Source organism: Mustela putorius, unplaced genomic scaffold (assembly GCF_011764305.1).
Source record: "Mustela putorius furo isolate JIRA1106 unplaced genomic scaffold, ASM1176430v1.1 tig00001130_pilon_pilon_pilon, whole genome shotgun sequence".
Classification (NCBI taxonomy): domain Eukaryota; kingdom Metazoa; phylum Chordata; class Mammalia; order Carnivora; family Mustelidae; genus Mustela; species Mustela putorius.
Window position 1 is genome coordinate 2088247 of NW_025421584.1, and position 72089 is coordinate 2160335.

General features: G+C 38.0%; 2 protein-coding genes across 2 annotated transcripts; one reads left to right on the plus strand and one right to left on the minus strand.

The window, feature by feature from the left end:
- Window positions 1-20254: 20254 nt before the first annotated feature.
- Window positions 20255-47712, minus strand: LOC123394000 (ankyrin repeat domain-containing protein 26-like). The gene is made up of 6 exons (XM_045087403.1): window positions 47551-47712; window positions 45454-45606; window positions 31179-31448; window positions 30120-30334; window positions 28721-28886; window positions 20255-20263 (listed from the first exon to the last, which is right to left on the minus strand). Exons 1-6 carry the CDS (start codon window positions 47623-47625, stop codon window positions 20255-20257), a joined length of 888 nt encoding a protein of 295 aa, XP_044943338.1. The 5' UTR covers window positions 47626-47712.
- A 417-nt stretch (window positions 47713-48129) lies between these two features.
- Window positions 48130-49203, plus strand: LOC123393994 (undifferentiated embryonic cell transcription factor 1-like). The gene has a single exon (XM_045087398.1). It carries the CDS (start codon window positions 48130-48132, stop codon window positions 49201-49203), a length of 1074 nt encoding a protein of 357 aa, XP_044943333.1.
- Window positions 49204-72089: the final 22886 nt, after the last annotated feature.

Genomic DNA, 72089 nt, shown 5'->3' on the forward strand with positions numbered 1-72089 from the left:
CTGGAAGAGATTATGCTGAGTGAAATAAGTCAAGCAGAGAGAGTCAATTGTCATATTTGTGGAGCATAACAAATACCATGGAGGACATGGGGAGTTAGAGAGGAGAAGGGAGTTGAGGGAAATTGGAAGGGAAGGTGAACCATGAGAGACTATGGACTCTGAACAATATGAGGGGTTTGAAGTGTTGGGGGGGAGTGAGGTTGGGGTACCAGGTGGTGGGTATTATAGAGGGCACAGATTGCATGAAGCAGTGGGTGTGGAACAAAAATAATGAATACTGTTATGCTGAAAATAAATAAAAAATAAATTAAAAAAAATAAAATGAGATATCACCTCACACCTGTCAGAATGGCTAAAATAAAAAACACCAGAATAGGAGTGGTGAGGATGTGAAAAAAAAAGGAAGTCTTGCAATGTTGGTGGTGGGAATGCAAACTGTTACAGCCACTGTGGAAAACACTATGGAGGTTCCTCAAAAAGTTAAAAATAGAAATACCCTACAATCTACTAATTGTGCTACTGGGTGTTTTTTTTGGGGGGGGGGATTGTTCCTGTTTTTGATTTTGCAATACTGAGTTTTTAACCAAAGATTACAAAAACACTAATTCAAAGGGATCCATGCACCCCTATATTTACTGCAGAATTATTTAACAATAGCTAAGATATGGAAGCAACTGAGGTGACGATTGATAGAGGAATGGATAAAGAAGAATATTTTTCAGCCATAAAAAAAGAACAAACGTGGTTAAAACTAGAGAGAATGAGGGTGTATAGAGGGAGAAGGAACAAGATGTCAGGGAGGAGGTGACCTAAATATCATCGGGTCCCAGGAGTCCAGTTAGATAGTTTTCAAAGCATTCTGAACACATACAAACTCATCAGGTGATCGAAGAGAAGAAGAGCAACAATTCTAGGAACAGAAGAGCAACCACTTTCTGGAAGGTAGGATATGTGGAGAAGTGAATCCAAGGCAATATACAGGAAGATAGACTGTGGGGGGAGGTAGCTCTCAGCAAGCAGCAGAGCAACAGAGCACAAAATCAGAACTTTTAGAAGTTGGCTCCATCGAGGGACCTCACTCCAGAGGCTAAGCAGGGGTTAGAGCCCTCGCAGGAACAGTGTGGTCACAGAAATACCAGGGGTGTCTGAGTGTGGCAGACCTCCCAGGTATTGGAGCAGGGAAGCTGACAGCAGAGATGAAGCTGAGGAGGGGGCTCTCAGCTCGGGGTTACCTTAAACTATGATCTCAAAGAGCATGGACACCACAAGTCGCTGATCCAGGGAAACTCACCTTCCTCTTCTGGGAGGAACAGGATGGCAGGAATCTGCTGGGTTTGGAGACTCCAAACAGAGCCCTGCACCAGAGATAGAAATGCTTGGACACAGGCTGGAGACCAGAGAGATATGAGAGATTGACTGCTTTTCTCTCAGGGCACACTGAGGGGTGGGGCCCTGAGCTCTTGGTTCCTCCTGCCAGAGATTGGGAGACTGGCATCATTATTTCTGTCCTCCAAAGCTCTACAGAAAGCATTTCGGGAACAAAATCTCCCGAGACCAAAACTGTGCAGATTAGTTAGCCTGGCCCCTGGCAAGGCAGTGCAATTCTGGCTTGGGTAAAGACATTTGAGAATCCTGGCTACAGGCCCCTCCCCCAGAAGACCAGCAAGAACATCCAACCAAGACCACCTTAACAGATCAGTGAGAACTGCAGAACACGAGCTAGGGAAAACAACACATAGAATTCATGGCTTTCCCCCCATGATTCTTTTGTCTTTCAAAGTTAAATATTTTTAATTTTATTTTCTTATTTGGGTTTTTTTTTTGAAAATCATAGAAAATAAGTCTTTTTAATTAATTTATTTATTTTCAGCATAACAGTATTCATTATTTTTTCACCACACCCAGTGCTCCATGCAATCCGTGCCCTCTATAATACCCACCACCTGGTACCCCAACCTCCCACCCCCGCCACTTCAAACCCCTCAGATTGTTTTTCAGAGCCCATAGTCTCTCAAGATTCACCTCCCCTTCCAATTTACCCCAACTCCCTTCTCCTCTCTAACACCCCTTGTCCTCCATGCAATTTTCTTCTTTCCTATTTTAAACTTTTTAAACTATTTTATCTTATCTATACGTTTTTTAAAAGTCTTTTTAAATTTTCATTGTTATATTCTATCCCTTCATTATATTTAACCTTATTTTTTGTATACATATAGGCTTTTCTTCCTTCTGGGATACAGTTTCTTCTAACAGATCAAAATATACCTTAAATCTAGTGCATGGCTTTTAGTCTCCAGCCTGCTCACATTCTTTCCTCTTTTTTTTTTCAACCAACTTATTTTATCAATTCTTTTTTTTTTTTTCTTAGTCACTCTGCCCCCATCAAAAGAAATGAAATATTGCCATTTGCGATGACGTGGATGGAACTAGAGCGTATCATGCTTAGCGAAATAAGTCAAGCAGAGAAAGACAACTATCATATGATCTGCCTGATATGAGGAAGTGGTGATGCAACATGGGGGCTTAAGGGGGTAGGAGAAGAATAAATGAAACAAGATGGAATTGGGAGGGAGACAAACCATAAGTGACTCTTGATCTCACAAAACAAACTGAGGGTTGCTGGGGGGAGGGGGGTTGGGAGAAGAGGGGTGGGGTTATGGACATTGGGGAGGTTATGGACATATGTGCTTTGGTGAGTGCTGTGAAGTGTATAAACCTGGCGATTCACAGACCTGTACCCCTGGGGATAAAAATATATTATATGTTTATAAAAAATTAAAAATTAAAAAATTTTAAAAATATCAATACATGCAAAAAACCCTTCATTTATTCAACATTCATCCATGATAAAACTTAGAAAGCTAGTAGTATAAGGGATCTGTTATTATAATTGTCAAATAAAGACCCTAGGTGACCCCATAATAAATGTTCTTTGGTGTTTTCACCTTTTATAATTCTTTTCCCTTAAGTGTAGCCAAGATCTGTGACTTGACTCTAGCCATTAGAACATGGCAACTGTAAAGGAATCTTGCAGATATAATTAATTGTTAATTCTGAGTTAATCAAAAAGGGGCTATTCTATGTAAGCCTGATTGAAGCAGGTGAAATCCTTACAAGACGACTGAGCCCTCTCTGCAGGGAAATTCTTACTGGGCTCATGAAGTAAAAAGCCGTATTGGAGAGGTCTACCTGGCAAAGAAGAAGGAAGAGCCTTGCTATAGAATGAATATTTCTGTTCCTTCAGCTCCCAAATTAGTGTGTTAAACCGTAGTGTTTAATGTAATTGTATTTGGAGGTGGAGACTTTGGGAATTGATTATTCATGAAGGAGGAACCGTCATGAATGGGATTAGTGCCTTCATAATGGAGTCCAGAGAGAGCTCCCATGGTCCTGTGCAGTATGAAGAAACAGGAGGAAGACCACCACCCATGAACCAGGAAGCAGGTCCTCACTGGACACTGAATCTGCCAGTGCCTTGAATATGGACTTCCCATCCTCCTGAACTGTGAGAAACAATATAATAAGATAGTTTAGCAAGATAGGTGAATCTAAGCTCAATATGCAAAATAATTTTATTTCTATAACCTAGCAACAGGAAATGAAATTGATTTTTTAAAATAATATTTATGGTAGGATCAAAAGTATCAAATAACTGGGAATAAATCTAAAAAATATATGCAAGACCTTTATAGGAAATTTTTTAAACACTGAGAGTTAATCAATTAAAATCATGTTTGGAAAACTCAGTATTATGAGAGAAAACACAAGCAGGGTGAGAAGCAGGCAGAGAGAGAAGCAGGCTCCCCAATGAGATAGGAGCCCAATGCAAGACTCAATCCGAGAACCCTGGAATAATGGCCTGAGCCACCCAGGCATCCCAGATCTGAATTTTATCATAAGGAAACATAAGAAAAACCTACACTGAAAGACATTCTACGTTACTGGAATTAACTCTTCAAAAAATTAAAAGTCATGAAAATTCGGGAAAGACTAAGGAACTGTTCAATACTGAAAGAGACTAAGAGACACAACATCGGAATTAAATACATGGCTCTGAACAGGAACTTTCTTGCTATAAAGGATATTACATACAAGTGACAAAACTTAAAAAGAGCATGAGGACTAAATGATTAAATGATAGAATGTATAGGGTGCTTAGGTGGCTCAGTAGGTTAAGCAACTGCCTTGGGCTCACATCATGATTCCAGGGTCCTGGGATGGTGTTCTGTATCAGTCTCCCTGTTTTCAGCAGGGAGCTTGCTTCTCCATCTCCCTTTGCCTGCCACTCTGCCTACTTGTGCTCTCACTGTCCCTCTCTGTCAAAAAAATTAATGAAATCTTAAAAAAAAAAATGTATAGTTCACATGGTTTAAATGGGTGCAGTTATATGCAGATTTTTTCAATGAACACATGACAGTACTGTAAGTGTATTTTCTCTTATGATTTTGAAAAGATTTTTATCTATTTATTTGACAGAGAGACAGAGATCACAAGTAGGCAGAGAGGAAGTCAGAGAGAGAGAGGAGGGAGCAGGCTCCCTGCTGAGCAGAGAGCCCAATGTGGGGCTCCATCCCAGAACCCTGGAATCATGACCTGAGTCGAAGGCAGAGGTTTTAACCCACTGAGCCACCCAGGCACCCCTCTTCCTTATGTTTTTTTTTAATTATTAATTTATTTTCAGCATAACAGTATTCATTGTTTTTGCACCACACCCAGTGCTCCATGCAATCTGTGCCCTCTCCAATACCTACCACCTGGTTCCCACAACCTCCCAACCCCAACCCTTCAAAACCCTCAGATAGTTTTTCACAGAGTTTGTTTTTCATAGTCAATCATGGTTCACCTCCCCTTCCAATTTCCCTCAACTCCCTTCTCCTCTCCATCGCCCCTTGTCCTCCATGTTATGTTATGCTCCACAACTAAGTGAAACCATATGACAAATGACTCTCTCTGCTTGACTTATTTCACTCAGCATAATCTCTTCCAGTCCCGTCCATGTTGCTACAAAAGTTGGGTATTCACCCTTTCAGATGGAGGCATAATACTCCATAGTGTATATGGACCACATCTTCCTTATCCATTAGTCCGTTGAAGGGCATCTTGGTTCTTTCCATAGTTTGACGACCATGGCCATTGCTGCTATAAACATTGGGGTACAGATAGCCCTTCTTTTCACTACATCTATATATTTGGGGTAAATACCCAGCAGTGCAATTGCAGTGTCATAGGGAAGCTCTATTTTTAATTTCTTGGATCTCCTCACTGTTCTCCAAAGAGGCTGCACCAAGTTGCATTCCCACCGACAGTCTAAGAGGGTTCTCTTTTCCCCACATCCCCTCCAACACATGTTGTTTCCTGTCTTGCTAATTTTGGCCATTCTAACTGGTGTAAGGTGGTATCTCAATGTGATTTTAATTTAAATCTCCCTGATGGCTAGTGATGATGAACATTTTTTCAGTTGTCTGATAGCCAATTGTATGTCTTTATTAGAGAAGTTTCTGTTCATATATTCTGCCCATTTTTTTCTTATATGATTGTCTCTTTTGTGTGTGTTGAGTTGGAGGAGTTCTTTATAGTTTCTGAATATCAACCTTTTTTCTGTACTGTCATTTGCAAATATCTTCTCCCATTCCATGGGTTGCCTCTTTGTTTTTTTTTTTACTGTTTCCTTTGCTGTGCAGAAGCTTTTGATTTTGATGAAGGATACAAAGTCAATGTACAGAAATCAGTGGCTTTCTTATACACTAACAATGAAAATACAGGAAGAAAAATTAGAGAATCGATTCCATTTACTATAGCACCAAGAACCATAAGATTCCTGGGAATAAACCTAAGCAAAGAGGTAAAGGATCTGTACTCGAGGAACTACAGAACACTCATGAAAGAACTTGAAGAAGACACAAAAAGATGGAAGACCATTCCATGTTCTTGGATCGGAACAATAAACATTGTTAAAATGTCTATACTGCCTAGAGCAATCTATACTTTTAATGCCATTCTGATCAAAACTCCACCAGTATTTTTCAAAGAGCTGGAGAAAATAATCCAAAAATTTGTATCGAATCAGAAGAGACCCCGAATCACTAAGGAAATGTTGAAAAACAAAAATAAAACTGGGGGCATCACATTACCTGATTTCAAGCTTTACTACAAAGCTGTGATTACCAAGACAGCATGGTACTGGCATAAAAACAGACACATAGACCAGTGGAACAGAGTAGAGAGCCCAGATATGGACCCTCAACACTTTGGTTATATAATCTTTGACAAAGAATGAAAAAGTATCCAGTGGAAAAAAGACAGTCTCTTCAATAAATGGTGCTGGGGAAACTGGGCAGCTATATGTAGAAGAATGAAACTCGACCATTCTCTAACACCGTACACAAAGATAAACTCGAAATGGATAAAAGACCTCAACATGAGACAGGAATCCATAAGAATCCTAGAGGAGAACATACGCAGTAACCTCTTCGATATCAGCCACAGCAACTTCTTTGAAGATAAGTCTCCAAAGGCAAAGGAAACAAAAGCAAAAATGAACTTTTGGAACTTCTTCCTTATGATTTTAATAACATTTTCTTTTGTATAACTTACTTTATTGTAAAAATATAGTATGGAATACATATAACACAAAACACAGGTTAAGTAACTGTTTTTGTACACGTAAGTTTTCTGGCCAACAGCAGATTATTAGTACTCAAGTGCTTGGGGAGTCAAAAGTTATTCACATATTCCAAACTGCAAAGGGTCAGTGACCTTAACCCCTGCATTATTCAAGGGTAAACTGTATTAGAATTCATTGTCTGATTGTCAAGGTGGTACAGTAGTTTTGTGGAATGTACTGACTTGCAGGATATAAATGCTATGGTAATCAGACATAATTTAACAATTATCTTGCAAATGGTTCTGGGGTAAAAGTTCCTTTTTCTCTTCTAATTTTAAGACTGTTCTATAAAAGTAAAAAATAAACAGAAAAGGTGAAAAGCCTTAAGCAATTCTTATTTCAACATGAGGGAAGAGCTATGAATCAGTATTTATTTATTTATCTACTTTTTAAATTTTTTAAAAGATTTTATTTATTTGATGCAACATGGAGGCTTAAGTGGGTAGAAGAAGAATAAATGAAACAAGATGGGATTGGGAGGTAGACAAACCATAAGTGACTCTTAATCTCACAAAACAAACTGAGGGTTGCCGGGGGGAGGGGGTTTGGGAGAAGGGGGTGGGATTATGGACATTGGGGAGGGTATGTGATTTGGTGAGTGCTGTGAAGTGTGTAAACCTGGTGATTCACAGACCTGTACCCCTGGGGATAAAAATATATGTTTAAAAAAAAAATAAAAAATAAAAAAAAAAAAAAAAAAAAAAAAAAAAAAAAAAAAAGATTTTATTTATTTGACACAGAGAGAGAGAGAGATCACAAGTAGGCAGAGAGATAGATGGAGAGAGAGATGGAAGCAGGCTCCCCGCTGAGCAGAGCTCCTGATGTGGGGTTCGATCCCAGGATCATGAGACCATGATCTTAGCTGAAGGCAGAAGCCCAACCCACTGAGCCGCCCAGGCAACCCAGAATCAGTATTTAAAATTAAAATTATACATAGGTATTATGGTACTATAAAAATTAGAATACGTGTAAACATTGACAATAAACTTAGCAGCAATATATCAAAATAATGTCTGTCTAAATCTCTACGTTCATATGTAGCAATAAAAATTGGAAAATACCAAGAAGTTATCAATTAACATGACTGAAGTATTCATGAAAACTTGGTTGGTTGGGTGCTGTTAAGAAAGATTGTATTTGGGCAGCCTGAAGCATGTAAAACCCATAATGCTGATTTCCACATAAAAAATCTGCTTAAAAGTTAATTAGCTGCCGAGAAACATAGCTTAAAATATTATATAAACTTTCATTACACACATGGTCCAGAAATATTTTCCTTTAATAAAGATTTTTGCATATCATCCATTTAACAGGAAACAATTAAAATGTTGTGTAGACATCCAGTAAATAAATTTTTACTATTTATCTTTCAGATGCTATACTTTTGCTTCAGAAACTCTGAGTACTCTCTGTGTGCTTTCATTATGCTGTCACAATCTGTACGTCTTTCAAAAGTAGGTCCTAAAGAGGTGGCCTCACCAGATAAGCCTAATTCAAATTCAGTAGCAGCTGAAAAGAAAAAGAATTACAGTCTTTATCTATAATTAATTTTTAACTAAAATTTACTAAAAAAACAAAGTTGAAGCCTAATGGGTGTTATGAAGAATGAAAAATATCTAATACAACTACAATATAAAATACAAGATCACTTTTATTTTTATTTTTTTCTGCTTACTTTTTTTAATAATTTTTTTCAGCTTAACAGTATTTATTTATTTTAAGGATTTTATCTATTTATTTGACAGAGAGAAATCACAAGTAGGCAGAGAAGCAGGCAGAGAGAGAGAGAGGAGGAAGCAGGCTCCCTCCTGAGCAGAGAGCCCGATGCGGGACTCAATCCCAGGACCCTGAGATCATGACCTGAGCCGAAGGCAGCAGCTTAACCCACTGAGCCACCCAGGCGCCCAAGTATTCATTGTTTTTGCACCACACCCAGTGCTCCATGCAATCTGTGCACTCTCCAATACCCACCACCTGGTTCCCACAACCTCCCAACCCCAACCCTTCAAAACCCTCAGATAGTTTTTCAAAGTCCATAGTCTATCATGGTTCACCTCCCCTTCCAATTTCCCTCAACTACCTTCTCCTCTCCATCTCCCCTTGTACTCCATGCTATTTGTTATGCTCCACAAATAAGTGAAACCATATGATAATTGACTCTCTCTGCTTGACTTATTTCACTCAGCATAATCTCTTCCAGTCCCGTCCATGTTGCTACAAAAGTTGGGTATTCACCCTTTCAGATGGAGGCATAATACTCCATAGTGTATATGGACCACATCTTCTTTATCCATTTGTCCGTTGAAAGGCATCTTGGTTCTTTCCACAGTTTGGCGACCGTGGCCATTGCTGCTAGAAACATTGGGGCACAGATGGCCCTTCTTTTCACTACATCTGTATCTTTGGGGTAAATACCCAGCAGTGCAATTGCAGGTCGTAGGGAAGCTCTATTTTTAATTTGAGGAATCTCCACACTGTTCTCCAAAACGACTGCACCAACTTGCATTCCCACCAGCAGTGTAGGAGGGTTCCCCTTTCTCCACATCCCCTCCAACACATGCTGTTTCCTCTCTAGTTAATTTTGACCATTCTAACTGGTGTAAGGTGATATCTCAATGTGGTTTTAATTTGAATCTCCCTGATGGCTAGTGATGATGAACATTTTTTCATGTGTCTGATAGCGATTTGTATGTCTTCATTGCAGAAGTGTCTGTTCATATCTTCTGCCCATTTTTTGATATGATTGTCTGTTTTGCATGTGTTGAGTTTGAGGAGTTCTTTATAGATCCTGGATACCAACTTTTTGTCTGTACTGTCATTTGCAAATATGTTCTTCCATTCCGAGGGTTGCCTCTTTGTTTTGTTGAGTGTTTCCTTTGCTGTGCAGAAGCTTCTGATCTTGATGAAGTGCCAAAACTTCATCTTCGCTTTTGTTTCCTTTGCCTTTGGAGACTTATCTTGAAAAAAGTTGCTGTGGCTGATATCGAAGAGGTTACTGCATATGTTCTCCTCTAGGAATTCTGATGGATTCCTGTCTCACGTTGAGGTCCTTTATCCTTTTCGAGTTTTTTTTGTGTACGGTGTAAGAGAATGGTCGAGTTTCATTCTTCTACATATAGCTGCCCAGTTTCCCCAGCACCATTTATTGAAGAGACTGTCTTTTTTCCACTGGATACTTTTTCATTCTTTGTCGAAGATTATTTGACCAAAGAGTTGAGGGTCCATATCTGGGCTCTCTACTCTGTTCCACTGGTCTATGTGTCTGTTTTTATGCCAGTACCATGCTGTCTTGGTAATCACAGCTTTGTAGTAAAGCTTGAAATCAGGTAATGTGATGCCCCCAGTTTTATTTTTGTTTTTCAACATTTCCTTAGCGATTAGGGGTCTCTTCTGATTCGATACAAATTTTTGGATTATTTTCTCCAGCTCTTTGAAAAATACTGGTGGAGTTTTGATCAGAATGGCATTAAAAGTATAGATTGCTCTAGGCAGTATAGACATTTTAACAATGTTTATTCTTCTGATCCAAGAGCATGGAATGGTCTTCCATCTTTTTACATCTTCTTCCATTTCTTTCTTGAGTGTTCTGTAGTTCCTCGAGTACAGATCCTTTACCTCTTTGCTTAGGTTTATTCCCAGGAATCTTATGGTTCTTGGTGCTATAGTAAATGGAATCGATTCTCTAATTTTTCTTCCTGTATTTTCATTGTTAGTGTATAAGAAAGCCACTGATTTCTGTACATTGACATTGTATCCTGCCACATTGATGAATTGTTGTATGAGATCAAGTAGTTTGGGGGTGGTGTCTTTTGGTTTTCCATATAAAGAATCTTGTCATTTGCAAAGAGAGTTTGACTTCTTCTTTGCCAATTTGGATACATTTTATTTCTCTTTGTTGTCCGATTGCTGTTGCTAGGACTTCTAATACTATGTTGAACATGAGTGGTGAGAGTGGGCATCCTTGTCTTATTCCTGATCTCAAAGGGAAGGCTACAAGCATTTTCGCATTGAGGATGATATTTGCTGTAGGTCTATCATAGATAGATTTTATGAAGTTCAGGAATGTTCCCTCTATCCCTATACTTTGAAGCATTTTAATCAGGAACGGATGCTGGATTTTGTCAAATGCTTTTTCTGCATCAATTGGGAGGACCTTGTTGTTCTTCTCTTTTCTCTTATTAATTTGTTGTATCACATTGATTGATTTGAGAATGTTGAACCATCCTTGTAGCCCAGGGATGAATCCCACCTGGTCATGGTGGATAATCTTTTTAACGTGCTGTTGGATCCTGTTGGCTAGGATCTTGTTGAGAATCTTAGCATCCATATTCATCAGTGATATTGGTCTGAAATTCTCCTTTTTGGTAGGGTCTTTGCCTGGTTTAGGGATCAAGGTAATACTGGCTTCATAGAAAGAGTCAGGAAGTTTTCCTTCTGCTTCAATTTTTTGAAACAGCTTCAGGAGAAGAGGGGTTATTTCTTCTTTGAAAGTTGGTAGAATTCCCGAGGGAATCCGTCAGGTCCTGGGCTCTTGTTTTTTGGGAGGTTTTTGATCACTGCTTCAATCTCATTACTAGATATTGGTCTGTTCAGGTTCTCGATTTCCTCCTGGTTCAATTTTGGGAGTTTATATTTTTCCAGGAATGCATCCATTTCATCTAGGTTGCTTAGCTTATTGGCATATAACTGTTGATAATAACTTCTGATAATTGTTTCTACTTCCTTGGTGGTCATTGTGATCTCTCCCTTTTCATTCATAATTTTATGAATTTGTGCTTTCTCTCTTTTCTTTTGGATTTGTGTGGCCAATGGTTTTTCGATCTTATTGATTCTTTCAAAAAACCAGCTGCTAGGGGCGCCGGAGTGGCTCAGTGGGTTAAGCCACTGCCTTCTGCTCAGGTCATGATCTCAGGGTCCTGGGATCGAGCCCCACATCGGGCTCTCTGCTCAGTAGGGAGCCTGCTTCCTCCTCTTTCTCTGTCTGCCTCTCTGCCTACTTGTGATCTCTGTCTGTCAGATAAATAAATAAAATCTTAAAAAAAAAAGCTTCTAGTTTCATTGATACGTTCTACTGTATCTCTGGTTTTTACCTCATTGATCTCAGCTCTAATCTTGATTATTTCCCTTCTTATGTGTGTAGTTGTATTGCTTTGTTGTTGATTCTCCAGTTCTTTGAGGTGTAGAGACAGCTGCTGTGTTCTGGATTTTTCAGTTTTTTTGAGGGAGGCTTGAATGGCTAGGTATTTCCCCCTTAGGACCGCCTTTGCTGTATCCCATAGCTTTTGGACGAAAGTGTCTTCATTCTCATTGGTTTCCATGAATTGTTTCAATTCTCCTTTGATCTCCTGGTTGACACAAACATTCTTAATTAAGGTGGTCTTTAGCTTCCAGGTGTCTGAGTTCCTTCTGAACTTTTCCTTGTGATTGATCTCCAGTTTCAAAGCATTGTGATCTGAGAATGTGCAGGGGAAAATCTCAGTCTTTTGGTATCAGTTGAGTCCTGATTTGTGACCCAGTATGTGGTTTATTCTTGAGAAGGTTCCATGTGCACTTGAGAAGAATGAGTATTCTTCTGTTTTAGGGTGAAATGTTCTGTATATATCTATGAGGTCTATCTGGTCCAATGTGTCATTAAATGCTATTGTTTCTTTATTGATTTTCCACTTTGATGATCTATTTCTGAGAGAGGCATGTTAAGATCTCCTACAATTAGTGTATTTATATCAATCTGACTATCTTTATTAACAATTTTCTTATGTAATTGGCTGCTCTCGTGTTGGGGACATAGATATTTACAATTGTTAGAACATCTTGGTGGATAGTCCCTTTAGGAATGATGTAGTGTCCTTCTGTATCTCTGACTACAGTCTTTAGTTTAAAATCTAATTTGTCTTATATGAGAATCACTACCGCGGCCTTCTTTTGAGCCCCATTGGCATGAAAGATACTTCTCCATCCCTTCCCTTTCAGTCTGGGTGTATCTTTAGGTTCAAAATGGGTATCCTGTAGACAACATATGGATGGGTCCTATTGTTTTATCCAATCTGCAACCCTGTGCCATTTTATGGGCGCATTTAGGCCATTCACATTGAAAGTGATTATTGATAGGTACATTTTTATTAACATTGTGTTACCTTTGAAGACTTTCTTTCTGTAGATTGTCTCTATATTTCTGTACAATGCTATTCTTAGGATCATTCCACTTTTATAGAACCCCCCTTAATATTTCCTGCAGTGTCAGCTTGGTGGTTGCATAGTCTTTTAAGCCTTACCGGTCCTGGAAACTCTTTATCTCTCCATCCATTTTGAATGTCAGTCTTGCTGGATAAAGTATTCTTGGCTGCATGTTCTTCTCACTTAGTGCCCTGAATATATCTTGCCAGCCCTTTCTGGCTTGCCAGGTCTCTGAGGACAGGTCTGACGTTATTCTAATCGGCTTTCCTTTGTACGTAAGGAGCCTCTTTGACCTAGCGGCTTTCAAGAGATTATATCTACAATTATGATTCCTCAATTTAACTATCAGGTGCCTTGATGTTCTTCTGGAATCTATAGTTGGATGGAGACTGTTCAGCCTCTAGTACATGAATGCTGGTTCCATTAGCATGATTGGGAAAATTTTGATGAAGTACTTGTTCCACTATATCTTCCAGACTTCTTTCTTTCTCCTCCCCTTCAGGGATTCCAATAATTCTGACACTGAAATGTTTCATGGCATCCTTTATTTCCCTGATTCTCTTTTCGTGGCTTCTAAGCTGTTTGTTCCAGGCTTCCTCCTGACCCTTTCTCTCTGTTTGTCCTCCAGATCACTAATTCTATCTTCTGTCTCAGTTACCCTAGCTTTAGAGAGAATTTAGATTAGATTGGAACTCATTGAGAGCATTGTGAAGCTCATTCCTGGTAGCTTTCAGCTCTTCCCTAACATTGAAAACATGATCTCTGGTCATTTTCAGTTCAGACCTAATCAATTCCGTTTGGTCATTCATGGCTTTCTCCAACCTAACTATGCCTGGATAATTGTTAGCCTGAATTCTCTTTCTGACATATTGTCTATGTTGATAGCTGTTAGCTCTGTTGCAGAAGGCTCATCCTCTATATTTTTCTTCTGTTGAGCATTACTCCTCCTAGTCATTTTGGTGAGAGATGGCTGAATGGATGTAGCTGGTTGTATCAACCGTGGTGCAGTCAAGGTGCACCCTGGAACGCTTCTGAGCAATCAGGGTTCCCCACCCAAATGAGAGAAAAAAGAAAAGAAAAGGAAAATAAGAGAGAGAGAGACAGGGAAGAAATGGAAGATAAAAGAGAAGGTTCAGCCCAAATGGGCCCCAAGGTAAGATTGATGAAGTATACAAACAAAAACAGATAAAAAGACTGCCCACTGGCATCTTCTGCTCCGGTAGAGATCCAGATGTGTATAATTCTGATATCAGGCTGATTTTGTGGGTGATTGGAGTTTTTTGGAAGGTAATCAGCTCACTTTAGGATACAGGTTGAAACGGCGCCTACTCCTACTTCCCAGCCATCCTGCTTACCTCATTCATCTATTCTTATCTCTGTGGTCAAGTATGGCAGGACCCGTTGGATTTTTATGGTCAAGACCAGCAGAAAAGTCTCTTGTCTTTAGGAAGAGAGGGGAACCTTCCAGACCAACAAGCCACCTGATTGCTTCTACAAGATCACTTTTAAATATATTTTGCTCACAGTTGCCCACTGAGGTAATTACTATTGTGGATAAATATCAGAGCTTCTGTTTTTCTCATTACAAGATGATAACAGAGCCCACCCATGAACAATCATATAGGACAGACTGAAAAATCAAGCAAGCAAGTTTCAGCGTTGAACATAAGAACTCACAGAAGGAAAATCCTAGTTTTCTATCAATATTGTCTGCTTTTTGGTGGAGGGGATATGTAAGCTGATACCTGAAGGACAGGGAAGAAGCATGTAGGTAGGGGGAAGATGCATATACAAAGAATGTACACAGAGAGTGAGAAAGAACACTTGTGCAATTGCAAGTAGTTGATGCTGAAGAGGTGGGAGAGCAAAGCCGCAGAGTAGGGTAAATGTTAGAAATAGAGAAGGCTGAAAAATCTGGCAAGAACCAAACTGATTTGGGTGTTTTTATTCCATGTATGGAGCTTGGAATTTTACCTAATGTCAAATGGTAAATCAATGACAAAATCAATGACTGGAGATTTAAATGTCACCTGTCAAGTGACAGCTATTTGAACTATAATTGCTTAACTATTACCTAAGACAAGACTTCTTTTTGGGGGGGAAGGGTATTTATATCATTAGCAGAAACAAGGATTTGAGAAAGCCCACATATTTAGGTTGACAGTTCCAGAGGGATGGCTGAGGTGAAGGAAGATTACAGCTTGAAATAACAGATAAATAGGCATTTGGAGATTTTTTTAAGTCTGAAACAATGAATAAATGAGGAATAAGTATATATCTCATTATGTTTATGTTTTACATTTTTATTAGATATCTATTAAAAATGTTAACATAGTACCATTATCCAAACAATGGAAAGCAATGCCATTTAGTATTCATAGTTTACTTCAGAAATCAATGACCACCTTAATTCAGAAATTTGGCAACATACCTTCCTTTGCTGCTTTAGTTAGAGTTTCTTCCAACTCCTTCTGCGCCTGAAATTAGTCAAATATTATTTATAATGTTCAAGTTAAACAAGAGACATTACTGTAGGAATTACATATATCTTATGAAATATGAACTTAAAATAACACTATTATGTCCTCCATGTTGTTATGCTCCACAAATAAGTGAAACCATATGATAATGGACTCTCAAGAGGAAAAGGGTGTTGAGGGAAATTGGAAGGGGAGATGAACCATGAGAGACTATGGAGTCTGAAAAACAATCTGACAGTTTTGAAGGGGCTGGGGGTGGGAGGTTTGGGGAGCCAGGTGGTGGGTATTATGGAGGGCATGGATTGCATGGAGCACTGGGTATGGTGAATAAACAATGAATTCTGTTACACTGAAAAGAAATTAATAAAAAAACTTTAATAAAAAAACCACTACTAGAGACTGTTAGGGATTGCTTAAATAGAAAGATAATCACATAAATAAAATAAACCCCTACTTATTTTAATCTTAGGTAACAGAAGAAATACAAGTAATGCTATTTAGATAAATCTGATAAAAAGTACAATTAATACTGGTCTATTAAATATACAAAATTTCTGGAAGAGGAGAAATATGGCTGAGGCGTAGGGGACCATAGTTTTGTCCAGTCCCTGGAATTCAGCTAGAGTTTTCAAATCATTCTGAACACCTGTGAACTCAACCTGAGATCTAAGAAAAGAACTGTTATAATTCTACAAATAGAAAAGTGACCATGTTCTGCAAGGTAGGAGGTGTGGCATGGAGAAGTGAATCCAAGGTGATACATGGGAAGATAAACTGTTGGTGTGGTGGGGTGCATAAACCGCCTATCAGAAAGTGATATAGCAGTGGCATGCAAACTGAAACTTTTATAAGTCTAATCTGATGAGAGACATCCCTGTTTGAAAATCACTGAGGTGGAGAAGTAGGTCGGAATCCTTGGTAGAACTGCCTGATCTCAGGATCCCTGGGGTCACAGAAAGAATGGGGTGCCTGAGTATGGGAGAGTTCCCAGGTGTTTCAGCAGGGAAGCCAGTTGCAATCAAAGAGCAGAGGAGGGGGCTTTCAGCTCAGTGTTGCCATTAACCACAAACCACATCCCGTTGGGTAACTGCTCTTAGAGTAAAGGCCCAACACACAGAAAAGCCAGGGCAAAACATCCCTCCCTTCCCCTGGAGGAGCAGCATGAATGCTTGCCACAGGAGACTGCAAAGTTTGGAAACTCCAAAGGGGGTAGCATGGCTGAGATAAAAATGCTCAAAGGTTTAGCATGCAGAGAGTGCATACAGAAACCAGGGAGACAAGAGTGATTGACAGATTTTCTGTGAGGGCACCCTGAAGAGTGGAGTGTGCCCACTTTCAGCTCTAGGGCTGGACACTGGGAGGCTCACATTTTCATTCTAATCCTCTCAAGTGGTGTGGAAAACCGTCAGGGAACAAAAGCCACAAAGAGGAATCTGGAAGCCCTTACTTAGCCTGCCCCCCTGGCAATGGCAGTGCAATACCACCAGGGTGAAGACCTCCAAGAATCAGCTAAAGCTCAAAGGCTCCTCCCCAAGAAAATCAGCAAGAACTTAGCACTAGGATCAACTTTAACCAATCCTAGAGAACTGCAAAACTCTAGTGCTGGGGAAAAATACTCTATAGGAATCATGGCTCCTTAATCTTTCTAGTTTACTTTTCTTTTTTTTCCCCATTTCAACTAATTTCTCATTTTATCAACTCGGGTTTTTAAATTTTTTTATTTCAATTTTTATAGCTACATTCTATCCTTTCATAGTGTTTAACTTTATTTTTGATTATATTTTTTTTCTTTCTTTACAATTTTGGGATGTAGTTTCCTCCAACAAACAGACCAAAATATACACAGAATCTAGTGTATTGTTCTGTTCTCATCACCTGATTATATTCTCTCTCTTTTTTAATTTTTATTTTATTCATTTATTTATTTATTTTGGTTTCTGGTCTCTTCTGATTGGTAAAATTTTATTTCTCTGGGGTTGTTATTATTTTAGTATTTTGTTCTCTCATTTTCTGTTCTTCTCTAGACAGAATGACTAGATGGAAAAACTCACCTGAAATAAGAGAACAGGAGGTACTACTGACTGTCAGGGACCTAATCAGTATGGATATAAGTAAGATGACAGAATTAGAGCTTGGAATAACAACTATGAAAATACTAGCCAGGCTTGAACAAAGCACAAAAGACACTGGAGAATCCCTTTCTGCAGAAATAAAAGAACAAAAATATTACCAAGTTGAAATCAAAAGGTTATTAAAGAGATGCAATAAAAAAAATGAAGGCTCTGCCTCCAGAAACAGTATGGAGTTTCCTCAAGAAGTTAAAAATATGACCCAGTAATTGTACTGCAAGGTATTTACCCCAAAGATGCAAACATACTGATCTGAAGGGGCACCTGGACACCAATGTTTATAGAAGCAATCTCCACAATAGCCAAACTGTGGAAAGAGCCCAAATGTCCATCAACAGATGAATGGATAAAGAAGATGTTGTGTATATATAAATACAATGGAATATTAAAAAGCCATCAAAAAGGATGAACTCTTACAATTTACATTGATGTGGATGGAAATGTAGGTCACTATACTGAGAGAAATAAGTCAATAACAGAAAGACAATTATCTTATTGTTTCATACATATGGGGAATATAAGAAAAGTGCATAGAATCATAAGGGAAGGGAGGGAACACTAAATAGAAGAAATCAAAGAGGGAGACAAATCATGAGAGTCTCTTAACTATAGGAAAAAAAAACAGATGTTTGCTGAAGAGGAGGTAGGATGGGGTAGGTAATTGGGTGATGGGCATGAAAGAGGGTATGTGATGTGTAAAGCACTGGGTATTATATACAACTGATGGTTAACTGAACATTATATCTGAAACTGATATATCATGTATCAGCTAATTGAATAGAAATTTTAAAAAATTCATCACATACATAATGGGTAATGGTGAAATCAAACACTTCTTATCTTTTATAGACTTACTGAGCTATAATTAACTAATAAATATTAACTATTTCAAATTTTAAAAATTGGAGGCTCTAACGGGTAGGATAAACTAAACAGAAAGAACTAGTGAGATAGAAAACAAAATGATGAAGAATAAAAAAGTTGAGGAAAAAGGATAGATAATTAATGGATCATGAGGGGAGAATTCAAGAAATAAGTGACATCATAAATCAAAACAATATTAGAATAACTGGGATCCCAGAAGAGGAGGAAAGGAGGTGTGGCAGAAGGTATATCTGAGAAATTATAGCAGAGAACCTCCATAATCCAGGGAAGGAAAAAGACATTCAAATCCAGGAGGCACAGAGAAACCCCTTCAACATCAATAAGAATAGGCCAACACTTCGACATATAGTAGTGAAGCTTGCAAATTTCAGAGACAAAGAGAAAATCCAGAAAGCAGCTCAGGACATGCCAGAAAAGACTGGCAAGGTATAGTCAGGGTGCTAAACCAGAACAATATGCAGCCAAGAATACTTTATTCAGCAAGGTTCTCATTCAAAATAGAAGGAAAGATAAAGAGTTCCCAGGACAAACAGAAACTAAAAAATCTGTGACCACCAAACCAGCCCTGCAAGAAATACTAAAGGGGATCCTTTAAGCAAAGAGAGAGCCTCGAAGTGAGATAGACCAGAGAGGAAACAATATACAGAAACAATGACATTACAGGTAATACAATGGCAACTCAATTCATATCTTTCGATAATACCCTGAAAATTAATGGGCCACATTCCCCAATCAAAAGACATAGGGTATCAGATTGGATAAAAAAGCAAGACCCATCAATATGCTATCTGCAAGAGACTCATTTTAGACCCAAGGACACCTCCAGATTGAAAGCGAGGGGGTGGAAAAACATTTACCATGCTAATTGACATTAAAAGAAAGCCAGGGTGGCAATCCTTCTATCAGATAAATTAGATTTTAAGCCGAAGGACATCATAAGAGACTTGGAAAGACACTATCATAATTAAAGGGTCTCTCCAAAAAGAAGATCTAACGATTGTCAAGGTTTATGCTCCTACCATAGGAGCAGCCAATTACATAAGCCAACTAATAACAAAATTAAAGAAACACATCGAGCATGATTCAATAAATAGGGGACTTCTACACCTCACTCACTGCAATGGACAGGTCATCTAAGCAGAAGGTAAACAAGGACACAAGGGGTTTGAATGACACATTGGACCAGATGGACTTCACAGATAAATTCAGAGCACTCTATCCCAAAGCCACAGAATACATATTCTCCAGTGCACAGGGAACTTTCTTTAGTAGAGATCACATATTGGGTCACAAATCAGGTCTTAACCAGTACCAAAAGTTTGGGATCATTCCCTGCATATTTCCAGAACACAGTCGCTTCAAGCTTGACTCAATCACAAGAGGAAATTTGGGAATAACTCAAATACACAGAGGTTAAAGTGCATCCGACTAAAGAATGAATGGGTCAACCAGGAAGTTAAAGAACAAGTAAAAGAATTCATGGAACAAAGGAATTTGAAAACACAACCATTCAAAATCTTTGGGATGCAGCCAAGGAAGTCCTGAAGAGGGAAGTATAGAGCAATACAAGCCTTTCTCAAGAAATAAGAAAGGTCCTAAATACACAACCTAACCTTCCCCCTAAAGGACCTGGAGAAACAACAGCAAAGAAAGCCTAAATCCCGCAGGAGAGGCGAATTAATAATAACCAGAGCAGAAATCAATGAAATAGAAACGGAAAGTACAGTAGAACGCAGCAACAACACTAGGAGCTGGCTCTTTGAAAGAATAGGATCAATAAACCCCTGGCCAGACTTTGCAAAAAGAAAAGAGAAAGTACCCAAATTAACAAAATCACAAATGAAAGAAGAGAGATCACAACCAACACCAAGGAAACACAAACAATTTTGAGAACCTATAATGAACAACTATTTGCCAACAAATTAGGCAATCTGGAAGAAAGAGTAACAGAAAAACCTGAACAGACCCATAACCAGCAAGGAAACTGAAGCAGTCATCAAAAATCTCCCAAAAAAGAAAACTCCAGGGACAGATGGCTTCCCTGGAGAGTTCGACCAAACATTTAAAGAGGAATTAACACCTATTCTTCTGAAGCTGTCTCAAAAATAAAAATGGACAGAAAACCTCTAAACTCTATGAGGCCAGCATTACCTTGATCCCAAAACCACACAAAGACCCCACCAAAAAGGAGAATTACAAACCAATACTGATGAACACGGATGCAAAAATTCTCACCAAGATACTAGCCAGCAGGATCCAACAGTACATTAAAAGGATTATTCACCATGACTATGTGGGATTTGTTCCTGGTCTGCAAGGGTGGTTCAACATCCGCAACTCAATCAATGTGACACAATATGTTAATAAAAGAAAGAACAAGAACCATATGATACTCTCAATAGTTGCAGAAAAACCATGTGACAAAGTACAGCATCCCTTCTTGATTAAAACTCTTCATGGTGCAGGGATAGAGGGAACATACCTCAAAATCATAAAGCCATCTAAAAAAGCCCACAGCGAGTATCATTTTTCAATGGGGAAAAACTGAGAGCTTCAATCCTAAGGTCAGGAACACGGCAGGGATGGTTACTCTCACCACTGTTGTTCAGCATAGTACTGGAAGCCCTAGCCTCAGCAATCAGACAACAAAAAGAAATAAAGGCATCTGGATCAGCAAGAAGCCAAACTCTCACTCTTCGCAGATGATGTGATACTCTATGTGGAAAAACCCAAAGACTCCACCCTAAAATTGTTAGAAGTCCTACAGGAATTCAGCAAAGTGGCAGGATATAAAATTAATGCACAGAAATCAGTTATATATCTATACACCAACAATGAGATAGAAGAAAGAGAAATTAAGGAGTCAAAGCCATTTACAATTGCACCAAAAACCATTAAGATACCTAGGAATAAACCCAACCAAAGAGGCAAGGGATCTGTACTTGCCTCTTCAATAAACTATCAAACACTCACGAAAGAAACCGAGGAAGACACAAAGAAATGGAAAAACCTTCCATGCTCATGGATTGGAAGAACAAATACTGTTAAAATGTCTATGCTTCCCAGAGCAATCTATACGTTCAACACAATCCCTATCAGAATACCATCAGCATTTTTTTCAGAGCTGGTACAAATAATCCTAAGATTTGTATGGAACCAGGAAACACGTCAAATAGACAAAGGAATGTCAAAAAGGAAACCAAAGCTGGTGGCATCACAATTCCGGACTTCAAGCTCTAAGACAAAGCTGTCATCATCAAGACAGTATGGTACAGGCACAAAAACAGACACACAGGTCAATGGAACAGAATAGAGAGCCCAGAAATGGACCCTCAACTCTATGGTCAACTAATCTGTGATAAATCAGGAAAGAATGTCCAATGGAACAAAAGACAGTCATTCCAACAAATGGTGTTGGGAAAACTGGACAACCACAAGCAGAAGAATGAAACTGGACCATCTTCTTACACCACACACAAAAATAAGATTCAAAATGAATATAAGACCTACATGTGAGACAGGAGTTGGGGTAAATTGGAAGGGGAGGTGAATCATGAGAGACTATGGACTCTGAAAAACAATCTGAGGGGTTTGAAGTGGCGGGGATGTGGGAGGTTGGGGTACCAGGTGTTGGGTATTATAGAGGGCATGGATTGCATGGAGCACTGGGTGTGGTGAAAAAATAATGAATACTGTTTTTCTGAAAATAAATAAATTGAAAAAATTTTAAAAAAATCCTAAAAGAGAACACAGGTTGTATTCTCTCTGACTCTGGCCAAAGCAACTTCTTGCTACAAACATCTCCAAAGGCAAGGGAAACAAAGACTTCATCAAGATAAAAAGGTTTTGCATAGCAAAGGAAGCACATGACAACATAAAAAGATGACGTGCAGAATGGAAAATTATATTTGCAATTGAACATATCAGATAAGGGGCTAGTATCCAAAATCTATAAAGAACTTATCAAACTCAACACCCAAAAAACAAACAATCCAGTCAAGAAATGGGTAGAAGAAATGAACAGACATTTCTCCAAAGAAGACACACAAATGGGCAACAGACATGAAAAAAATGTTCAACATCACTTGGCATCAGGGAAATTAATACAAATCAAAAGCACAATGAGATATCATCTCACACCTGTCAGAATGGCTAAAATGAACAAGTCAGGAAACAACAGATGTTGTCAGGCATGCAGAGAAAGCAGAAACCGCTTACACTGTTGGTGGGAATATAAGCTGATACAGCTACTCTGGAAACAGTATGGTGGTTCCTCAAAGAGCTGAAAATAGAGATACCCAAAGACACACAATTGCACTACTATGGATAGACCTCAAAGATATAAATATATTGATCCAAAGGGGCACCTGAACACCAATGTTTATGCCAGCAATTTTATTTATTTATTTGTTTATTTGAGACAAAATGAGAGATAGAGAACATGAGTGGGGGAAGAGGCAGAGGGGGAGGAATTAGCAGACTCCCCACTTAGCAGACAGCCTGAAGTGGGGCTCTATCCCAGGACCGAGGAATCATGAGCTAAGCTGAAGGCAGTCACTTAACCAACTAAGCCACCCAGGCACCACTTGGTACCCTACATTAGACCCCATTTTGGGCATTCAGTGAGAGGATACCTTTCATGAGTAAGAAAATTCTAAATGGGAATACTTATAATATACAGCTGACTCTTGACCAACATGGGTTTGAATGGTGCAGGTCTACTTACACATGGACTTTTTTTGATACTGTATTTTAGTGTATTTTCTCTTATGTTTTTCTCATTAACATTTTTTCTCTAGCTTTATTGTGAGAATATAGTATATAATATATGTAATGTACAAAACCTGTGTTAATGAACTATTTATGTTATAAGTAAGGCTTCCAGTCACCAGTAGGCTATTAGTAGTATAGTTTTTTTAGATTCCATGCAGAAGCAAAATCATATGATATAGGCCTTTCTCTGCATTATTTCACTTAGCATAATACTAGGTCTATCAATGTTGTCACAAATGGCAAGATCCCATTCTTTTTTATAGCTGAATATATATATATATATATACATATATATAGATATATATGTATATATATATATATATATCACATCTTCTTTATTCATCTATTCATCTATTGATGGACACTGAGGTTGCTTCCATACTTTGGTTATTGTAAATAATGTTTCAAAAAACATAGGGGTGCATATAACTTTTCAAATTAGTGTTTTCATTTTCTTTGGGTAAATACCCAGTAGTGGAATTACTGAATTGTACTGCATTTCTATTTTTAATTTTTTGAGGAATCATAACATTTTTTGACAATACCATTCTATTCAGGCCTTATAAAATTAATAATCTGACAATATTACTAGACAGCCTTTTAAAACTAATAACTCAATACCACTTGATGGGAAAAACTTTTACTGAAGCAATTTTATAATACCATTAATCAATACTATGTAAAATATAAAATATTTTTATATGACATGACTTAAGGAATTACCAATGTAATGTTACTATCTTTTCCACCATAATTTCCTAAATATTTACTTCTGTGACCTTTATTTCCAGGAGAGAACTGTGTTTAGATGTAGAAATAGCTTGAAGTCCACTAATAAGGAGAACGCATTTGCAATTTTATTTATACTTTTCCATTTATCAAAAAATTAGGAGGGTAAGAAAATTATACACAGAAAAACAATGTTCAATGTATCAGCAAATTTTAATTCAAAGAATTATTAACTAGAAGGATTTTCTCATAACTGTTAGTTTTCAAACTATGGCTCATAGAAATCTAAGGGTCCAATGGGACATAGCAGGATTGAGGGACAAGGAAGTCTATAGGTGTAGTCTCCTTTCTCCTTTAGCTAAACAGCTCTACTTGTCTCTGTTTTATATAATACCGTTTAATGCAAAATGGTTCACCCCCCCTTCCAATTTCCCTCAACTCCCTTCTCCTCTCCATCTCCCCTTGTCCTCGATGCTCCACAACTAAGTAAAACCATATGAAAATTGACTCTCTCTGCTTGACTTATTTCACTCAGCATAATCTCTTCCAGTCCCGTCCATGTTGCTACAAAAGTTGGGTATTCATCCTTCTGATGGAGGCATAATACTCCATAGTGTATATGGACCATGTCTTCCTTATCCATTCGTCCACTAAAGGGCATCTTGGTTCTTTCCACAGTTTGGCGACCGTGGCCACTGCTGCTATAAACATTGGGGTGCAGATGGCCCTTCTTTTCACTATATCTCTATCTTTAAGGTAAATACCCAGACTATGGACTCTGAAAATCAATATGATGGTTTTGAAGGGGTGGGGGGTAGGAGGTTGGGGGAACCAGGTGGTGGGTATTAGAGAGGGCACAGATTTCGTGGAGCACTGGGTGTGGTGCAAAAACAATGAATACTGTTATGCTGAAAAGAAATAAAATTTTTTTTAAAAAAGCTAAGTTCTATTCTTTGGAAAAAAAATTTTTCCCCAGGGCACCTGGGTGGCTCAGTGTTTTAAGCTGCTGCCTTCAGCTCAGGTCATGATCTCAGTGTCCTGGGATTGAGTTCCGCATTGGGCCCTCTGCTCAGCAGGGGGCGTGCTTCCCTTCCTTTCTCTCTGCCTGCCTCTCTGCCTACTTGTGATCTCTCTCTGTCAAATAAATAAAATCTTTAAAAAAAAAAAATTTTCCCCCAGCGGTATAAAAGTCACTAACTTAGTCAAAGTCCCTAATTTTACATAAGAGACAAAAAGGCTTCAGAAAGATTGTAGTTTGTCTGAGGTCAAAAAACCATCTCATTGCAAGCCAGGCATGTGTTTTAGGTCTTACTGAGCCTAGTGTTTTATGAGAGTTACTTCCTCATATTCAGGAAAAATACATGCATTTTTAACTAGAACTCAAAGAAAATGAATACATAAACCTTTGTCGTGTGGTTCAATAAAGTTAAGGCATTAGGCAGAAAACAGCTTTCTAACCATAAATTTTTACAGTCATGAACAGAAATAAAGGAAGGAAGTTACCTTAACTCCTATTAGTAACAGTCAATATATTCAATTTATAAGCATAAATTTTTTTAAAGATTTTTATTTATTTGACACACAGAGAGAAATCACAAGTAGGCAGAGATGCAGGCAGAGAGAGAGGAAGAAGCAGGCTCCCTGCTGAGCAACGAGCCCCGTGTGGGACTCAATCCCAGGACCCTAGGATCATGACCTGAGTCAAAGGCAGAGGATTAACCCATTGAGACACCCAGGTACCCTATAAGCACATTTTTTTTTAACTTGAAGGGACAGAGAACTTGAAGAAGAAAATCTTTAATTGAACCAAAGAACCTGAAACTGAGGAAATTCTTCCTTGAAAGAATTATTCATTTCCTTCAAATAAAACTTGGTTTATCAAAATCAATCAACAAATGAGTTACCTATGTTGTGAGTTATTTATAGCAGAATTTAAAACACTGAACAGATTTCTCTTTGCCATCTAGCTTCTCCATTAGTCCATATGTACAAAAGACACGATTAACTTTAATTATAAATTAAATCCACTCAGAAATTATAGGTAAACCTTCATTTCCATGTGAGAACACTTCTCTACCTTCTTCATGACAGGAAAGGAGATTTACCTAGTGGGTGAATTTGGGAGAAGGGACTAAGCAGTGCCTATGTGCTTCCAAATCTCTGTTTTGCAAAACTATGCCTGCCATAGTAACATGAATTGAGGTCTGCTTTCATCTTTGTGGGATGGGCATCAAACATCTGTTCCTTCCGTTTACAACTCGGTGTGGAAGTGCCTAATTTGAAATAAAGTATTAGGAAGTTCGCTGTGGCTACATACCTAAGCCACATCCTCCAAGTTGTTAGTATGTATTCATGTCACTAAGCTTATCTCCAGCTGCCTGACTCCTGTGTTCTCAATTCAGAAAAAGAAGAGCAATGTCATCTGCCACCTACTCCACCATAGTTCCAACAAGAAAAATGATCAGACAATACATAGAAATGGTTTCTTCTTCCTTGACTTTATACCTAACATTCATTATTCAAAGCAACATACTTTAAAGAGGGAAAAAAGCTGAAAAGAACAATTTCAGAAATAAACACAGAAAGTCAGACAAAATGAAGAGATAGAGGAATATGTTCCAAATGAAAGAACAATACAATGCTTCAGAAAAATAACTAATGAAACAGAGATAACTAATCTCCCTGATAAAGAGTTCAAAGAAATGGTCATAAAAATGCTCAGCAAACTTTGGAGAATGGATGGATTCAGTGAGAACCTCAACAAAGAGAAAATATAATGAAGAACCAATCAGAGCTGAAAAATACAATAACTGAAATGAAAAAATACACCAGAGGGAATCAACAGCAGATTAAAAGCTGCAGATGAACAGATCAGTGATCTACGGGACAGGGCAGCAGAAGTCATCCAAGCCAAAAAACAAACAAAAAAATTTAAAATGAGGACAGGTTAAGAGACCTCCTAGGATCAAGCCCCACACCAGGCCCATGCTCAGGGAGTCTGCTTCTCCCTCTTTCTGTGGCCCTCCCCTCCCATCTGTGTTCTCTCTTGCTTGCTCTCAAAAATAGATTAAAAGAAAGAAAGAAGAAAGACAAGGCCATAACTAGAAATAAGAAAATTATGAAAGAAAGAGTTTTCTTAGTAAAAGCAAACATACAATAAAAGTAATAGATCAGTTTTATAAAGTCGGTATGAATGCTAAAAGACAAAAGTAGTAACAACAATTGTATCTACAGTAATTAGTTCAGAGATACACAAAATAAAAAGATGTAAACTAAGACATCAAATACATAAAACAAGGTGGGGTGGAAAAATATAGTGGTTTTAAAATGTGTTTGAACTTAAGTAGCCATCAACTTAAAATAGACTTCTATATACATGGGATGTTATATATGAACTTCATTGTGATCACAAAAATCTATAATATACAAAAAAGAAAAAGAAAGGCAACCAAGCATAACACTAAAGAAAGTCCTCAAATTAGGAGGGAAGAGAGCAAGACAATAAGGAAACCAAATGAAAGAACAAGATTGAGGCCTCACTTACCATGAGCCTATGCTACTTTTGTCTACATTAGGAAGACCATGAATATACTTTCAAAACCATAAACCTATGTACATTGATTGAAATGGATATTTTAATAACAATGATACACAATGGAAACCAGCTGCTACTTAAAGACTCCCTATTATTCCCATCTTAGTCATCAGTCATTCAAGTGATGGCAAGGTAGATATATGTGAACTTCATTTTAAAAATTCCAGTTGTGGGGCACCTGGGTGGCTCAGTCAGTTAAGGATCTGATCTTGATTTTGGTTCAGGTCATGATCTTGGGATTGTTGAGACTGAGCCCTGCATCAGGCTCTGCACTGAGTATGCAGCCTGCTTACCCTCTGCACCTCACCCCCCACTGCCAGCTTGCACATACTCTCTCTCACCCTCTCTCTCTCTCTCTAAAAAGAGAGAGAGAGAGAGAGAGAGAAGAAGAATCCTGTATCTTTTTGATTTGATTTAGCGATTTAGAAAATGCTCTACCAATTGCTCAGCAGGACATTTTGTAAAAATTGAAATAGAAGTGTTATAAGTTTTAAAAAATGCTCCAAGTAACACAACAATTAAGGATGTACTCTCAGGTGAGAAAATGACAGCAATCACAACTGAAAAAGAAAAATTAATCTCTTATTTTATTTTATTTTATTTTATTTATAAAAAGGACTTATCATAGGCTCTTTTAAATAATAAATATCCATATGTGATTAAGTGTTTGGATTCTTATTGTTCACTTATACATAGGGGTGGGAATAATGGCGAACTTTAAAATTGTTATGAACCATTGCCAACAAGGAAATTAATCAAAGCATCTAAGTATACATTTCCTTAGTGAACAATAAAAGTTACTTTCTAAAATCGAATTTAGATGTAGGTTTTTAAGAAATTTAAAATGTGTCCATTTTGGGGTGCCTGGGTAACATAGTCAAGTGTCTGACTCTTGTTTTTGGCTCACGTTATGATCTTAGAATTGTGAGACTGGGCCCCATGTAGGGTTCCACACTCAGCAGGAAGTCTGCTTGAGAATCTCACACTCTCTCCCCCTCTTGTACACTCTCTCTCTAAAATAAATAAAATCTTGAAAAAAATAATAAAATATGTCAGTTTAGTTATATTTATTGATAAAGGTTATAATAGGTATCTCTTGAAAGTAAGAGTTCCAGGATCTAAGAAAAAAAATCAAAATTTCTGTCTCATTTCTTTATTAGCACAAATAAGTATGACTTTTACTTAGTGTGTATTAGTTAGCTAAACAACTCAGAATTTTACCAAATTAAAAACAAAAATTATATCAGGAATCTGAAACCCAAGGAAAAAAAGGAAAAATAATATAACTAACCTTGGTGATGTAAGTATCGATGTCATTACTTGAACGCCTTGAGTTTGAGGTATGAATCACCATGTTTTCTCTTAGAGAAACATCTCTATTGAATAGCGAGCTATTATTATTAACATTTATACCATAAGGCAGATCTGGGGCTGGCCTCATATTGGCCGCACTAGTCCTGTTCAGATAACAAAACACAATGCTTAGTATTTCATTTCTCCCCAAATCAGTCCTAAATTACTTGCATTTTTTAAGTTTACATAATAGTAAACAGAATGTGCCATTAAATAGTGTTTTAACATGGTAAATGTGACAGAGAAGACCCACTATGTATAATTATAGGTTTAAAACTGTTCTAAAGAAGTACATATATTTCTAGGGTTCCTAACTAACAAGTAATTCAAATTAAGGAGGGAGAGAAATGGCTATCAGTGATGTCCATGGCCTAACAGGTTATACCTGCTGCCTTTTGGAATGGTTGTACTTAAAAGATTCTTGGGGATGCCATGATACATACTTATATTTAGTAAACCAGTTTAGAGCTGCAAAAATAAACTATCCTGGGGGTCTGGGTGGCTCGGTCAGTTAACCATCTGCCTTCAACTCAGGTCAGGACCCCACAGTCCTGGAATTGAGCCCCACACTGGGCTCCCTGCTTGAGGGAAGCCTGCAACTCCCTCACCCTCTGCCTGTTGCTCCCCTCTGCTTGTGCTCACTTGCTCGCTCTCTCTCTGTCAAATAAATATGTAAAATCTTTAAAGGAAAATAAAAATTTTAAAAATCCCTCAAAGACATTTTTCAAGCATTGGCTTTCACCACTCTTGTACATTTCACACATTACCTCAGAGAGATTGAGCATTTGGCACTGAGGAAAAATTTAGACGAACAATTGCTAGAGGACAAGTAGATGGCAGAGTTGTGATCAGAAAGAACTGAAACAGCAAATAGGTTATAACACAAATACCAAGGTACTGGGGGTGGAATCTACCGTTTCCATCTTGACATTTTGGGTTAAAGATGTACTCTTCCAAAAATAAACTAACATTAATAAATAATTATTAATAAACTCATTTCTATTTAGGGTAATTCTGACAATTTTGTAATAATATGCTGTCTAAATTATAAACCTTCCAACAATTAGTTTAAAGACTAGGAGATCAGATTAACTGAAAATATGCAAGGGAAAAAAATAAAATCATTTAAAACCAAAAAAAAAAAAGAGAGAGAGAGAAATGCAAACTGACTTGGACTAGCATTTCGACAATAAGTTCATTTACAAACATCATTTTTCAAAATTATACAATCTAGTTGGCTTTCACTTACTACTGATCTCATGAACGTGGCTCCATAAAAATTATGGTTTAGAGGTAAATTAATAAGCTAACTCTACTTTATGATTGTTTTAACTTACTTGTTCAGTTCATTTGTCAATGACATTCGATGTGTTACTTCTTCTTGGTACAGGTGCTTGTATAGGTCCAATTCTGTTTTAGTAGCATCTTGAGAATTTTTCATTTTGGATAATTCAAATTCCAGCTCTTTAATTCTGAGTTGCATTTGACTTCTTCCTGAAGCATATTTTTTTTCTCTTGCCTGTGCTAAGCTTTCTTGAAATGCTACTTGCATCTAAAGCAAATCAAAAGCATAGTTTTTAAATTGTTACAACCTTGGTAATTACAGTATATTTCTTTCTTTTAGTTTTGTATCAATGATTCAGAGAGCAATTTTTAAAGTGAAAAAGAAAGCTGAAATGTAAAATATTTATCACTAATGTGAACCTGAATTAAATGTGAATAATGTTCATTCTTACATTAGAGCTCATGCAATCTGATAATTCAAAGAATAATAAAATCATTTAAATTTTTAAAAAGTGAACAATACAACTTAAGAATAATCGAGGTACCTGGAGTGCTTGGCTGAATCAGTCATCTGAGTGCCTGACTCTTGCTTTCTGCTAAGATAGTGTTCTCAGGGTCCTGGGATAAAGCCCTGTGTCCTACTCATCATGAAATATGCCTGGAATTTTCTCTCTACCTGTCCATGCCCCACTCCTGCTTTCCAAATAAATAAATAAGATATTTAATATTTTAAAAAATGAATAATCCAAGTACGGTACCATTTCTTGTATGTAGGAATGCCCAGAATGGAGCCCAAACAAGCAACTGACTGAGCCACCCCTGTACCACATGATCAAAATTTTTAAAGCACAGTTTTTTCTTTTCCTCTCAATAGCCTTGTTTTATACTAACTGGTCTTAAAAAATAAAATGACTTTCTACTGTGAATCATTCTGAAAGATAAATTAGTGTGAATAATAATGAAAACTGAAATTTTTAAAGGGAAGGAACAAATGCTTCCAGAAATTTACAAAATTGCTATAAAGGAAGTAGAGGAAAACTCTACACTGCATATAACCAAAATGTAATTTGCAGTGAAATGAATTAAAACATTTTATAGACAAATAAATTAACCTCTAAAAATAGATCAACTTCTTTTAATTTTTCTGCTACGTTCAATCTTGTAGTTTCTTCAAAATCCCGTTTATATTGTTCCATTTCACTATATTTTAACATGTTGACTTCTACACAACTTCTGAGCTTTACTACTTGTTGTTCCAACTTCTTTTTATCCTTTTCTAGCTCTTCACATTTCGTTTGTATTTCTTTCATAGATGATAATTCCTGAATAAGAACCTGGTTTCTTGATGACACAGTTTCCAGTTTTGCTGTCAGATCATCCACCTGCATGAATAAAATAATACAGTTTGGAAGTAAAGTGAAAAGAGTCTAATGCAAAACTAAGACCCCAAAATTTTTTCAAAGATTTTAAATCTCTGCACCAAATATGGGGCTTGAACTCACACCCCCAAGATCAAGAGTCACATACATTACTGACTGCTCCAGGCAGGTGCTCAAATCTTAAAATAAGTTCATTTTCAACAAAACGTTATCTATATTGTAGTACAGTCTTGGAATGCAGAAACTCAAATAACTCAGAAAATGAAGAACAAAATTCAAACCACTAAGAGTTGCTAAAATCGATCTCTGCTGTCATCCTCTTTGCCACACATTTCTATTTAATTGTTATACTTTTATTTTTCTGATTGTTTCAGATTTTTCCTCCATAAGATAACTGTAAGTCACATCTTAGTAGAAAGTCTCTTAACCCTTCCCTCATCTTAACACTCCATAATATTTTTAAAAATTTTATATCTGTATTTGAGAGGGAGAGAGAGCAAGACAGCAAGAGCACAAGAGCAGGGAGAGGGAGAAGCAGACTTCCCACTGATCAGGAAGCCAAGCATGTGGCTCAATCCCAGCATCCCAGGATCACGACCCAAGCCAAAGGCACTTAACTGAGCCACCCAGGTGCCCATGTACTCCATAATTTTTAAAGAAGTTTTAGGAATACCATATTGACTTATGTAGGTCTGAGCCAATAAATGCTTACCAAAATAAGACATTGAAAATAAGACTCTAATTAATGAATCTATAAATGCTGATTCTATTGCCATAAGCCTTTTTCTGAATTACAAATGTCTTATGCTAATTTGAATTGCATTCTGAGGAGAAATGATTCACACAATTAAGAAATCACATCTCTCAGTAAAAAAAGAAAAATAGTAGTGGGGAAAAATTTAGTGAGATGACTCATATATTTTTGGATTAAAAAATATTCTTTAACTCGACAGTGTTACAATCTTTTGTTACTTCCCACAAACTAAGAGAATATACTAAGCAATGAAAACAACCAAAAAACTGGCTGGAGTTTCAGTGATGCTGAGTTGGGAAGAACTCCTTTCCTTTAAATATGACTGGAAAGACAAGTGGATGTGGTGGGTTTATAAACTGACACTTCTCCCATGACAATCCCTCCCCTTCATATGTGCAGGCCTTAGTAACTGTTTCCTAGTGAACAGAATATGGAAGAGCTGCTGTGTGATTTTTAAGGTGAGGTTAGAAAATGTGATATAGCTTCCATCTGACTTTCTTCTTCTAGGAAACCTCACCCTTAGAATCCAGCTGTTGTGGGAAAGCCCAGGGTACCTAGAGAGTCTTCATGCAAATATTCCAGCTGAGACTGCCCTCGCTAACATCCTAGCCAAAAGCCAGCCTCAACAGCCAAACATGTGCATGAACAAGGTTTTAGATGATTCTAGTTCCCAGCATCCAGTCATCCCAGGTGATGCCAAATGAAGAAGAAATGAGTTGGTCTTACTCAGCCTTGTCCAAAGATTTGTGAACAAGATAAATGCTGTTTTGAGCCACTAGGTTTTGAGATGGTTTATTATATGGCAATAAATAACGGGCACAGATACTGACATTAAATTGGGGTGCTGTCATTAAAAAAGAAAACCAAAAAACTGAAACTAAACCTTCTTTGAACCAGGAGGTGGGTGGAACCTGAAAGAAGAGTAAGAGTGAGAAGTAGAGAAGAGTAAGAATGAAAACCAAAAGGGCTTCCAAGAGACTGTGAGTGGAAACCTGATGGCCCTTGAAGGGGCTTACAGCAAAGGTTTCTAGACAAGTGAAGAAAATGACACTAGAGGGAAAAGGAACTCGTGCCACAAACCACATGAAAGTAAAACTGGTAAGAGAGATAAGGTAAAGAAAGACGATTCAATATGAAGGAACCAGGACTTACTGGGTTCACCTATCTGTTCCTCATTTACAGCCTCTCCACATGCTGTATTGTCAAATAATGCTAAAATTAAAAATGGCTTCTGGGTTAAAAGCAAATCCAGGTAGACATGGCCTATGGATGAAACCAAAACTATAAACCCTTTATTAAGACTTGAGAAGGACTTAAGGTGTGCCTCAAATTTCTTTAAGGATCTTAAGAGTGTGAGGATTTGAAAGGCATTGTCAAATGAGAGCTGCACAGGAAACCTGAGGTGAAAGCTTATTTCAAAAGACCCAGGAGAATGGCTTTTCTAATGGCATGAAATCAAATCATATTCATGGAAAACTCAAAAAACTAAGAGAATTATAGTAGCAAAAACACTGTTTGCGAGCTTGGACTAAAAGAGACCAAGATAGTACAAACTAAAAATAGGCCTTGAGTCTTAGAATTCCCACCAGGAGGAAGCAGGCTGAAAAAGCAGCTACAAACACAGGTCATTCCTCATGAAAAGGACAGAACCAAGAGCTCAAAAAGTAAAGCAAACAACATGGAGAAGCATTCCCATGGTTAGGACTAAGTCCTCACTGAAGAACTGACAGCATGCTTCAGGGTGTGTTTCAAAACTGCTATGGACTAGTGTGCCTCCCATCTTCTTTCAATGGGAGAGTCCTTAGCAGCTTACCAGAGTGTTCCATTTTGAGTGGTAGAGAACTGTCTTCCTTAATTCCCAAGTGTTCAGATGGAGGGGACTTGCACTCAAGGGACTCTACTTCAGACACCTTATCCCTGCTGTACCTGATTAAGATGGTAAGATCTTGGACTCAAGTCCAAACCCAATGGAGAACTGAGATTTGTGGGAGGTATGGGAGGGGGGAGGCGAGTGTATTTTTCATGTGGGAGGAATACAAAAAATTGTGGCCAGTGGGTAATTCATGCTGCTTTTAAAATGTGTCCATAGGTTTTTAAATATTCATCCCATTAAAAAAAAAAAAAAAAAAAAAAGACCATGGGCCTACCTTTGTGACTTTCTCCTAACAGAATATGGTGAATGTGATGCTCTGTATATTCCAAGGCTAGGTTACAAAAGACAATAGAGCTTCTGCCTTGCTCTGCAGCTCAGGCAGCTTTTTTGGATTGGAATTTAGCCCCCCATCTTGTAAGAAAATTCAGGCCACAAAGTGTCTAGGTGTGCCCGTGTAAGTGTTTTGGCTGCCTGCCCCAACTATAGTCCTAGACAATAGCCAGCATCAACACCACCAGATGTGAGTGAACAAATCTTCAAACAGTTCCAGCCCCAAGCCTTTCAGCTGCCCCACCTGAAGTTAGGGGAAGAGAACAAGCCGTCCTAGCCACACTTTTCCTAACAGTAGATTTGTGAACAAAATAAACGTTACTTATTTAAGCCACTAAACTTTGGGGAGTTTGTTAAGAAAAAACAAACAGATAGAAAAATGGATGACAAAAAGAGATACATAATTTATATATTAGAAATTGGTCTCCATTTAAGTGGGAAGTAAAAAAGGTTAAGATTAATTTTTTTTTTAAAGATTTTATTTATTTATTTGACAGAGAGAAATCACAAGTAGATGGAGAGGCAGGCAGAGAGAGAGGGAAGCAGGCTCCCTGCTGAGCAGAGAGCCCCATGCGGGACTCGATCCCAGGACCCTGAGATCATGACCTGAGCCGAAGGCAGCGGCTTAAACCACTGAGCCACCCAGGCGCCCGAGATTAATTTTTTTTTTAATTTTAAAATATTTATTCATTTGGGAGAGATACAGAGAGACAGAGAACCAGCAGGGGGAGTGGCAGAGGAGAGGGAGAAGCAGACTCCCTGCTGAGCTGGGAGCCTGAAATAGGACTCGATCCCAGGACCAGGAGATCATGACCTGAGCCGAAGGCAGACACTTAGTCACTGAGGTGACCCTAAGATTAATTTAATAATGACAAACAGTGCTAATGAGAAGACGCCCATAACTAGAAGCAAGACCTAAGAAGTTTTTCTTTCTGTTTTCCCCCATTTAGGATGTCATTACCCATGCATTTTTTATATATGACCTTTATTATGTTGAAGTATATTCCTTCTAAACCTACTTTTTGAAGGTTTTTTTTTAATTAATTTATTTTCAGAAAACCAGTATTCATTATTTTTTCACCACACCCAGTGCTCCATGCAATACATGCCCTCTATAATACCCACCACCTGGTACCCCAACCTCCCACCTCACCCCCCGCCACTTCAAAACTCTCAGATTCCTTTTCTGTTTTTTGGAATAGTTTGAGAATAGGTACTAACTCTTCCTTTAAAATGCTCAGTAGAATTTGCCTCTGGTCCTGGACTTGTGTTTGTTCATAGTTTTTGGATTAATGATTCCATTTCTTTGCTGGTTGTCAGTCTGTTCAAATTTTCTATTCTTGTTTCAGTTCTGGTAATTTATATGTTTCTAGGAATTTATCCATTTCTTCTACATCATCCAAATTGTTGGCATATAGTCGTTCATAATATTCTTTTATAATTGTTTGCATTTCTGTGGTGTTGATTGTTATTTCTCCTCTCTCATCTGTGATTTTATTGGGGTCCTTTTTCTCTTCTTTCTGATAACTCTGGCTAAAGCCTTATCAGTTTTATTAATTTTTTCAAGGAACCAGCTCCTGGTTTCATTGATCTCTCCTATTTTTGTCCTTTTAAGGTTTCTATAGTGTTTACTTCTGCTCTAGTTTAAAAAAAATGTATTTGAGAGAGAGAGAAAGCGGGGAGAGGGTCAAATGGAGAGGGAGTGAGAGAATCCTCAAGTAGACTCCCTGCTGAGCACAGAGCCAAAAGCAGGGTTCAATTCCAGGTCTCTGAGATCATGACCTGAGCTGAAATCAAGAGTCTGCTGCTTAACCAACTGAGCTACCTACTACTACTACTGCTCTAATTTTTATTATCTCCTTCCTTCTGCTGCCTTTAGGCTTCATTTGTTGTTCTTTTTCTAGCTTCTTTAGGTGATGGTTAGGTTGTTGTAGATTTTTCTTATTTCTTGAGGTAGGCCTGCATTGCTATCTATATACTTCCCTCTTAGAACCATATTTACTGTATCTCAAAAGTTTGGGCAATTGTGTTTTCATTTTCATTTGCTTCCATGTATTTTAAAAAATTTATTCTCTTATTTCCTTGTTGGTCCATTCATTGTTTAGTAGAATGTTACTTAACCAACATGTATTTGTGGTCTTTCAGATTGTTACCTATGGCTGACTTCAAATTTAATAGTATTGTGATCAGAAATGGTGCATGGTATGACTTCAGTCTTTTTGTATTTATTAAGACCAGTTTTGTGGGTATTATGGAGGGCACGTATTGCATGGAGCACTGGGTGTGGTGCATAAACAATGAATTTGGGAACACTGAAAAAAAATTAAATTTAAAAAAAAAGACTTGTTTTGTTGCCTAACATGTGATCTATTCTACATAATGTTCCAGAATGTGTTATTCTGTTGTTTAAGGATGGAATATTTTGAATATATCTCCTTAGTCCATCTAGTCCAGTGCATCATATAAAGCCACTGTTTCTTTGTTGACTTTCTGATCTGTCCATTGATGTAAGTGGTGAGTTAAAGTACCCAACTATTGATTATTTCTATTACTTCCTAAAATATCCGAATTGTACATTGTCTTCATGGATACTTTTGCAAGTGGGAATAAAAGAAATGAATTTCATTTAAAACATATATAATAAAATTAAAGGACCCTACTATTATTGTATTATTATCTTTTATGTTAGTCTTTAATTGTTTTATGTACATGGGTGATCCCATGTTGGATGCATAAATATTTACGATAGTTCTTCTTCCTGTCAGATTGTCCTCTTCATTATGATATAGTGCTCTTGTCTCTTACTGCAGTTGTTCTTTTATATTCTATTTTGTCCAATATAAGTATTACTATTCTGGCTTTCTTTTTATATCCATTTGCAGGATACATGTTTTTTCCATCCCCTGACTTCCAATCTGCAGGTGTCCTTATGACAAAAATAAAACTCTTGCAAGTGGCTTATACCATGGGTCTTGTTTTTTTTTGTTTTTTCTTCTTCTTCCTTTTTTTAATCCACTCTGACATCCTATGTATTTTGATTGGAGCACTTACCCCATTTATATCCAAAGTAATTATTGATAGATATGTATTTGTCATTTTACTACTTGCTTTGTGGTTGTTTCTGGAGATTTTCTCTGATCATTTTTGTGTCTTCAATGTTTGACTGATTTTCTTTAGTGATATATTTGGATTTCTTTCTCCTCTTTGAGTGTTTATCAGTGGGGTTTTTTTTTTTTTTGAGAGGGCATGAGTGGAGTGGGGAGAAGGAAAGAGAATCTTAAGCAGACTCCATGGCCAGAATAGAGTGCAGTGCAGGATTCAATCTCACAATCCTGAGATTATGACCTGAGCTGAAATCAAGTCAGATGTTTAACCAACTAAGCCACACAGGCACCACTATTAGTGGGTTTTGATATATAATTTGTATATAACCTATTCTGCATATAGCAGTCTATATTAAGCTGCTGGTCTTTAAGTTTGAGCCCATTCTTTTCTCTTCTTCTCCCCATGCTTTAGGTAAAGTATTACATTTTATATCCGTTTTTCTTGAGTTCCTAAACTTATTTTTTATATAAATGTTCATTTTTGCTACTTTTGTGTTTCCTGCCTTTATAGTGTCACATTTGGTCTCTTCTTTCCACTCAAAGAGTCCCCTTTAATATTTCTTGTGGGGCTAGTTTAGTAGTCACAAACTCCTTTAGTTTTTATCTGGGAAACTCTATCTCTCCTATTCTGAGTAATAGGCTTGCTGGATAGAGTATTCTTGGCTACAGATTTTTCCCATTCACCACGTTGAATAGATAATACCACTCCCTTCTGGCTTGCAAAGTTTCTGCTGAAAAAGTTCCTGCTAGCCTTAAGGGGTTTCCCCTGGAAGTTACTGACTTGCTTTCCTGCTTTTAAGATGTTTTTCTTTATTAGTATATTTAGAAAATTCAATTACAATAGGTCTTGGTGTTAGTCTACTATTGTTGATGTTGATAGTTTTCTGTGTCTCCTGGATCTTGATGTCTGTTGTCTTCCCTAGATTAGGGACATTTTCAGCTATATTTCTAGAAACAAGTTTTCTTACACCTTTTTTCTCTCTTCTTCTAACATTCTAATAACATGAATGTTATTACATTTGATGGAGTCACTGAGTTCCCTAGGTCTGGTCTCTGCATAATTCTTCTTTCTCCCCCTTCTTTGGCTTCATTGCTTTCCATTACTTTGACTTCTTAGTTGTTAATTTGTTCCTCTGTTTTTTCCAGCCTGCTCTTCATTGCATTAGGTGTGTTTCTTAACTCATTTATTCCACTCTTCAACTATGATTCTTTTTTAACTCTTTTATCTCTGTTGTAAGGGTCTCAATGATGTTGTCGTTCTTTTCTCAAGTCTGGTGAGTGTCCCTATGATCACTGCTTTAAATCCTCCATCAGCCGTGATATTTACATCTGTCTCACTTCAATCTCTGGACCCGTGGCTTTATCCTGTTCTTTCATTTGAGATAAAATCCTCTGTTTTCTCATCTTATCTAAGTCTCTACCAGCTTCTCTGTGTTAGAAAAGCCAGTTATGTCATCTGCTCCCAAAAGTAATGGACTTATGACAGAAGACGTCATGTAGCACCCAGGGTCTCGTGCTTAGGGGAGTATATCTAGTGTGTGCAGCATGCACTCTGATGTTGTGTTCTGGCTGCTCTATCCTTCAGGCCAGATATCTGCAGAGGCTCTCCCTCACTGCTGTGGGCAGTGTTTTGTACCTGGCCTGAATGTAGCAACTTTTACCTAGGTGTGCCCTGGTGTGCTTGTGAAATGAGACCTGTCACCACCTCCACTGGTACTGAGGCCCTCCTGAATCTGGTCAGATGAGGTGTGGGCAGGGGTTTGTGCTGATTTTCTGGGGGAAAGGCCTGCTGTGGTGGAACTGAGGCTTGCCTCAGTTCAATCAGAATGATTGAGCAGGGCAGTTCCACTGGAATGCAAGGGGATGGTGCTCAGTGTAGGCAGATTAGGCAGCCAGTGTAAGAGCTGCACTGCTTCGCTCAGGTGGCTCTTGTGCTTGTGCTGAGGGGCACTGGAGGGAAATGGTACCAGCTGGTTCCTTTGTTACTAGAGAGTTGTCTCTGTGAACACTTCCTCTCAGGGAAATGCTCTGAAAAGAGTGAGTAATTTCCCTACCGTATGCCCCAGACACTGTTCAGATCATTATTTCCATGCTGTATGCTCCCGAGTTGTTTGCCTGCCTTTTCTCCAAGAGCATCACAGTGCACTACAAGCTCTATCACAGCCAAGCCCAATGACCTGTAGAATTCCAGGTTTTAAGCCCCCCTAGTTGTAAGAACTCATGAAATTAAGCTCCTCTCACTTTCCAGTGTAGCCAGTGGCTACAGGAAAGCGTTCTTTTTGCACAGTCCCGTGTCTCCCTCCTGCTTTTCTCCATGACCATGACTCCCTCTCCTCTGCAGCAGCCAGGATCTGTTTCTCTCCTAAACCACATTTCTGTACTTCCTACCTTCTTTGGTGTGGCCTCCTCTCTAATAGTGGACTTTGTTCTCTTGGTCTTCAGGGATTAGGTGAACCTAGGCTTCTCTTACTCTGCCACCATCTTCTTTTCTCTTGAGATATTTTTCTAAGTTTCCCATCAATTACAAATTATTACAACTGGCAGGAACACCTTTTCAGATTTCTCCCTCAAGTTAGGGGAAAAGAAAAACTCGCAAGCAGAGAGACGATATGATTTGAAGTATAATAGCTGAAAAACTAGAAATGGTTCAGTAACCAAAATTTGACCTTTTACCTGATTTCCATTAACTGAAATTCTAAAAGAAATAGACAGCTTTGAGTAGTTTTTAATCGATCTAATACTCAATCTTTATTCTTCTTTCATCAGTGAGGAAATAAAGAGAACATTATGGAATCATTTTTAATCTTTTCAGTAGAAAACCAAAGGTACTGTCCTTTGGCTTTATTTAAATTGAGTATAACTTCTCCTTTATCTTACTCCAAGCTTATTTATGTGGGGAGGTAAGTAAGACCATCTCATCTTTATGTTGTGCCACAAAGCTTTCCCATATAAAACAAACAGGCTTGGAAATTATTCAAACTGATTATCTACTATTTGTCCCTGAGAACTCCATTAAATAAAACCTGATAATTTACAGCTCTATCCTGAAATAATGTAATAAATGTTTATTCCATTAATTATGTATTGAGCTATTAAAGTACATATCTTTCTATTTAAACTAAAAGAAGACGGGTAAAGGCAACTGTGTTTTCTGAGAATGTAGGATCTGTGCCGAGAACAGGATCAACACCAGTGTTATACACAAGAACCAGGTCAAAAGAGTATCTAATTGTGAGTTGCAATTTTGGATTAGCAAGATTTCAAAACAGGAAAATTAAAGGCCCAGAGTTCATCTTTTCCTTCCTAGATGGTGAAATTTATGGATGAGTCTACACATTATAACAAGTTCATAAAACGTAATGAAGTAAATAGTAGACAGCAGATCCTACAACCAAGATTTGATGAAAATGCATATGGGAGGCACTGAATGAGAGACTGAAGATATGAATGGAGAAAAGAAACAAGACTCTAGCTTTCTGAGCCTAACTTCTCATCGGATCATGGAGTCAGCAAGGCATAAGTTGGTAAAATTCTCCTTTTTAAGAAGCAAAAAATGTCTACAGGAGTAAGGTTAAGTTCTACTACAGTGATTTTTTATTATTACATAAGTGAGTGGTAATTTGCAAGAGGACTAGGGAAGATGTCTCATAAAATTTGATTGGACAGTGGCATAAGGATAGACATATAGATCATTGTATTAGAATTGACCATCTAAAAAGAAAATGCTACATTATGGTGAACTGATGTACAATGAGGGTATAAAACAATTAAATGGAATAAGAATAGTCTTTTTAACAAGTGGTACTAGGACAAATGGATATCCACATGCAAAGTAATAATATTAGAACTCTACCTCATAACATATATACAAAATTAACTCAAAACATAAGAGCTAAAACTATAAAACTCTCAGAAAAAAACATAGGTGTATCATTTGTGACTGGATTTGGCAACAGTTTCTTAGATATGACACCAAAAGACAAAAAATGATTAAGTATATTTCATCAAAATTAAAAACGTCTTTGCTTCAAACGTCACCATCAATAAAGTGAAAAGTCAAGCTACTGAATAAGAGAAAAGATTTGAAAATCTTATATCTGATAAGGGATCTGTATTTAGGATACACAAATAACTCTTACAATAATGAAAAGACAACCCAATAAAGAAATGGGCAAAATAATTGATTCAGTCTATAAGGAAGATATAGAAATGGATAATAACACACATAAAAAGATGACATGCTCAACATAATTAAGTTTTTGTGGGGTTTTTTTAATATTTTGTTTGTGTATTTTTTTTTAATTTTTTATTTTTTATAAACATATATTTTTATCCCCAGGGGTACAGGTCTGTGAATCACCAGGTTTACACACTTCACAGCACTCACCAAAGCACATACCCTCCCCAATGTCCATAATCCCACCCCCTTCTCCCAAACCCCCTCCCCCCGTCAACCCTCAGTTTGTTTTGTGAGATTAAGAGTCACTTATGGTTTGTCTCCCTCCCAATCCCATCTTGTTTCATTTATTCTTCTACCCACTTAAGCCTCCATGTTGCATCACCACTTCCTCATATCAGGGAGATCATATGATAGTTGTCTTTCTCTGCTTGACTTATTTCGCTAAGCATGATACGCTCTAGTTCCATCCATGTTGTTGCAAATGGCAAGATTTCATTTCTTTTGATGGCTGCATAGTATTCCATTGTGTATATATACCACATCTTCTTGATCCATTCATCTGTTGATGGACATCTAGGTTCTTTCCATAGTTTGGCTATTGTGGACATTGCTGCTATAAACATTCGGGTGCATGTGTCCCTTTGGATCACTACATTTGTATCTTTAGGGTAAATACCCAATAGTGCAATTGCTGGGTCATAGGGCAGTTCTATTTTCAACATTTTGAGGAACCTCCATGCTGTTTTCCAGAGTGGCTGCACCAGCTTGCATTCCCACCAACAGTGTAGGAGGGCAGAAATGGATAATAACACACATAAAAAGATGACATGCTCAACATAATTAAGTTTTTGTGGGGTTTTTTTAATATTTTGTTTGTGTATTTGACAGACAGACAGAACACAAGCAGGGGGAGCTGCAGAGGGAGAGGGAGAAGCAGGCCCTCTGCTGAGCAGGGAGCCTAATGCAGGGCTTGATGCCGGAGGTATCACAATTCCAGACTTCAAGCTCTATGACAAAGCTGTCATCATCAAGACAGTGTAGTACTGGCACAAAAACAGACACACAGATCAATGAAAAAAAATAGAGAGCCCAGAAATGGACCCTCAAGTCTATGGTCAACTAATCTTCGACAATGCAGGAAAGAATGTCCAATGGAAAAAAAGACAGTCTCTTCAACAAATGGTGCCACAAGCAGAAGAATGAAACTGGACCATCGTCCTATAGCACACACAAAAATAGACTCCAGATAGATGAAAGACCTCAATGTGAGACAGGAATCCATCATAATCCTTGAGGAGAACACAGACGGCAACCTCTTTGACCTCAGCCACAGCAACTGCTTCCTAGAAACTTCCCCAAAAGCAAGGGGAGAAAGGGCAAAAATGAACTATTGGGACTTCATCAAGAGCAAAAGCTTTTGCACAGCAAAGGAAATAGTCAACACAACCAAAAGACAACTGACAGAATGGGAAAAGATACTTGCAAATGACATATCAGATAAAGGGCTGTATCCAAAATCTATAAAGATCTCATCATATGCAACACCCAAAGAACAAATAATCCAATCAGGAAATGGGCGGAGGACATGAACAGACATTTCTGCAAAGAAGACACCCAAATGGCCAACATACAGATAAAAAAGTGCACAACATCACTTGGAATCAAGGAAATACAAATCAAAACTACACTGAGATACCGTCTCATACTAGTCAGAATGGCTAAAATTAACAAGTCAGGAAACATCAGGTGTTGGCAAGGATGCAAAGAAAGGGGAACCCTCCTACACTGTTGGTGGGAATGCAAGCTGGTGCAGCCACTCTGGAAAACAGCATGGAGGTTCCTCATGAAATTGAAAATAGAGCTACCCTATGACCCAGCAACCACACTACTCAGTATTTACCCTAAAGATACAAATGTAGGTATCCAAAGGGACATGTGCATCCAAATGTTTATAGCAGCAATGTCCATAACAGCCAAATGATGGAAAGAACCTAGATGTCCATCAACAGATGAATGGATAAAGAAGATATGGTATATACGCACAGTGGACTACTATGCAGCCATCAAAAGAAATGAAATCTTGCCATTTGCAATGACGTGGATGGAACTAGAGGGAGGGTATTATGCTGAGTGAAATAAGTCAATCAGAGAAAGACAATTATGATATGAGCTCTCTGATATGAGGAATTTGAGAGGCAACTTGGGGGGTTTGGGGAGTAGGAAAGGAAAAAAATGAAACAAGATGGGACCAGGGAGGGAAACAAACTTAATCTCAGGAAACAAACTGAGGGTTGCTGGTGAAGAGGGAGGTGCAAGGGATGGGGTGGCCGGGTGATGAACACTGGGGAGGGTATATGCTATGCTGGATGTTGTGAATTCTGTAAGACTAATGAATCATAGACCTGTACCTCTGAAACAAATAATACATTATATGTTAATTAAAAAAAAAAAGGACTGAGAGATGGTGAAATCAACCCAATTAACTGAGAGGATAAAATGTGATGGCAGGAAAATAAAAAGAGATGTCCAGACAATAACTAAATGAACGTTCACAGCAGCATTATTAATGGCCAAAAAGTGGAAACAACCCAAAGGTGCATCAAATGATGAATGAACAAGGGTTTTGTTCCATAATGGAGTACCGTTTGATAATAAGGGATGAAGCACTGATATATGCTATGACACAGATGAACCCCAAAAACATTAAGCGAAGGAAGCTAGTCACAAAGGACCACACATTGTGTGATTCCCCATATATGAAATATTCAGAATGGGCAACTCTATAGAGGCAGAAAGTAGACTGGTGGTTGCCTGAGCCTGGGGGCAAGGATTAAGGGTTTCTTTTCAGGGTAATTAAAATGTTCTACTTGATGGCAGTAATGGTTGCCCAACTCTATCAATATACCCAAACAGTGAACTACAAATATTAAATGGGTGAACTGTATGGAATGTGCATTCCATCTCAATACAGCTTTTAAAAAAATCCAATGGCAAGGCCAAGATAATTTTCTTAATTCTCTCTTTTGGGTGTATATAGTATACATGATCTAAATATTTCTGTGCAATTATTATATATTGAAAAGGAAAAGAAAATGAAGGAAATGCCTAAGTTCAACTGGTTTGTGAAATCACTTTTCTGTACAAGTTATCCTGAAATCAGTACAGATTCTGTATCCATTCAAAAAAAGAAGATGAGAAATAAGACAATTTTCTGAAACATTCTATTAAACATTATCTTCTGCTTTTACATGGCTTAGCTCATGATGGTAACAGAGAGATCATTAAAAAAACATTATTTAGCACACCTGGGTGGCTCAGTTGGTCAAGCATCCAACTCAGGATTTTATCTCAGGTCCTGATCTTATGGGTCATGGAATCAAGCCAGCTTGGGGCTCTCTGCTGGGCAGGGGTCTGCTTGAAATTCTCTCCATCTCCCTATGCCTCTCCAACCGCCCCCACCATAAATGAATAAATAAGTCTTTAAAAAAAATTATTTAGTAGGAAAAAAAGTCCCAATTTCTGTGAAGAATAATGTATAAGATTTAACTTTCCTAAGGGTAACTACCATAAGAAAAAAATGTATAAAACAAATAACAGAATGAAAGTCAACGTTTAAGAAATAAGTATACTGTGAAGATACTAAAATTATACTAAATTAATTATAATGAAAAAGAGAAGGAAGTGGTCCATGGAAATAAGCATCCTAAAACACTTCATATTATTTAACCAACTACAGATTAACTTGAAATGTTACATTTCATACATACCTGATTCTTACTCTGAGCCAGTTTTTCCTTTAAGTCTTTTACCTCATATTCTAAATTCGTACAACAACGTGATTTCACCTCCAGTGAAGCCTCTGACATAGACAGTGTTTTTAGGGTATTGGCCAGTTCTTCTTGAAGTTGTCTCACAGAAACCTAATAAGACATTTCTGTTACTGGTTTTATAAATCATCTTACTATTAAGATATGTTAACAATATATAACTTTAACCTATGTACCTGGAAAATTTCACTACAAACATCGATTCATCTCCTTTTCCTAACATGTACACATTATGGCTGTTTAATGAATTTGGTTAAATACACAAAAAGATGTTATCTGCCTAGTCAGTATTATGTTACTTAGTTAATTAATTCAGCCCCACTATCCTTTCCTTGTAGGTGAATTTTCCCAAAGCTTCCCAATCGACTGAAGTCTCAAAAAGAAATGGGTATATAGGTGGGACTAACATTGGTAAATTCTACAGTATGAAAGTTTTCCTTCTTTTTTATTAGAGGCTTCAATTAATGTCAGAGTTCCTCACATGTTCAATCCTCTGCTCAAATCCTTTTAATAGATAACTATCTCAGAACATAAGTGAAGTCATTCTAATGGCCTTCAAGACCCTAGATGACCTGGCTTTCACCTCTCTCCCTGACCTCCATTCCTGCTACACAAGAATCCTGCCACCCCTCATTAATCTGAAAATGGAGATCCAATGCCCAATTAATAAATTACAGAGATACAATTCTCTTTCTGTTGGATAAACTTAGGCCCAAATGATAGTAACTGAGATTTGAAATGAGAAAATTATTTGTAAAATTGCTTAAAAAATTATAAATAGCAGTGGGAAGATTAAATCAAATATAGTTTTGCTAAAGCTCATCATAATTGCCCCAAATTATGATTTAATGAAAAGAAGGGCCTTCAAAGGATTGAAAGGTCATAAGGATACACGATTTCAGACTAAAAATTCAAATTTATATAAATAAGAATAAAATCGAGCCAACCTAAAATGTATATAAAGGTACTATGTATAGTTTGCATAAATGTATACATATATTAAAGTATATATGTATATACATATATACATATATTTATACTTATAAATATATACTTGTATATATGTATAAAAAGTACTGAGATACGGTACTTTTTATTCAGTTCACTTGGGAAATCTGGAGATAACTGTCAAGTTAATCCACTTAATTGTATCTCAATTTCAAAATATGCATGCTTTAAAAATCCTCTATGTTTGCAGTGTTGGCTTTTAAAATATATATACATATATACATGGAGAAAATATATATATATACAAACATATATACACATATATACATATATACATATACATATATACATATATTTTATATATAATATATATATTTTTATTTTATATTTTATAAATATATATTAAAAAACTAAAAGTTTAAGAGAACTTAAAAAAATGTTCAAAAGAAGTAGCCTTTTTAAATACAAGGATTTTTATCCTACATGAATAACACAAATTTTAATAAAAATGACAGCTAAATTTGTCATAGATATACAGGTAGATATAGTATGTGAAATAAAATTTCTTTACAAAACACTTAACTAATTCCATCATAGTCTCAAGGTGATTTAGCCTATATTTTAATATAAAAGATCCAAAACTGGGGTGCCTGGGTAGCTCAGTTGGTTAAGTGTCCTACTCTTGGTTTCAGCTCGGGTCATGATCTCAAGGTTTTAAGATCCAACCCTGAGTCAGGCTCTGCACTCAGAGTCTGCTTGAGATTCTTATCCCTCCTTTTCCCACCCCCTCTACACATCCCCTACTCATGCTCTCTCTCTCTAAAAATAAATGAAATATTTTTTAAAAAATAGCCAACATGCATATTTATTTCAATTTACCCTCCATCCCTTCATTCAGAAAATACACATAGGGTTTATATGAGAAGCCAAGAATTCCAATAAATTAATGATTTTAGCTATAAATATCATAGTTCCTATTAGTATAAAACTAAATTTTTTATCTATTTTATACCTAAGTAATATACATTAAATCAAAGGGATATTATAAATAATAGTGATGGAAATATGCAATTTTTATCAAAGACTTACCTGATTGACATTACTTCTTAGAGTCCTCAATTCCACATCTAGTGCTCTAAGATTAAATTCAAGTTCTTGTTTCATTTCAACTTCTTTCTTATACTGCTCTTCTCTTTTTGTTAGTTCCTCCTGAATTCTTCCATATAAGATTTCAACATTTATTCTTTTTTGTTTTTCTTGTTTTAGAGTAAATCTGCAAATAAATGTGCTTATTTCAAAATTTGTTCTGTAAACAATAAAAAGCTCATGTTATGATCTGGTGCCACATATGCTGGTTTATTATCCAAATGAAATTTCTATGTTCTCAATTATTTTCCTTTCTCGGGCTCATGTTTGTAATTTCTCACTTCAATCTCTTCCAAAAGACATACATAGTTGAAAAGAAGCAATGAAAAAGCATTATGCTGCTTAATACTAGTATCTCTGGAAGACATCTCTGGGAGATACTGTAGGGAAAGGAATTTTGAAATTATTCAAGAAAGAATGGAAAATTATTGTTTTTTCCACATACTAGTAATTACTCCTCCATTAGAAAAGATAATTTAGGCCGGCCGCCGCCGCGACCCTGCGAGCTCCGCCGGCCCCGGGATGTTGCTCCGGCCGCGGCGGCCGCCCCCGCCCGCGCCCCCCGCGCCCCCCGCGCCGGCATCGCCAGCCAGCCCAGACCCCGAGCCGCAGCCGGCCTGGGGCGCGACGGGAACCCCGCCGGGGCGGCCCGCCTCACCCGGCGCGCTGGCGGCGTTCGCGTCCCCCGGGTCCCCCGGCCTCCCCGGGTCGCCCGAGTCCCCGGGCTCGGCGCAGCGCACGCCCTGGAGCGCCCGCGAGACGGAGCTGCTGCTGCTGGGCACGCTGCTGCAGCCGGCCGTGTGGCCCGCGCTGCTGCTGGACCGCCGCCAGGCGCTGCCCACCTACCGCCGCGTGTCGGCCGCGCTGGCCCGCCAGCAGGTGCGCCGCACGCCCGCGCAGTGCCGCCGCCGCTACAAGTTCCTCAAGGACAAGCTCCGTGACGCGCAGGGCCAGCCGCCCGGGCCCTTCGACGCACAGATCCGCGAGCTCATGGGGCTGCTGGGCGACAACGGAAACCCGCGCGGCGGCCGCCGCCGCTCCCCGGGGCCCGGGAGCCCCCCGCGCGGACGCCGCCCGGCCCCCGCCGTGCCCTTCTCGCCCGCCAAGCCAGACGTCCCGCCGCCGCGGTCCACGCGCGGCCCCGTCGCGGACCCGGCCTCGACGCTCAGGTTCAGCCCGACCCCGCCCAAGTCTGCGGACGCCCCTAGAGCTCCCGGCTCCCCTACGGCGCTCTCCACGGCCAGCCCCGCACCGGGCTGGCCCGAGGACCGCGAGCCTTTCCACGTTCCGGGATCCCCGCCGCCGCCGGTCCTGGACCCCGCCCGGGAGGACCCAGACTCGCTGCCCAGCCGCCCCGAGGACCACGCGCCCCCGCAGTCCGCGACCCCGTCGCTGAACGCAGCCCTTCTGCAGACCCTGGGGCACCTGGGCGACATCGTGGCCATCCTGGGCCTCCTATGCGACCAGCTGCTGACCCTGAACCAGCACGTGGAGCAGCTGCGCGGCTCCTTCGACCAGACCGAGTCCCTGGCCCTGGGCTTCATCTTAGGCAGCGCTGCGGCCGAGCGAGGAGTCCTAACGGACCCCCGAGAGTGAGGCCTGGCCTGCACCCGTCCCTTCTGTAGCACCGTGTCCCCTGTGCCCTGACCCCACTCTGTGACCCCACCCTACTCCAAATTTAGGTATGTTCAATAAAAACATTGTTAATTTCTAATTTAAAAAAAAAAAGATAATTTAGTTCTATTTAAAAAGAGAAGTTCCTGTCTCACATGGAGGTCTTTTATCCATTTTGAGTTTATCTTTGTGTATGGTTTAAGAGAATGGTCGAGTTTCATTCTTCTACATGGATAAAAGACCTCAATGTGAGACAGGACTCCATCAGAATACTAGAGAAGAACATAGGCAGTAATCTCTTCGATATAAGCCACAGCAATTCTTTCAAGATATGTCTCCAAAGGCAAAGGAAACAAAAGTGAAAATGAACTTTTAGGACTTCATCAAAATCAAAAGCTTCTGCACAGCAAAGGAAACAGTCAGGAAAACAAAGAGGCAACCCACAGAATGGGAGAAGATATTTGCAAATGACAGTACAGACAAAAGGTTGATATCCAGGATCTGTAAAGAACTCCTCATACTCAACACACACAAAAGAGACAATCATAACAAAAAATGGGCAGAAGATATGAACAGACACTTCTCCAATGAAGACAAACAAAAGGCTATCAGACACATGGAAAAATGTTCATCATCACTAGCCAACAGGGAGATTCAAATTAAAACCACATTGAGATACCACCTTACACCAGTTAGAATGGCCAAAATTAGCAAGACAGGAAACAACATGTGTTGGAGGGCATGTGGAGAAAGGGGAACTCTCTTCCACTGTTGGTGGAAATGCAAGTTAGTGCAGCCACTTTGGAGAACAGTGTAGAGATTCCTCAAGAAATTAAAAATACAACTTCCCCATGACCCTGCAAATGTACTACTGGGTATTAACCCCAAAAATACAGATGTAGTGAAAAGAAGGGCCATCTGTACCCCAGTGTTTATAGCAGCAATGGCCACGGTCGCCAAACTGTGGAAAGAATCAAGATGCCCTTCAACGGACGAATGGATAAGGAAGATGTGGTCCATATACACTATGGAGTATTATGCCTCCATCAGAAAGGATGAATACCCAACTTTTGTAGCAACATGGACGGGACTGGAAGAGATTATGCTGAGTGAAATAAGTCAAGCAGAGAGAGTCAATTATCATATGGTTTCACTTATTTGTGGAGCATAACAAATAGCATGGAGGACAAGGGGTGTTAGAGAGGAGAAGGGAGTTGGTGTAAATTGGAAGGGGAGGTGAATCACGAGAGTCTATGGACTCTGAAAAACAATCTGAGGGGTTTGGAGGGGCAGGGGATGGGAGGTCAGTGTAGCAGGTAGTGGGTATTATAGAGGGCATGGATTGCATGGAACACTGGGTGTGGTGCAAAAATAATGAATACTGTTATGCTGAAAATAAATAAAAAATACATTAAAAAATATAAAAAATAAAAGAAAAAAACAAATTAATTTTTAAAAATGTATGTGAAAAGCCTTCTGTTGAAGATTATACATGCAAATTTGGACTGTAGCTCTATAACAGAAACATATGGATTATTTTTGAGAAAATGGTCTATAGCAAATTTTCAGTTTTATTTTTTTTTTTTTTTTTTTCATATTTTTACATTTATTTTTTTTTTTTTATAATTTTTTATTTTTATAAACATATATTTTTATCCCCAGGGGTACAGGTCTGTGAATCACCAGGTTTACACACTTCACAGCACTCACCAAATCACATACCCTCCCCAATGTCCATAATCCCACCCCCTTCTCCCAAACCCCCTCCCCCCGGCAACCCTCAGTTTGTTTTGTGAGATTAAGAGTCACTTATGGTTTGTCTCCCTCCCAATCCCATCTTGTTTCATTTATTCTTCTACCCACTTAAGCCTCCATGTTGCATCACCACTTCCTCATATCAGGGAGATCATATGATAGTTGTCTTTCTCTGCTTGACTTATTTCGCTAAGCATGATACGCTCTAGTTCCATCCATGTTTGTTGCAAATGGCAAGATTTCATTTCTTTTGATGGCTGCATAGTATTCCATTGTGTATATATACCACATCTTCTTGATCCATTCATCTGTTGATGGACATCTAGGTTCTTTCCATAGTTTTGGCTATTGTGGACATTGCTGCTATAAACATTCGGGTGCATGTGTCCCTTTGGATCACTACATTTGTATCTTTAGGGTAAATACCCAGTAGTGCAATTGCTGGGTCATAGGGCAGTTCTATTTTCAACATTTTGAGGAACCTCCATGCTGTTTTCCAGAGTGGCTGCACCAGCTTGCATTCCCACCAACAGTGTAGGAGGGTTCCCCTTTCTCCGCATCCTCGCCAGCATCTGTCATTTCCTGACTTGTTGATTTTAGCCATTCTGACTGGTGTGAGGTGATATCTCATTGTGGTTTTGATTTGTATTTCCCTGATGCCGAGTGATATGGAGCACTTTTTCATGTGTCTGTTGGCCATCTGGATGTCTTCTTTGCAGAAATGTCTGTTCATGTCTTCTGCCCATTTCTTGATTGGATTATTTGTTCTTTGGGTGTTGAGTTTGCTAAGTTCTTTATAGATTCTGGACACTAGTCCTTTATCTGATATGTCGTTTGCAAATATCTTCTCCCATTCTGTCAGTTGTCTTTTGATTTTGTTAACTGTTTCCTTTGCTGTGCAAAAGCTTTTGATCTTGATGAAATCCCAGTAGTAGTTCATTTTTTCCCTTGCTTCCCTTGCCTTTTGCGTTGTTCCTAGGAAGATGTTGCTGCGGCAGAGGTCGAAGAGGTTGCTGCCCGTGTTCTCCTCAAGGATTTTGATGGATTCCTTTCGTACATTGAGGTCCTTCATCCATTTTGAGTCTATTTTTGTGTGTGGTGTAAGGAAATGGTCCAATTTCATTTTTCTGCATGTGGCTGTCCAATTTTCCCAGCACCATTTATTGAAAAGGCTGTCTTTTTTCCATTGGACATTCTTTCCTGCTTTGTCGAAGATTAGTTGACCATAGATTTGAGGGTCTATTTCTGGGCTCTCTATTCTGTTCCATTGATCTATGTGTCTGTTTTGTGCCAGTACCATGCTGTCTTGATGATGACAGCTTTGTAATAGAGCTTGAAGTCCGGAATTGTGATGCCACCAACGTTGGCTTTCTTTTTCAATATCCCTTTGGCTATTCGAGGTCTTTTCTGGTTCCATATAAATTTTAGAATTATTTGTTCCATTTCTTTGAAAAAGATGGATGGTACTTTGATAGGAATTGCATTAAATGTGTAGATTGCTTTAGGTAGCATAGACATTTTCACAATATTTATTCTTCCAATCCAGGAGCATGGAACATTTTTCCATTTCTTTGTGTCTTCCTCAATTTCTTTCATGAGTACTTTATAGTTTTCTGAGTATAGATTCTGTGTCTCTTTGGTTAGGTTTATTCCTAGGTATCTTATGGTTTTGTATGCAATTGTAAATGGGATTGACTCCTTAATATCTCTTTCTTCTGTCTTGCTGTTGGTGTAGAGAAATGCAACTGATTTCTGTGCATTGATTTTATATCCTGACACTTTACTGAATTCCTGTATAAGTTCTAGCAGTTTTGGAGTGCATTCTTTTGGGTTTTCCACATATAGTATCATATCATCTGCGAAGAGTGATAATTTGACTTCTTCTTTGCCGATTTGGATGCCTTTAATTTCCTTTTGTTGTCTGATTGCTGAGGCTAGGACCTCTAGTACGATGTTGAATAGCAGTGGTGATAATGGACATCCCTGCCGTGTTCCTGACCTTAGCGGAAAAGCTTTCAGTTTTTCTCCATTGAGAATGATATTTGCGGTGGGTTTTTCATAGATGGCTTTGATGATATTGAGGTATGTGCCCTCTATCCCTACACTTTGAAGAGTTTTGATCAGGAAGGGATGTTGTACTTTGTCAAATGCTTTTTCAGCATCTATTGAGAGTATCATATGGTTCTTGTTCTTACTTTTTATTGATGTGTTGTATCACATTGACTGATTTGCGGATGTTGAACCAACCTTGCAGCCCTGGAATAAATCCCACTTGGTCGTGGTGAATAATCTTTTTAATGTACTGTTGAATCCTATTGGCTAGTATTTTGTTGAGTATTTTCGCATCTGTGTTCATCAAGGATATCGGTCTATAGCTCTCTTTTTTGGTGGGATCCTTGTCTGGTTTTGGGATCAAGGTGATGCTGGCCTCATAAAATGAGTTTGGAAGTTTTCCTTCCATTTCTATTTTTTGGAACAGTTTCAGGAGAATAGGAATTAGTTCTTCTTTAAATGTTTGGTAGAATTCCCCCGGGAAGCCGTCTGGCCCTGGGCTTTTGTTTGTTTGGAGATTTTTAATGACTGTTTCAATCTCCTTACTGGTTATGGGTCTGTTCAGGCTTTCTATTTCTTCCTGGTTCAGTTGTGGTAGTTTATATGTTTCTAGGAATGCATCCATTTCTTCCAGATTGTCAAATTTATTGCCGTAGAGTTGCTCATAGTATGTTCTTATAATAGTTTGTATTTTTTTGGTGTTAGTTGTGATCTCTCCTCTTTCATTCATGATTTTATTTATTTGGGTCCTTTCTCTTTTCTTTTTGATAAGTCGGGCCAGGGGTTTATCAATTTTATTAATTCTTTCAAAGAACCAGCTCCTAGTTTCGTTGATTTGTTCTATTTGTTTTTTTGGTTTCTATTTCATTGATTTCTGCTCTGATCTTTATGATTTCTCTTCTCCTGCTGGGCTTAGGGTTTCTTTCTTGTTCTTTCTCCAGCTCCTTTAGGTGTAGGGTTAGGTTGTGTACCTGAGACCTTTCTTGTTTCTTGAGAAATGCTTGTACCGCTATATATTTTCCTCTCAGGACTGCCTTTGTTGTGTCCCACAGATTTTGAACCGTTGTATTTTCATTATCATTTGTTTCCATGATTTTTTTCAATTCTTCTTTAATTTCCCGGTTGACCCATTCATTCTTTAGAAGGATACTGTTTAGTCTCCATGTATTTGGGTTCTTTCCAAACTTCCTTTTGTGGTTGAGTTCTAGCTTTAGAGCATTGTGGTCTGAAAATATGCAGGGAATGATCCCAATCTTTTGATACCGGTTGAGTCCTGATTTAGGACCGAGGATGTGATCTATTCTGGAGAATGTTCCATGTGCACTAGAGAAGAATGTGTATTCTGTTGCTTTGGGATGAAATATTCTGAATATATCTGTGATGTCCATCTGGTCCAGTGTGTCATTTAAGGCCTTTATTTCCTTGCTGATCTTTTGCTTGGATGACCTGTCCATTTCAGTGAGGGGAGTGTTAAAGTCCCCTACTATCATTGTATTATTGTTGATGTGTTTCTTTGATTTTGTTATTAATTGGTTTATATAGTTGGCTGCTCCCACATTGGGGGCATAGATATTTAAAATTGTTAAATCTTCTTGTTGGACAGACCCTTTGAGTATGATATAGTGTCCTTCCTCATCTCTTATTATAGTCTTTGGCTTAAAATCTAATTGATCTGATATAAGGATTGCCACTCCTGCTTTCTTCTGATGTCCATTAGCATGGTAAATTCTTTTCCACCCCCCTCACTTTAAATCTGGAGGTGTCTTCGGGCTTAAAATGTGTTTCTTGGAGGCAACATATAGATGGGTTTTGTTTTTTTTTTATCCATTCTGATACCCTGTGTCTTTTGACAGGGGCATTTAGCCCATTCACATTCAGGGTAACTATTGAGAGATATGAATTTAGTGCCATTGTATTGCCTGTAAGGTGACTGTTACTGTATATGGTCTCTGTTCCTTTCTGATCTACCACTTGTAGGCTCTCTCTTTGCTTAGAGGACCCCTTTCAAGATTTCCTGTAGAGCTGGTTTGGTATTTGCAAATTCTTTCAGTTGTTGTTTGTCCTGGAAGCTTTTAATCTCTCCTTCTATTTTCAATGATAGCCTAGCTGGATATAGTATTCTTGGCTGCATGTTTTTCTCGTTTAGTGCTCTGAAAATATCATGCCAGCTCTTTCTGGCCTGCCAGGTCTCTGTGGATAAGTCAGCTGCCAATCTAATATTTTTTACCATTGTATGTTACAGACTTCTTTTCCCGGGCTGCTTTCAGGATTTTCTCTTTGTCATTGAGACTTGTAAATTTTACTATTAGGTGACGGGGTGTGGGCCTATTCTTATTGATTTTGAGGGGCATTCTCTGAACCTCCTGAATTTTGATGCTCGTTCCCTTTGCCATATTGGGGAAATTCTCCCCAATAATTCTCTCCAGTATACCTTCTGCTCCCCTCTCTCACTTTCTTCTTCTTCTGGAATCCCAATTATTCTAATGTTGTTTCGTCTTATGGTGTCACTTATCTCTCGAATTCTCCCCTCGTGGTCCAGTAGCTGTTTGTCCCTCTTTTGATCAGCTTCTTTATTCTCTGTCATTTGGTCTTCTATATCACTAATTCTTTTCTTCTGCTCCTCATTTATCCTAGCAGCGAGAGCCTCCATTTTTGATTGCACCTCATTAATAGCTTTTTTGATTTCAACTTGGTTAGATTTTAGTTCTTTTATTTCTCCAGAGAGGGCTTTTATATCTCTCGAGAGGGTTTCTCTAATATCTTCCATGCCTTTTTCGAGCCCGGCTAGAACCTTGAGAATTGTCATTCTGAACTCTAGATCTGACATATTACCGATGTCTGTATTGATTAGGTCCCTAGCCTTCGGTACTGCCTCTTGTTCTTTTTTTTGTGTTGAATTTTTACGTCTTGTCATTTTGTCCAGATAAGAGTAAATGAAGGGGCAAGTAAAATACTAAAAGGGTGGCAACAACCCCAGGAAAATATGCTTTAACCAAATTAGAAGAGATCCAAATCGTGAGTGGGGAGAAAGGGGATAAAAAGAGGTTCAAAAAGGAAGAGAGAGAAAAAAAAAAAAAAAAAAAAAAAAAAGAAAAGAAAAGAATTTTTAAAAAAGAAAACACCTAAGAAAAATGTAAAAAAAAATATATATATATATTAGATAAACTAGTAAAAAATCGTTAAAAAAGAAAAAGGTAACAGTTAAAAAAAAAAAAAAAAATTTTACCCGAAGGCGAGAAAAAAAAAAAAAATGAAAAAGAAAAAATTAAATTAACTGCAAGACTAAAAAAAATCACAGGAAAAAAGCCATGAGTTCCGTGCTTGGCTTTCTCCTCCTCTGGAATTCTGCTGCTCTCCTTGGTATTGAAACCGCACTCCTTGGTAGGTGAACTTGGTCTCGGCTGGATTTCTTGTTGATCTTCTGGGGGAGGGGCCTGTTGTAGTGATTCCCAAATGTCTTTGCTCCAGGCGGAATTACACCGCCCTTACCCGGGGCCGGGGTGAGTAATCCGCTCGGGTTTGCTTTCAGGAGCTTTTGTTCCCTGAGCGCTTTCCGTAGAGTTCCAGAGGACGGGAATACAAATGGCGGCCTCCTGGTCTCCGGCCCGGAGGAGCCGAGAGCCCAGGGCCCCACTCCTCAGTGCGCCCTCAGAGAACAGCGCCCAGTTACTCCCGTCTGCCTGTCCTCCGGCCGCGCTCCGAGCTCACCGAGCCTGCGACCGGTTCAAGGTAACACCGAGCTGCGAGATTACTGTCGGCTCTGTCTCTGTAGCCGGCTTTCCCGTTCCAATACCCGCAAGCTCTGCGACACTCAGACACCCCCGATCCTTCTGTGACCCTGCGGGACCTGAGGCCACGCTGACCCCGCGTGGGCTTCGCCCCGGTTTAGCCTCTGGAGCGATGTCCCTCAGCGGAACAGACTTTTAAAAGTCCTGATTTTGTGCGCGGTTGCTCCGCCGCTTGCCGGGAGCCGGCCCCTCCCCCCGGGGTCTATCTTCCCGTCGCTTTGGATTCACTTCTCCGCCGGTCCTACCTTTCAGAAAGTGGCTGATTTTCTGTTTCCAGAATTGCTGTTCTTCTTCTCTTCGATCTGCCGATGGATTTTCAGGTGTTTGCAATCTTTAGATAAGCTATCTCAAATTTTCAGTTTTAGATAACAGAATACTCAAATATACAGCTTGCCAATTCTCATCGCAGGTGACACTCAAATTACACATTTATACATCTTTTTTCTTTTTTTAATTTATTTTTCATTTATTTTCAGCATAAAGTATTCATTATTTTTGCACCACACCCAGTGCTCCATGCAATCTGTGCCCTCTCCAATACCCACCATCTTGTACCCCGACCTCCCACCCCCCGCCCCTTCAAAACCCTCAGATTGTTTTTCAGAGTCCATAGTCTCCCATAGTTCACCTCCCCTTCCAATTTCCCCCAACTCCCTTCTCCTCTCTATCTCCCCATGTCCTCCATGCTATTTGTTATGCTCCACAAATAAGTGAAACCATATGATAATTGACTCTCTCTGCTTGACTTATTTCACTCAGCATAACATATAATGTATTATTGGTTTCCCCTATTATCCATTTAATAAATCATTTGAAAACTCTTTTTATAACAACACAGGATCTATATTAAGTAAATAATAAAGAGTGATATGTGCTTGCAGCATAGACTTTTGAATTAATTTCATCAACATATAAGAGAGATGCTGAAAAACTTAGCAGTAATCATTTTCTATTTCACCTTTTAATCACGCATATGTTTAAAACTAGTTTTTAAATTTTTTTCTGTCTTGAGAAAAATGGCCATTTTCTATTCTGTTGATGGGCATATAAATTAATATAAAATTTCCTGAGAACATTTTAAAAATAGGATCAAAGATGTTCTCTAAAAATTTTTATACTTTAACAACACTACATTGAAGAATTTATTCCGAGTAACCAGAAATGTAGAAACAGATTTATATAAAAAACATTCCTTACAGCATTAATTAAAGTATAGAAAAATGGGGGTAAAAAACCCAAAATTCAATTTGGTAAATAATGAGGTTTCCACATAGTGGGTTTCTATATGGTCATTAAGATTATGATTTGGAATATTCATTAAATTATTAAAAGTATTCACTGTTAAGAACTTGCTATATTATTTTGAAGAATCTCATACTTCACAATACTAAAGAAGTTTTCTTCCCTATAAAATCCAAGGTAAGTTAGCAATTTCAAAACATCTACGCATCTGTAGATAAAAGTAAATAATTCAAGGGGTGCCTCGTTGGCTCAACTGGTAGAGCATGTGACTCTTGGTATCACTCTTGACTTCAAGCCCTACATATATTTTGTGTGGAGCCTATTAAAAAAAAAAACCACACAAGGTAAATAGTACAAGTATTTCCTTAAAACCAAGATATCATACCTCAAACTGCAGAGTTCATCCTCCCATTTTATTTTTTGAAGCTCCAACTTAGATATCATTTCTTTTGTCTTTGATAGATTCTTTTGTAGTCCCTTAGCCATATTTTCCATTTCTTTATTTTTTCTTTTAAGTTGTTCACATTGATCTTTTTTAAGTTTTATTAGTCTTTCATATGAAAGAACCACATTCTGGGTTTTCAATAAACTGACAGAATCTACATCAGAGAAAAAACAAAAACAAATAAAATATATAGGGCACCTGGGTGGCTCAGCTGCTTAAGCATCTGACTCTTGGTTTCAGCTCAGGTCATACATAATCCCAGAGTTGTCGGATCGAGCCCTGCATTGGGCTCCACTCAGCACAGAGTCTGCTTGAGATTCTATCCACCCTTCCTCCCTCCTGCTCTGTTCATTCCCACACCCCCAGTCATGTTTGTTCTCAAATAAATTAATTAAATATAAAAAAAGAAAATTAAATAAAATATATGAGTACTTTTTGCATATAAAAGACTGTATGCTTTCACATTCACTCATTCATACATTAAACAAATATATATTGAATGATTTCAATATCAAATATATTACTGGGATGCCTGGGTATCTCAGTTGGTTAAGCATCTGCCTTCAACTCAGGTCATGATCCCAGGGTCCTGGGATCAAGCTCTACATTGGGCTCCCTACTCAGTGGAGAGTCTGCTTCTCCCCCTGTCCATGCCCCTCCCCCTGCTTATGCACTCTGTCTCTTAAATAAATAAAATTTTTAAAAAAGCAAAACATATTACACTAAGTTCTGCAGATCTCTGGCTTTTATTTAGCTTAAAGTCTAGTGAAGGAGAACACAATTATAAATTCAGATAGTTCCTCTAATAAAAGAGTTCTATGATCACATAACATAACTTGATCTATAGTAAGAAGGGAAGATTGCCCTGAGGAACTATTCTGAGAAATGAAGGAGGAGCAGGAAGCATGTGAGCAAACGAGGAAGGAGAGCATTAAAGACAGTCTACAGCATGTGCCAAAGTTCTATTGCAATCTGCTTCTGGCCAAGATGGAGTAACAGGTACTGATTTATCTTCCTACCTGAAAAAAGCCAAACAAAAACAGGTAAAATACACTTTAAAATCATTTTCAAAGGAATTCAGGCAATGAAGGACAATGATCCCTGAAAACACAGGAAGTTAGCCTAACACATACCTGAGCTCACTGCCTTGGGACAATTTCCAGGCCATGACACAGGGGAAAAAACTGACAAACTCCACCAGACTCCCTGAGCTGAGGTGATGAAACTGAGTCTGGTGAAACTAAGACAGATGAGATCAGAGGTCAAAGCCCTGGTGAGGAGAAAGCAGAACAAAGAAAGAACCCTGGAGATCAGAAGAGTAATAACCAATGCATGGCCGTAAGGAAATCTCTTGCCACTGGGGGAAAGATCCATCTAGAAAGAGCAGAGGAAACCATTCCTGGAGCTCACATGGCACCAGGGGCAGTATCTATCCCCATTAGCCATGCTGGAAAAACTCATAACCCGCAGCACAATGAGTAGAGTTAAGTAGGTCGTGCCTCAGCAGTGGGGAATTATGAGCTCTAGGCTGAACACTACTCTGAATTCACCTAACAATTCATAAAAGCAGAATGGGAAAGGATCAAACTGTTTGTCATTAACTGAGCTAGAACTCCAAAGAAAGCATAAAAGGGTAAGTGGAGGCATAGAAGCTAATTTTTGAAAAACCAAATAGCACTTACAGAGATGTAAATTATGTCAGACATGAAAAACACACTGGATTGGAATAAACACATATTAGACAGCTCAAAATAAAAGACTGAAATTTGACATCGGAAAACTGTGAGAAAACTTCAAGTAACTAATATACAGTTCCCCAAAGAGGTAGAGGAAAGGAACAAGAAAAAATATTTGAAGAAAAAACGACGGAGACATCTAAGTGGATTCGTCAGTGGGTGTCCACCTTCAGCTCAGGTCATGATCTCATGATCTCAGGGTCCTAGGATCAAGCCCGGTGTTAGACTCCCTGATTAGAGGGGAGTCTGATTCTCCCCCTCCTTCTGCCACTCCTCCCTGGCTCGTGCACTCTCCCTCTTTCTCCTTCTCTCTCTCAAATAAATGAATACAATCTTTTTTAAAAAAGAAAAGAAAAAATGGCCAAAACCTTTCTAAACTTAATGAAAACTACAAACCCACAGATTCAGAAGGATCTGGCTAGGAGTGAAGAAAAGGAAGTAAACCTTTATAATTTTCTTAAACGACATATGATCTGTTATAACATTACTAGATGGAGGACTTTAGGCTCTAATCATCAAAATAGCAAAACTACAGAGTTACAGCTAGTAAGAAAAATACATACATACACACACACACACATAAATAAAACTAAATCATAAAAATTACTTGCTCAATCTGAAAGAAATCAGAAAAGAAGAGAATGCAATGAAGATCGGAAAGGACAAATTGAAGTCAAACAACATGATGACAGATTCAAATCGACTACATCAATAATCACATTAAATGAAAATGGTCTAAAAGCCTCAATGAAATGGCAGACATCAAAATGGATAAAAAAGGAAGACCCAGCTATCTGCCAGCTATTAAAAAATGCATTTTAAATGTAAAAACTAAAAATGTGTTAAGAGGCCAGAAACATGACAGACCACACTAACACTGGGCTGAGCCTGAGCGGTTACATTAATACCACACAAAATAGATTTCAAAACAAAAAACATTAGCAGCAGTAAATAAGTTCATTTAATAATGATAAAACAGTCAACTAAAGGAAGCATAATAAACCTAAATGTTTATGCATTTATTAACAGGTTCAAAATCCATAAAGTAAAATTGACAGAACTTCAGAGGAACAAGCAAATTCACAATTATAGTCTGAGATTTCAGTAGGCAGAAAATCAGCAAGGACATAGTAGACTTGAACACGACTGTTCTTCTCAAGCATCCATGGAACACTTACCGAAAGAGACGATATTCTGGATCATAAAATAAATTATAATAGGAGAAGTAAGTCAAAAGAACTGAAGTCATAAGAGTGTGTTTTATGACCACAAAGAAATCAAATTAGAAATCAAGAATAAAAATATCTCTGAAGAATACTCAAATATTTGCAAACTAATTAACACACATCTAAATAAACCCTGGGTCAGGGCACCTGGGTGGCTCAGTCAGTTAAGTGTCTATCTTCGGCTCAGGTCATGATCTCAGGGTCCTGGGATCAATCCCCACTCTGGGCTCCCTGCTTAGAGGGGAGTCTTCTTCCCCCTCCCAGCTCATGCTCTCTCTTTCTCTCTCTCTCTCTCTCTCAAATAAATAAAATTTTAAATAACCCCTGGGTCAAAGAAGTAAAGAAAAAAGAAATTAGAAAATATTCTGAACTGAATGGAAATGAACATATAACACATAAGAATTTCTGGAATCCTGCAGTAGCAGCACTCACATGAACATTTATAGCACTGAATGTATGTACTAAAAAAGAAGAAAAGCCTCAAACTGATGACCTTTGGCTCCACCTTAAGAAATTAGTAAAATAGTAGTTAAAAAAAAAAAGTTTGATAAACTTTGGTTATGTAGAAAAATCTGACAGAAATTTTTAAAAAGCTACTAAAACTAATAAGTAAACTTACTAAGTTCAAGAATAAACCTGGACCCATACCCTGTATCACAAAAAAAAAAAGAATTCAAAATGGGGGTCCTTGCATGGCTCAGTCAGTTAAGTGGCTGCCTTCGGCTCAGGTCATGATTCATGGGACCTGGGATCGAGCCGCATGTCCAGCCCTCTGCTCAGCTGGGAGACTGTTTCTCCATCTCCCTCAGCCTGCCATTCCCCCTGCTCATGCTTTCTCTGTCAAATAAATAAATAAACAAATAGAATCTTAAAAAAAAAAAAGAATACAAACTGGATCTCATGGATCACAGATCGAAATGTAAGACCTAAAACTATAAAACTTTGTTATTCAACTGCAAAACTTCTAAAAGAAAGAGAGAAAACCTTTGACCTTGTGCTAGGCAAATATTTCTCATATAGGAACACCAAAAGCAAAAATTCATAAAAGAACAAAGGTATAAACTGGACTTTATCAAAAAAGAAAAACTGCTCTTAAAAAGATATTGCTGAGAGAATGAAAAGTCATAGACTGAGAGAAAATCTCTGCAAAAAAAATACAGGTGATAAAGGAACTATATCTAGAATATACAAAGAATTCTCAAAACTCAACAGGTAAGAAAACCCAATTTTTAAAATGGCAAAGGATTTGGACAGTTCAAAGAAGATATACAGATGGCAAATAAGCCCACAAATATATGCTCAACATTATAAGTTATTAGGGAAATGTATATTAAAACCATAACGATACATATACTACAGTCCCATCAGAACATCTGAGATTTAAAAAACTGACAATACTAAGTGTTATGAATATACAGGGAGAAATCAGAACTCTCAGACATTGCTGGTGGGAACTGAAATGCTCAACATTATAAGTTATTAGGGAAATGTATATTAAAACCATAACGATACATATACTACAGTCCCATCAGAACATCTGAGATTTAAAAAACTGACAATACTAAGTGTTATGAATATACAGGGAGAAATCAGAACTCTCAGACATTGCTGGTGGGAACTGAAAATGGTGCAACTACTTTAGAAAACCATTCGGCAGTTTCATAATGAGGGATTACAAAGAGACACGAGACTTAAGGGTTACTTACCTGCCTGAATTACAGTTATGGTTTCATATGCATATACATATGTCAAAACTATCAAATTATACACTTTATACATGTGCAGTTGTCCTAACTTAAGCTGTTGAGGGGAAAAAAGCTCTATTGTAAGGAAAAATATCTAAAACAGTGGCTGAGATATGGACAGAAGGATATGAAACAATCCAAGATGAGGCTGAGAACTGTGGTCTTTCATCCCAGAACGATGAGAGTAATAGCTAAGCTTTAAGCAAGGGGGTCACGTGATGAAATATAAATTTTTTAAAAATATATGGTAACCATGGTTGCAGAGTAGACCAAGATTCTGGGAGGTGGAATCACAAGGAAAACAGTCCCGAGGTTGTTTCAGTATTCTAGGACAAATATAGTGGTAACCTGACCTTGGGTGAAGGCACAGAAGAGGAGAGTTAACACACATCAGGTGTGCCATTCCCATGATGAAAAGTATAGTGGAAATTATGGCTGTTTGCTAAGAGTATTCAACATTTCTCTATTTTCATATAAAATGTATTTCTGAGATGAGTAGCTCTATAACACATCAGTGTTGTATGGTACAGCACTAGACAAGAAGTGCACATATTACTATAGTAATGTACATACAAAGGCTTCATATTTACACAATGGTCTGACCTTTACAATACATACCATGCTGTTCAGTTAGCAACATGCAAGCCATATGATGACAGTCAGGCATGTGGAAATCCTCCGAAATTGTTTCAGATGACAAAGTTAAGTCATTGAAGTCATCCATAGAATCAATTGTTTTTTTGACCTACAAATACATAATACTACTTCAAAATGTTCCCTGAATATTGATAAAATATACTGAGTGTAGAGAGATGATAAATACACATATCTCTTTATAGGAGCAAAAAAAAAAGGTACTTTCAAAAGGACTGATTTTTATCAAAACGACCTTTATCAATAGCTAGTGTTTCTGAACAACTTTTTCAAAGTATATGTCTGTACAACAAAGGCAGATTTTCTCTTTTTTCACTATACCTTTCCTAAAGTAATCTTTTATCATGGAATAATATTCCTGATAAACATTATTTATCAAAATAACATAATAAAATAAAAATTTAAAAATTAATAAAAAAATTTTCTATATATGTATTTACCTCTTCCTTGACACTAGACGTTTTCTTTGAATATCTAAAAAAAAAACAATTCTTTTCAGTCAAATATTAAATACTTAAATATAAGGAATATCTAAATCATATCTAAACTATATTATTAATAATGTTAACAAAGCACTAAATTCAGATCAAACTGAGCAAAGGAAAATCATAACATAACTTGCATTATTTGATACAAAGAAATATACCACATTTTTTGTTGTCATTTTCAATAAATCAAGCTTTTACTGGTTCTAAAAACTATTTGGAAACTGCAAGTTAAGTTCTGATATGGAAGAAACCCTTTTTAAATAATCATGATATTAGTGTTTTGAGGATCTATTGTGTAAATACTATGCATTTTTATGAAAACTTCACATGTTTTAAAGCTATTTTAAGCCTCACAACAATCTTACAAAACATAGGTAATTATATTAGGTATTTTACACAGGAAGAAAATGAGGCACAGAAAAATGTAACTTCCCAAAGCTAGTACAGGTGGTCAGGAGTAGACCCAGAATTCAAATCCAGGAAATGTGCCTTCAAAACACGTGTTTTACAGCATATGGTGAAAGTAATATTTAAGTGTTTTTAAGTAATTGGATAGCAAATGAATCTATTAGTATTCCATTTTTAGCTATAATTGTAATAATAACTCATAGATCTTAACCATTTTTTAAATAAAAAGACTACATATGTAGGCAATATTGAAAATCTACTTTCAAACAACTCAAGATTTGCTTCTTCTACAGAAACTGATCAATGGGCATTCATTTATTCATTCAACTGTTTACTCCCAAACAGACACTTATTGAGTATACTATATATGTGTCAATGACACTGTTGGTACAGGAATCTTCGGCTTTTGTAATTTAGAACTTTATAAACCAAAAGTAATAATCTATGATAGATTGATAAATAAAATCTTCCCCCTTCCCCCAGAATCTAAACAAATATTAAGCAAATATAACCAAATAATTCAAAGTCCCTAATAAATGCATAACCATTCATGATACTGTCAAAGGCACTGAATATCTAAAATTATCAAGGAATGGGGGTGCCTGGGTGACTCAGTGGGTTAAAGCCTCTGCCTTCAGCTCAGGTCATGACCCCAGGATCCTGGGATCAGGTCCTGCATTGGGCTCTCTGCTCAGCAGGGAGCCTGTTTCCCTTCCTCTCTCTCTGCCTACTTGTGATCTCTCTCTCTCTCTCTCTGTCAAATAAATAAATAAAATCTTTAAAAAAACAAAAGCTAATATTTTGGGGAGCCTGGGTGGCTCAGTTGGTTAAGCCACTGCCTTTGGCTCAGTGGCCTTCTCCCCTCTTATGCTGTCTCTTACTCTCTATCCCTCTCTCTTAAATAAATGCTCGACATTTCTCTTATACCATACACAAAGATAAACTCGAAATGGATCAAAGACCTCAATGTGAGGCAGGAATCTATCAAAATCCTAGGGGAGAACATAGGCAGTAATCTCTTCGACATAGGCCACAGCAGCTTCTTTCAAGACATGTCTCCAAAGGCAAAGGAAACAAAAGTGAAAATGAACTTTTTGGGACCTCCTCAAGAAAAAAAAGTTTCAACAAATGAAACAATCAACAAAACAAAGAGACAACCCATGGAATAGGAGAAAATATTTTCAAATGACACTACGGACAGAAGGCTGATATCCAAAATCTAATAAAGAACTCCTCAAACTTAACACACACACACAAAAAACCAGAAAATCACATCAAAAAATGGGCAGAGACATGAACAGACACTTCTTCAAAGAAGACATACAAATGGCTAATGGACACATGAAAAAATGGTCATCTTCACTAGCAATCAGGGAGATTCAAACAAAACCACATTGAGATACTACCTTACACCAGTTAGAATGGCCAAAATCAACAAGACAGTAAACAACAAGTGTTGGAGAAGATGTGGAGAAAGGGGAACCCTCTTACACTATTGGTGGGAATGCAAGTTGGTACAGCCACTTTGGAGAACAGTGAAGAGATTCCTTAAGAAATTAAAAATAGAGCTACCCCATGACCCTGTAATTGCACTACTGGGATTTACCCCAAAGATACAGATGTAGTGAAAAGAAGAGCCATCTGTACCCCAATGTTCATAGCAGCAATGGTCATAATCCCCAAACTGTGGAAAAAGCCAAGATGCCCTTCAACAGACAAATGGATAAAGAAGATATGGTCCATATATACAATGGAATATTATGCCTCCATCAGAAAGGGTGAATACCCAACATTTGTATCAACATGGACGGGACTGGAGGAGATCATGCTGAGTGAAATAGGTCATGCAGACAGAGCCGATTATCATATGGTTTCACTTATTTGTGGAGCAAGTAATAACATGGAGCACATTGGGAGATAGAGAGGAAAAGTGAGTTGGAGGGAATCGGAGGGGGAGACAAACCATGAGAGTGGTGGACTCTGAGAAAAAAACTGAGGGTTTTGGAGGGGTTGGGGTGGGGGTTTGGTTGGTATTAAGGAGGGCACAAATTGCATGGAGTGCTGGGTGTGGTCCATAAACAATAAATATTGGAGCACTGAGAAAAAATTAAATTTTAAAAAATCCTTTAAAACATTTTTAAAAGATTTAATAAACTGATGTTTTCTAATAATTTTACTGGTAAAGAATAAAAAACCAGTTTTGTTGTAAAATTCTGCTAGCCATCTCAATTCATTTATTAGTTCACAGAACGGTTATGAAGTCCAACCATATATAAGCAAATACACATCCCTTGCTTCAAAGATTGATAAATATACAATTACAATACAGTGTCTTTGTGGCAACAAAACAGCTGTGGACCTCTTTGTAGGAGCTGTGGAACCAAGCATCATAAACCAAGGGACCTAGGAAAACTCTTGCCTACCCGTGCATCAGATAACAGACACACTCACTACAGTCCCAGCTATAGAGCCAGCAATAGCCCACAGACTGGCTCCAGCCCCTTCCTCTCAACCACATCTGGGAGCCCTTGGAACACACTTAGATAATCACCCATTGAAGAGAGAGGCTTTTTGGAATACGAGATTTCTTACAGTAAAGTTCCAGCACACCACTAGAGCAAAAGCAAAGCAAAACAGGTTTGGATACACTGGAAAGGTAGTCATTAAAGACTACTTCAAATGCAAAGACAGCAATGTAAAACTTCAAAGAATATAAAAAGTCAAGGAAATATGATACCACAAAATGATCACAATAATCTTCCAATAATTGATCTCAAACACATGAAGATCAGTAGTTTATCCAAAAAAGAATTCAAAATAGCAGTTTTAAGTAAACTCAGTGAGCTACAAGAAAACACAAAAAGCCAATTCAGGAGTGCCTGGGTGGCTCAGTCTGTTAAGCGCCTGACCTTTAATTCTGTTTCAGGTCATGTTCGCAAGGTCATGAGATGCACCCCTGCATCGGACTTAAGCTCGGTGCAGTCTGCATGTCCCTCTCCTTCTCCCACTCACCCGGCTCACACACATGCTCTCTCTAAAATAAATAAATAAACAAACAAATAAAATCTTAAAAAACAAAAAAAGCCAGTTCAATAAGATGAGAAAAATACTAGAAGAACAAAATGAGAAGTTTAATAAAGAGTTGGAAGGGCACCTGGGTGGCTCAGTCAGTTAGGTGTCTGCCTCTTGGTTTTAGCTCAGATCATGGCCTCAGGATTGTGGGATTGAGCCCCAGGTCTGCTTGACATTCTCTCTCCCTCTCTCTGTCCCACCCCCAACCTGATCTCTTTCACTTTCTCTCTCAATAAATAAATAAAATATATATTTTTTAAAAGAGCTGGAAATAGTTAAAAAAATAACTAAAAAATTCCGGAGCTGAATAATATAGTGAATGAAATAGAAAAAAGCAATAGAAATCACTGACAAGGGGCGCCTGGGTAGCTCAGTTGGTTAAGCGTCTGCCTTCAGCTCCCGTCATGATTTCAGGGTTCTTGGATCCAGCCTGGCATCAGGCTCCCTGCAGGGATCCTGCTTCCCACTTTCTCTCTGCCTGCTTCTCTGCCTATGTGTGATCTTTCTTTCTCTGTCAAATAAATAAAAATAAAATCTTTTTAAAAAGAGAGAGAGAAAAAAAGAAATTTCTGAGAGGAAAATGGATCAAAAAAAAATTCTGTGAATTTAAAATTTTCAAATTTTACAACTTTCAAGTTATCCAATCAGTGGAGAAAAAAGAAAAAAGAAAGAAAAGAATGAGAAAAGCCTATGTGATTGTGGGATACCACTAAAAGAAACACCGTGTAAATTACTGCAGTTCCGGAAGGAGCAAAGGGGAGAAAAAGACATAAAGCTTAAAGAAGTCATGGGCGAGAACTCTCAAACCTGGGGAAACATTTGGAATCCAAGTTTATGGAGCTCAGTCATCAAAAAAACTAATTAAAGAGATTTTCTCCAAAACACATTATAATAAAACCATCGAAAATCAAAATCAAAGAGAGAATCATAAAAGCAGCAAGAGAAAAGAAGCTTGTCACCTACGAGTGAGCCCTCATAAGGCAATTAGCAGTTTCTCAGCAGAAACCTTATATGCCAGGAGAAGAATAGGATTGTATATTCAAAATGCTGAGAGAGGGGTGCCTGGGTGGCTCAATGTGCTGGGCCTCTACCTTCAGGTCAGGTCATGATCTCTGGGTCCTGGGATTGAGCCCCACATCGGGCTGTCTGCTTGGGGGGAGCCTGCTTCCCCCTCTCTTCAGCCTGCTGTTCTGCCTACTTGTGATCCCTCTCTCTGTGTCAAATAAATAAAATCTTTAAAAAAAAATTCTGAGAGAAAAGAACTGCCAACCAAGAATACTTTACTGAGCAAAATTATCCTATAGAAATCAATCAAATCAAATCAGTAATTTGATACACATTAACAGAATGAAAAAAAAATTACATGATCATTTCAATATGTGCAGAAAAAGCATTTGACAAAATTCAACATCTTTTCATGATAAACACTCTCAATAAAGTGGGTACCAAAGTATCATACCTGAACATAATTAAGACCACATAGGAAAAACCCACAGCTAACATCATACTCAGTGGCAAAACACTGAAAGTTTTTCCTCTAAGTTCAAGAATAAGACAAAGGCACTCACCTTACCACTCATATTCCACATCAGACTAGATAAATAAATGAAAGGCATCCAGATCAGAAAAGAAGAAATCAAATTATCTTTGTCAGCAGAGGATATGATCTTACATATAGAAAATCCTGATGACACCACCAAAAAGCTGTTGGAACTAGCAAAGATGAAGGATACAATATCCACATATACAAAAACATTACATTTCTATATATTAACCCAAAAAATCTGAAAAAGAAATTTAAAACTACCACTCACAAAAGCATCAAAAAGAACAAAATACTTAGGAATAAACTTAACTAACGAGGTGAAAGATATGTACACTAAAAACTATGAGACTTTGATCAAAGAAACATAAGACACAAATAGGAAGATAACTCATTATTTATAGCTTAGAAAAATCAACATTAAATATCCACATGACTCAAAGCCATCTGTAGATTCAAGGCAATCCTTGTCAAAATTCCAGGGACATTTTTCAGAGAAATAGGAAAAAGAATCCTTAAATTTATATAGAACAAAAAGCACCCCAAATAAGCAAATCATTCCTGGGAAAGAACAAAGCTGGAAGCATCACACTTCCTGTTTTCAAACTGTTACAAAGGTATAAAAATCAAAATAGGATGACTGTTCATTAAAAAAAAAAAAAAACACAAAACCCAAAGAAAAAGAATCAAGAACTGGACAATAAACCCATGGATGTAGTCAACTAAAATTTGATGAGGGAGCTGAGCACACTCAAGGAAGAAAAGATAATCTCTTCAATAAATGATCCTGAGAAAATTGAATATTCACATGCAGAGAATGAAACAGGACCCCTAACTTACACCACTCACAAAAATTAACCAAAACTGGGTTAAAGACTTAAATATATAAACTTAAACCATAAAACTCCTACAAGAAAACAGGGGGAAATCTCCCTGATATTGCCAACATTGATGTTGGCAATGATTTTGGATGTGATATCAAAAGTACAAGCAACAAAAGCAAAAACAGTGGAACAAGCAATGTTTCTGCACGGCAAAAGAAACGAGCAACACTCTAGTTCCATTTACGTTGAATATATAGGGGAAGGAAAGGAAAAAATAAGATAAAAACAGTGATGGAAGCAAACCGTAAGGGACTCTTAACTAGAGAAAAAAAACAGGGCTGCTGGAGGGGAGGTGGGCGGGAAGATGGTCTAAATGTGTGGTGGGCATTAGAAGATGGTCTAACTGTGTGGTGGGCTCATCACTTGTGAGGAGCACTGGGTGTTACATGCAAGTGATGAATCACTAAAGTCTACCCCTGAAACTAATAATACAATATATGTTAACTAAGTTGAATTTAAATAAAATCTAAAAAACAAAGCAGAAACAAGTAACATAATGCACAAGCAACCTACAAAATGGATGAAAATATATGTAAACCACACTATCTGAAAAAAGGTTAATATGTAAAGTATATAAAAAATTCATACAATTCGACAGAAAAAAAACACAATTCAGTTAAAAACTGGGCAAGGCATCTTAATAGACAGCTTTCCTCAGAAGATATTCAAATGGCCAACAGGACCAAAAAATGGGCTCGACATCACTATTCATCAGGGAAATGCATATCAAAACCATAATGATATATCTATCACTTCACACCTGTTAAAATGGCTTACATCAAAAAGGGAAGAGACACCACTGGCAAAGATGTACAGAAAAGGGAATCCTTACACACTGTTACAGGACTGTAAACTGGTACAGTCACTGTGCAAAACAGTGTGGAGGTTCCTCAACAAATGAAAAAATAGAACTATCAGAATATCCAGTAATCCCATTTCTGGGAACATTCTGACAGAAATGAATCAGTATCTCAAAGAGGTATCTGTCCCTCTACATTTACTGCAGCATTATTTACAACAGCCAAGACACGGAAATGACCTATGTGCCCATCAGTGGATCCACTAATTTAAAAATGTGGTATACACTTACAATGGAATATTTTTAGCCACAAAAAAAAAAAAATTGCAACAACATGAATGAACCTTGAGGGAATTAAGCTATGTGAAGGAAGTCACGCAAAAAGATAAATACTCTATGATCTGACTTACTCATGGAATCTTGAAAAAAAAACAAAACACATTTATAGATTTGTGGTTGCCAGGGGTAGGAAGCTGAGGGAAATGGGTAGATATTGGCTAGAGGGTACAAACTTCCTGTTACAAGAAGAGTAAGATCTGAGGATCTAATGTACAGAATGATGATTACAGTTAATAATACTGTTATATACTTAGAAGTTGCTAAAAGAGTTGTTAAAAAAGAAATGATAATTATGTGACATGATAGCGCTATTAACACTATTAGCATTTTACAATATAAAAGTATATTAAAGTAATACAGGTATACCTTACATTTACACAGTTATCTGTCAATTATACCTCAAAAAATCTGGACAAAATTCAACAATACTCAGATGTCAAAAATAGCAATAATGTGCTTAATTTTGTTTGAAAATAAAATTATTTGGGGGTGCCTGGGTGGCTCAGTCGGATAAGGTCTGCCTTCAGCTCAGGTCATGATCTCCAGGTCCTGGGATCGAACCCCAAATCAGGCTCCCCACTGAGCTTCTCCCTCTCCCTTTGCCCCTCCCTCCTGCTCATACTCTCTCTCTCACAAATAATTTCTTTTTAATTTTCTTAAAGAAAATGATTTGGTAACTTTTGTATACTTTT

Coding starts and splice junctions, on each gene's coding strand:
- LOC123394000 (XM_045087403.1), bottom strand. CDS start 47,625: ATGAAACAAGAACTTGAATTTAATCTTAGAGCACTAGATGTGGAATTG. Junction 31,449..45,453: donor TGGCTCAGAGTAAGAATCAG/GTATGTATGAAA, acceptor TTATTCATGCAG/GTGGATGATCTGACAGCAAA. Junction 28,887..30,119: donor TTGACAAATGAACTGAACAA/GTAAGTTAAAAC, acceptor TTATCTGAACAG/GACTAGTGCGGCCAATATGA.
- LOC123393994 (XM_045087398.1), top strand. CDS start 48,130: ATGTTGCTCCGGCCGCGGCGGCCGCCCCCGCCCGCGCCCCCCGCGCCC.